The sequence below is a fragment of the Mesoplodon bidens genome (genome assembly GCF_964165515.1).
Source record: "Mesoplodon bidens genome assembly, chromosome: 1".
Taxonomy (NCBI): domain Eukaryota; kingdom Metazoa; phylum Chordata; class Mammalia; order Artiodactyla; family Ziphiidae; genus Mesoplodon; species Mesoplodon bidens.
Genome location: NC_138176.1, coordinates 84,575,390 through 84,647,478, shown reverse-complemented (window position 1 = coordinate 84,647,478; position 72,089 = coordinate 84,575,390). Strand labels below are relative to the sequence as shown.

General features: G+C 38.3%; 2 protein-coding genes and 1 long non-coding RNA gene across 8 annotated transcripts in view; 1 reads left to right on the top strand and 2 right to left on the bottom strand.

The window, feature by feature from the left end:
- Positions 1-16,623, top strand: part of SEC24D (SEC24 homolog D, COPII coat complex component) — a 109,569-nt gene extending 92,946 nt beyond the window's left edge. For both annotated transcript variants that reach the window (XM_081226235.1, XM_081226234.1), the window contains exons 17-23: positions 96-241; positions 1,233-1,371; positions 2,159-2,277; positions 7,235-7,414; positions 9,596-9,787; positions 10,776-10,865; positions 15,792-16,623. In XM_081226235.1, coding sequence (XP_081082361.1) covers positions 96-241; positions 1,233-1,371; positions 2,159-2,277; positions 7,235-7,414; positions 9,596-9,787; positions 10,776-10,865; positions 15,792-15,932 — 1,007 coding nt within the window. In that variant the 3' untranslated portion in view covers positions 15,933-16,623. The remainder of the gene's footprint in view (positions 1-95; positions 242-1,232; positions 1,372-2,158; positions 2,278-7,234; positions 7,415-9,595; positions 9,788-10,775; positions 10,866-15,791) is intronic.
- On the bottom strand, positions 2,875-15,785 carry LOC308613708. Of its 4 annotated transcripts, none has more exons than XR_014015302.1 (3): positions 11,423-15,785; positions 7,522-7,688; positions 2,875-3,131 (listed from the first exon to the last, which is right to left on the bottom strand). It is a non-coding gene; the product is annotated as an uncharacterized lncRNA (long non-coding RNA). The 4 variants fall into 4 exon arrangements; XR_014015304.1 differs by lacking the exon at positions 2,875-3,131 and having other exon boundaries at positions 7,429-7,688; positions 11,423-13,271; positions 13,699-15,785; XR_014015305.1 differs by lacking the exon at positions 2,875-3,131 and having other exon boundaries at positions 7,429-7,688; positions 11,423-14,348; positions 14,484-15,785.
- Positions 16,624-38,322: 21,699 nt separating the features above from the next.
- On the bottom strand, positions 38,323-71,796 carry METTL14 (methyltransferase 14, N6-adenosine-methyltransferase non-catalytic subunit). 2 transcript variants are annotated; one of them, XM_081226842.1, is made up of 11 exons: positions 71,299-71,796; positions 67,149-67,237; positions 63,065-63,152; positions 61,574-61,654; positions 61,123-61,210; positions 56,410-56,500; positions 55,051-55,192; positions 51,173-51,265; positions 47,933-48,049; positions 46,610-46,820; positions 38,323-39,800 (listed from the first exon to the last, which is right to left on the bottom strand). In XM_081226842.1, the coding sequence occupies exons 1-11, from the start codon at positions 71,362-71,364 to the stop codon at positions 39,496-39,498; spliced, it is 1,371 nt and encodes a 456-aa protein (XP_081082968.1). In that variant the 5' UTR covers positions 71,365-71,796; the 3' UTR covers positions 38,323-39,495. The 2 variants fall into 2 exon arrangements, with proteins under 2 accessions (XP_081082968.1, XP_081082969.1); XM_081226843.1 differs by lacking the exon at positions 67,149-67,237.
- Between the last annotated feature and the right edge of the window lie 293 nt (positions 71,797-72,089).

The following is a 72,089-nucleotide window of genomic DNA, read 5'->3' as shown; positions in this document are numbered from 1 at the left end:
TATAATTGTTTCCTCTTCAAACTCATTAACAGGCCAACAAAGAAAATAACAGTAAAATAAGGAGAAGCAAAATTATCCTTTTCCCTCATCCTTAGGTTTCAGAGCCACTGACTTCTTTGGTGGCATCTATATGAACAACACCACTGATGTAGAGATGGCAGCCATTGACTGTGACAAGGCAGTGACTGTGGAGTTCAAGCATGATGACAAACTCAGTGAAGACAGTGGAGCCTTAATCCAGGTGATCTAAAATGTATTCCCATCTTTTGCTTTGTAGTTTGTTACTGACAGTGATCAGTGGGGGAGACTCCAGGGCCATCAACTGTGTTAGTCTCTCCATAAAGAAATTCATCTCCATTTCTCCAAAGGCAAAAGTCACTAGATTAGAACACTCTGTGGTATATTCTCCATACTGATTTATATATGCTATTTATGTGAAGTAACGATTATGTATGTCTGCATGAGAGCCCCGCAGACTTGAGGTCAGAAGGACAGGCATCAGTACCCACTCACTCACTGGTTTGCTGCATTCCTGACTGCCATGTGCCAGACACCATTGCTGAGACGTGTTATCATATCAGAAGCAAGTAACCATAGGATTTGGCTTTGTAGCAAATAAGATTAACTAGAAGCCATGGAGACTTTGAATTGAAACAGGAGAAATTCTAATGATCATAGCTTTCAGACATGAGCATCACCTTCAAAGAAAGGAGAGAGACTGGCACCAAGTTGAGGAAAAACTGTTTATTTTAAACTCACACCTATTTAGGGAAATGGTTATTTGTTTGCATTTTTGAAATATATGCATATATTATTAGTATAAAACCTAAGTACATCACCAAAGCTAGTTGTCCATTTTTAATCGAAGTGAGCCTTGAGGAGGACTATGAGAACATGAAGGTATTATTTCTGGACCTGAATCCCTGGTAATAAAATCTGAGCTAGGAAATGTAGGCTAGTTGTGGAAATGCACAGATATGTGCATGTGAATAGCCCCATCAAAGCTTAAGTTTAAACCAGTGAAATGCTACATGAGAACCCAGTGTATGACTGGTCATTATTCCTCCCTTATGTGTTGTTGTTCAGTCTTTAGCAATAATAGAAAAAATCCTGTAGGGAAGTTTAGAGGTCTTTTGGCTGTACACACTGTTTTGCAAATGTAAATAAGATTAGGCTAGCTTGGGTGAATATGTTAACCAGAAAAACATGTGCCCTCGATGTTGCCTCTGCAGTGTGCTGTGCTTTACACGACTGTCAGCGGACAGAGAAGACTTCGGATTCACAATCTGGGCTTGAACTGCAGCTCCCAGCTGGCTGATCTCTATAAGAGCTGCGAGACTGATGCCCTTATCAACTTCTTTGCCAAGTCAGGTAACACTTTGCTAATTCTGGGGTGCAGTATACCTTGCCTAGTAATGCAGGCAGGCCTCGTTGGTTAATCAAGTTAGTAGCTGACAGGTCCTGTGGTGGTGCAGCCTTTCAGTGGGTAAATTCAGAACTTGTAAAAGCAAAGGGTGAAGGAGAATAATCAGCATTTCTAACTCTAGACTAGTAAGGAGAGCAGTAAGTCGGGCCCGTGCTATCCAGTTTTGTTTAAAGTTTCTTTCCCCGGGGGACTGAGTTGAAATTGAGGAAGGTGATACTTAGACTCATTATGGTATATGAGTGTGCCCTCTGGGACACGAGGATAATAGAAGATGGTCCCTCACGTGAGACTGAATTTGCTTATCCATACCAAGATAATTAGGAAATGGTCGGGGCCTGAGGTGGAGTTTTCTGGCTTCTTCTCCCCTCCCTGCTCCAAACCCCAATTGAAATGCTACACTAAGATTTAGAAGAAAGAGTAATCCATCCCATAAGAATTCAGAACACCAGAAGATAGTAAAGTGGTCTTTTCTGTGTGTGTGCAGAGATCTGTTTCTAATATTCTGAGGAAAATTCTGGACCAATTACCTGCCTATTGTTATAGTTAGGCTATTGTTCTTCATTTGCTAAATTATAATTAGTCAAGAGGAGAACATTAACACATGGCGTGAACATTTTTAAATGCTGTTATCCCTTGCTGAGTGGTCTGAAGAGCAATTTTTTTTTTATTATTTGAAGGGATCAATTTCTGAGCTAAACCTTTGATGCCCTTTTCATTGTTTTGTGCAAGTAGCTTTTAAAGCAGTTCTACACCAGCCCTTGAAGGTCATCAGGGAAATTCTGGTTAATCAGACCGCCCACATGTTGGCCTGTTACCGGAAGAATTGTGCTAGTCCATCTGCAGCCAGCCAGGTAAGTTACCTGCTGTCCTCAGGTGCTGAAGTGTTACAGACACCTACTTGTTCATTCAGCATTCTGCTAGTAAAGGCTTATGATATTCCAGGCACTTAGATGCTGTATAGTAAACCATACAACCAAGATTGACAATGCCATTTTGGGGAGACTGTGGTATATTTATAGCCAACATTAAAATGCTTAGTGGCTTTACAAGATGCATGAACCCAAAAATGTGTGTGTATATTGGGTTGAGGGTCACTACATTATGTATAAATAAAAGAATGTTTTATGTAAGAAATGTCAATATAAATGGGGTTATCTTTTGCATGGATGAAGATGGATATAGAGTTATGAAATGTGGGTGCTTAAATACTTTTTGGACATTTATTAACAATCAAAGTTGACATGAACTAATGGCAGTAATGATTCTTTTATATTTTATAAACAAATATAATTTATAAATTTTGGAGTTCTTTATATTTAAAAGTTAATAATAGGTATGAAGAGTTTTGAAAAAATTCTCTCATCTAGTAATTTGAAATTTTAGAAGATCCTTTAAATAAACCTCTCTCTTGTAAAAACAAAACACAAAAAAAAGCAAAAAAAAAAAAAGGTAGAACCTCATGTCCACATTTATTTTTGCATCTGTTTTCTTTTTCATATTCTTCCCCATCAAAGCTAGATGCCATTTTTCATAGTTATGTATTGAATATCTGAGTATAGAATTTGGATTAAAGAGAAGACAGTAAGCAACAGATGGGAAAACTTTCTGGTTAATTCCTTGTCGACAGTGACATCTGAAATCCCACCCAAAGCAACCCTTCAGCAGCAGCGATAGTGCAGATACATCTGGGGGCCAAATTCATAATCTGGGTAAAGAAGGAAATTAAAACAAACATAGTTATTAGCTTGGACTTTTCACAAAAATTCCTTTCTGTGCTGTCCAGAGAGATTATAGTAGCCATCCATTCTTTCATCTCCTGTTGATAATCACAAAAGCAACTCTTAAATCTGTGTAAGTCAGTTCTCTTTATTATTCAGAGGATTTGCCACTCCAGTAAATTCCAGTATCAGTCCTGTTTCAGAGCACATGTGTTTACTTTATACAAAGCCCCCCAGGTGCACCTGGATATAGTCCAACCGAGACCACTTTACTCCCCAGTTTTACTACTTGTTTTGGAGCTCTGGAAACATGGAGTGTTTCCATACTCTGTCTCTGGAGTGTCTCATACTTCGGAAGGATTGTTGAAGAAGAACAGGTACGGTTAGTGTCCTCTCAGGAAGTTTATTTGCTAATGTTAAAACAACTGGATTCAGAGACCTTAAGTCAAAGATCCGTTGCCTATTAAGGGAAGAAATGAAACTGGTCGGTTGCTGCTGGTTTAAAGTTAAGAGATTTGAGTCTACTACTAGATAATCTGTTTGCAGTTGAATTGTTTCTGGAGTAACAACATTATGATGACAATTTTTTTCTGAAAAAATTGATGAAGATTGTTCCTGTTCTTTTGGAGATTTTTCTTTCTCCATTAGCACATTTCAAGTGTACCTTTAACCTAGGATTATCCATCATGGAGTGGGGAAAATGTAGAGATTATAAAACTGTTAATAACGATAATATATTAAAATATACCATTATTTAAAAACAGAATGGCTGGACTTGAGGTTCTCCTCAGTGAATGCAACTTCAAATTTGGTGGCTTTCCATAGTTCACTTGCAAGAAATAATTTCCATGGAGAAATTCGTAAAGGAATTCCACTGTTTTACTATAGAGCCCAGTTTCCTTGATCAAAGCAAGACTGTTAAGGACCTATATACTTGGATTATATGATACTGGACCTCAGGAGATATGCTTTTACTGAATTGCCAGGGCCAGGACTAGGTTGATGCAGAAGAGGTGCTTAAGGTGTAAAATTTAAGGAGACACCCACTTTGGGGGGGGTGGTCACAGGATAGATGCTGGGTTAAGACATATAATTAAAAACAACATTAAAACAAATTTTTAAGTTTACATGAGCAATGTAGATTCTTTTTCATTAAATCTAACAACTCACTGTTCTAAACTTAAATATATTACATCATATGGGAGTACACTGACTTTAAAAGGCAAGTCACATGACCTTAACTGCAAAGTAATAGTTTTTTTCATTACCACATCTGTTTCTTCAAAACCCAAAGCAGAGAATTCTCCAAATTCAATTAAACTGTGGATTCATGAATTTCCACTCCCTCCTCACTCACACTTTTTCTCTCTGAGAATAATTTCATCATTTATGGAGAGGATCAAGGAGGTAGGGAAAGGTTTTAATGCCCGATCTGTTGCCACATTTTCTTCCCCACCTCAAAAACACTAAGTCTCTCTGTTTTCTTTCACTCTAACTGCATTTTTCTTCTTTATAATAAAATTTCCTTCTTACCTCCTCTGTTCTCCTCCCCCTGCCCTCTATAATCCAGTCTCCTCTAATCAGATTTTTTAGTCCTGATAGTGTCATCATGGGCCAAGCTCACCTCTTTGTGGTTTTCAGGACAACAAATTTCTAAACTGTCTTAATATGACCTGATTAATGAGCAGCAACCAGTGAATTGCAAGACAATATTAAAAAACTGTACATATATGCTTCTCTATGGGAATCTAAGAACATTCTTAATCCATAACATCTAAGATGCCTAACTGGTAATTAGCCCAGAAATAGTATTGGAGACACATGGCTCTGGAATATGACCATGATCTGTGTCCTATACCTTTGGATAATAATTTTTTTCTTTTTTTTTTAATCCTAATTTTCCTTGGCTGAAAACATATTCCAGTACCATATGTTGTCAAATAAAAATACTTTACGCTAAATAAGTGAAAGAAGCCAGACAAAGAAAGACAAATACCATATGATCTCATTTGTATGTAGAATCTAAAAAACAAACAGAAACCAAGCTCATAGATACTGGGATCAGACTGGTGATTGCCAGAGGCCAGGGGTGGGGTTGGGGGGGCCAAAATGGGTGAAGGGACTCAAAAGGTACAGATTTCCAGTCATAAATAAGTCCTGGGGAAGTAATGTACAGCATGGGGACTGTAGTTAATAACACTGTACTGCATATTTGATAGTTGCTAAGAGAGTAGGTGTTAACAGTTCTCATTACAAGAAAAGAAGATTCTGTAACTTTGTACGGTGATGATATTAACTAGATATATTGTGGTCACCATTTCACAGTATATACAAACATGAATTATCATGGTATATACCTGAAACGAATATAATGTTGAACACTGATTATTCCTCAACCTAAAAAAACAAAAATATTTTATGCTAGAGAGCAAATTACAAGAAGAAAAGAGTTTTTCCTCATATGAGGAAACATGCATTTATTTGTCTTTGGTTCTTTGAAAGGAGATAAAAGTTGAGAGGGAAAACTAACTACAAAGTAGGATTGTTCTGAAATATGTTTTCCTGAACCAGTGAAGTAAGTTCTGTTTAAACATTCCTTACTTAATAGATCATGAGAAGAGACCTGTGATAAAGGGATTTAAGTTGAGGAATAAATCCTTACAGAGCCCTGAGGGAAATTTCCTTTTTGGTGTGGATTCTGAAAAGTCTATATTCTTTTTCATCATTAAGATAGAAGGCTAAAAAGAAATCATTAATTTATAGACCAGATATTTCTATTTGCAGATTATCATTATCACCTATATATACTTTTTTTTTTTTTTTTGGATATTTCGTTGTCCATTGACCTACTGTTAAAATGGAAGGAAGTGACATTCAGATCAGTCGATCTTGATTCTTAGCCATATTTATAAAATTGAGTTGGGAAGAAGAAGGTTAAACACACAGGCAAATTACTTGTAATTTTACAAATTACAAATTATTTGTAGTTTTTTTACCCATCAAGTTGTGTTTCTAGAACTGTTTAATTGTATTATTATTTGGAGCGTCACTTTATGGTATGTACTTTGAGGCAGTTAGAATGAAGTCAGAATGAGGTCACATGAGCCAAAGAGAGGATGGAGAGGAAGGTACAGGTGGATTATAAATGTAGAATAGAAAGAATTCATGTACTAATTGAAGGTAAAGAAAAAATGAAATTAGGGTTCATCTGGTAGTTCTAGTATCTAAAATAGGAAACATAACAGGAAGAACATGTTTGTGGAATTGTAGGAGTTTGAGTTTTCGTTAGCATTCAGTAGTGACACAGCTAATAAATTCATGAAGTACTTCCTGTTTTATTTTCTACATTTAGTATTGCAATTTCCTTATTATGGTTTATCTGTTATATGTATATCATCCCCAGTAGACATTAGACATCTTGCATGTGGACTATGCCTCATTCCTCTGTAGATCCTTGATACTTTGATAGAACCTGTGACATGGTGGCACTCATTCAATGTCTGATGAGTCTATGACTAACAGATGCATGAAGAGCACAGAGGAAGAGATATCTCGTGGACAGCTGGAAATGCTGTTCTTGAACTCAAGAGGTAGAAGCTGGTAATACAGATTAGGAAATAACTTATTTCATTTTATTTAATAAACATGTATATGATACTATCTGTTCGGCACTATTGTTAAGTGCTTCACAAATTAGAAATAATTTAATGCTCGTAACAACCCCATGATCATGAAGTAGAGGGCCTATTATTCCTTTTTTAGAAGAGAAAACCGAGGGAAAGAGAGGGTAAGGAATTTGCTCAGTGTCACACAGCGGGTGAGAGGCAGCGCCGGGATGGCACCCCCGGCCGTGAATTGTGCTGAGAAGCCCTACACCGAGCTGCTAGAGCACGAGAGAAAATAAAACCACCTGCCGCGCTCTCCGTACCTACTCTGTGCCAGTTTCTGTGCTCTAGGTGCTTTACGTGGGTTACCATTTAATCCTCTCCACAGTCTCAACAGCAAACCTTTCTATTTTACAGGTTAAGTGCTGCAGGTCTTGATTTTCGGTAAAGACCAAGCATCTGAAACCAATGTCTCTCTCTTCCAGCTTATTTTACCAGATTCCATGAAAGTACTGCCAGTGTACGTGAACTGTTTGTTAAAAAACTGTGTGCTGCTTAGCAGACCAGAGATCTCAACGGATGAGCGGGCCTACCAGAGGCAGCTGGTCATGACCATGGGTGTGGCCGACTCTCAGCTCTTCTTCTATCCACAGCTTCGGCCAATAGTAAGCACACTGCGCTGGCGCATTTCCTAGAGGAGTCCGGAAGGGAATCATGTTTTGACTTTTCCCATGTTTTGTCTGAAACATTTCGTTCTTAACAAGAAACTTACGAGTCACGCATGGCTTCACAACGCGTAGTGTGGGCCTGAGAGCCGGGGCTCTGGGCGAGCTGCGCATGCGCTTCAACCTGAGCGTATGGGTGGTGGGCGGATCTGAGGAGTTCTTCATGGAATCCTTCAGATGACTGCTTTTCCTTCCTCATTCCCAAATTGGTAATCTTCAATTGAATAGGCAGACTGAAAAGTGAGTCGACAAGTTGTTGAAGAAATCCAGCCTTACGGCATGAAAGGCAGCTGATACGTGTCTATACGGGATTTCACGTGCACGTTATGTTTTTAGACAGTATATGAATGTCTAAGAGTCACCACATTTAATCAGAATGGCTATGATTAGTCTTGAGCAAATGCTATCAGGGGTTTACAAATCAGCATATATTTGAGGCTACCTACACTGTATATGGAAGGAACTGTCCTTGTCCTCAGAGAATTTACTTGGCAATGTATTCTACTTATTTAAAGGTAATCCTTGATGTCGTGAATGCCCCTGTACTCTCTGACTAGACTCCTTCCCCTAAGACCTAACAAGTTATAATTGAGGGATAAGAGGGGGGAAGGCTGATGGCTTATTTCTAACTCCTGTATCCAAACTCATACCCAGGCTCTCAGTGCAATTAGAGACTTAAATTAGGTTGGAAACAAAAAGCTATTGATGCTTTCAATCAATATGAATGTTAGATGTAAATTGTTAACAATTGATTTTCAGATAAAATTGGATTATCAACTCTGTGCCAGAGAAACTAGAACTCTTAGGGACATGAACATCACCACTCCACTAAAATCGCCTTGCTAAATCCAGTGGGCAGTCCTTCTCTTTTCTGACCTGTCCACAGCATCTGACAGTTTTCTCCCTCTGGAAACACCCTCTTTACTTGGTTTGTCCCAGTTTCTCTCCTGCTTCCTTTGCTAGTTTACCCTGTTCAGGTACCCCGGAGCTCAGTCCAGGGAAGCTTCTCCTGTCTATCTACACTTAATCCCTTGGGGGTCTTACCTATGCTCTCAGCAACAGTTCCATACTGATGATTCCCAAGTTCCTATCTCCAGCAGTACTGCTGCCCTGAACTGTGGACGTGTCTGTGTCTGTAGCCTCCCGAGCATCTCTCCGTGAGCGTGTTAACGGGCATCTTAAACTGAGTCCTGATTGGCCTCCCACGCCTGCTTCTCCTGCAGTCTTCCCCATCTCCATTTATCACCCCTCCCTCCTTCCAGTTCTTCAGGACCAGCGTCCTGCAGTCACCCATGGCTGCTTTCTTCCTCATCCACCCCATCTCATCCATCAGCAAACATGTCAGCTCTCCTTTCCAAGATTATCCAGAGGCTGACCACTTTTCACCCCCATATGTCACCACCCAGACTCAAGCATAATCACCTCTCCTGTGGACCACCGCAGTCCCTCCTAACAAGTCTCCTTGCTTGCCCCTCCAGTCTGTTTTTGGCACAGAAATTAGAGTGATCCTGTTAAAAAATTGTCAGTTCACGTCCCTCCGCTACTCAGAACACTCCAGGATTTCGCATTTCAGTAAAAGCCAAAGTTCTTACTGCCCTGGCCCAGTGCTGCCTATGCTACCCTGCCCTCCTTTCTGTCTGACTCACCTTATGACTCTCCCCTTTCTCACTCCACTCCAGCCACACAGGCCTCCTTGCTGATCCTTGAACACCCCAGATAAGCTCTTGCCTCAGGACATCTGCACCAGTTGTTCAACAAGCATTCCTGGGCTCCCCTATTTAAAACTGTAACAGTACCACCACTGCCACCATGGACATGCCCTATCCCACCTTCCTGCTTCTTTTCTTCATAACTCTTTTAACACCATCTACATTTCTATATATTTAACTTAGATTATTTGTTGTCTCTTCTTCCCTTCAGAAAATGGTTAGCTGTACAAGGCAGGGATTATTGTCTAATGACTAGTAGGATAGTAGTAGATAGGACTAGTAGATAGTAGGAACTCATTAAATATGTACTGGAAGGAAGGGAAGAAAGGAGGGAGGGAGGGGGAAAAGAAGAGAGGAAGGAAGGAAGGGAAGAAAGAGGGAGTTTCTAACTCTCTTGCCTTTGTCTGCATAGCACACATTAGATGTCAAGAGTACAACATTACCTGCTGCTATTCGTTGCTCTGAGACCCGTCTTTCAGAAGAAGGAATATTCCTATTGGCTAATGGTCTGAACATGTTCTTATGGTTGGGAGTAAGTAGCCCACCAGAACTCATCCAAGGAATATTTAACGTGCCATCTTTTGCACATATCAACACAGATATGGTAAGTATATTTTTTCTTTGTTTTGTAGTAATATACAAATTCTTAAATGTTGCTTTCTTTTTAGAGGCAGTTGGCACTTTGAGACATACATATGAAGTATACTTATTTTATGTGTTTTTTTTGTAAATAAAAAGATCTTAAGTCTTAATGTCAAAGAATACACAGAGGGAGTGGAATGTGAATATAAGTAATGAATTTCCTTTTTTTTTTTTTAACAACTCCTATGAAAAATATTGGCCATGATCTTTTCCTGAGACTTGTGACTTTGTGGTAAAATGTTCTAATTCACTTTTTCAATGGCTAACTCAAAGATGATGTATTAGCTCTTGGTGTCTTCTTGCTTAGAAGTGAGCATTAGCATTACTGTCTTAATGGAGGAAATCTAAGTCCAGATCTTTCACATCCCCCAGGGGCCACATGCAGCTGGGTAGTTATCTTTTGTTCACCATGAACCAGATTTCAGGGAAATCTAAGAGACCACATTCCCTTTGAGAAATCACATTTGGTGGTTTATTTTAATGTTGGAACAGTGGTATTTGGATAGCATTTTCCAAATGGGGTAATGCCTCAGGGTCCTGCAACTGATCTGCTGAAGGAATAAAGTGTGTCCTTTTCTCACACAACATAGCCTTGAAATATCCATCTTGCAAAGGGATTAAAGACATCCTTTGTAAAAAACATAACACCCTTTGTGTCACTTCAGTGATATACATGTGTCAAGTTCCAGGGAAGGATTTTTATTTTCAAAAGAGAGTTCATTGGTGGAAATGCATGCTGGTAAGTATGAATAAATGCATGCTGATAAGTATGAATAATTTTTAGTACATTTTTTCATATTTTTGGTTTTTAGGTAAATGAACTAAGCCAAGAGTTCAGTATATGGTTTAGAAGGATGTTTTTTAACTTTAACATTCTAGTAATCTCATTCTGCTTCTATCTAAATGTCAGAAATTGTACTGAAACTTAAACTTGAATTTCTTAAATTTAGACATTATTGCCTGAGCTGGGAAACCCGTACTCACAAACGCTCAGAATGATAATGGGTATTATCCAACAAAAGCGGCCATATTCAATGAAGGTAAGAATGAGATTTTATTTATTTTTTTCTTTTTTCAAGTCTTTTTAAAAAAATTTTCTTACAAACTTTTAAAATGCATGTCCTATATTTTTATAACATGATTTTTTGATAGAAAACTCACATTAACTTCTAAGTATATCTACCTACTTCTCAATCACAAACATATAAAAATAAACAGCTATCACCATGGGTTAACCATGGGTCACCTTACTAAGTATTAACTTAGAAACAATTCATAACATTAACAGGCTTTGAAATGATTTTTCCGTCAGTGCTTAAAATTACTTAGAACATTTGTTATCTTTGGATTTTACAATTTTTGATTTATTATCTCTGAAAAATGTTGCTATTCTAGTCCTTCTAAGGACTCCTTTTTGAGTTTGAGGAAGAGTTTAAAATGTCTGTATCTCAGGAAAATTATGCCTTGTCGCTAAATCCCACGTAGTCACCTCTGTCTTCCTTCTGAAGCTCAATATTAGAATCTCCTGGAATTTGGAATGTACAGATGACAGTGGTCTATTACTGTACTACTTCCTGCAGAGGTACAGGACACTCACCTGAAGGCAGGCCTCTACAGGAGCCAGGGTATTATGGGGCTATTTTTTCCCCTGAAACATAAATGTGATATCAGTTTACATCAACATTCTTTACCATTGATACTCCCGCATGCAAACATCAACTTTAGGTAGAATTTAGGAAATTTGAACTAATAAAGAGCTTTATAACTTTTAGGACATCCGGGTGAACATAAAACCTTTCCAGAACTGTTTTTACATCACTACTTGGGTTCAGTTTTAGGATAGGACCTAGAGATGGCAGAGAAGGTTCAAAATAAACATGTTCTTCACTCTCTGAACACCCTGGAGACATGTAATGAAATCTTAGGGTCTTATGAAACACAAATTGAAGACCGCTGGTACTCAGAATGCACAGCAAGGATGATCCACCTTTGTCCCAGCAGCAGCAACCGTATCTCCACAATTGACCCCATTTGCAGAGAAGAGGCCAAACTAAAACATGGGGATCATCCTTGTGCTCAGTAGCCCCTCCTTCCAGGGGGGAAAAAAAAAACGCTTTCCCCTCCTCTGCTTTCTCCCACCTGCTCCAATAACCCCTTATCAAGGTCATGTCAGCTTTGGTTATTAAAATATCTCGGGTAAGCTCCAAATATGATATGTAAATAAAATATAAGCAATTGTGTAATAAAATAATTTTAGCTTGAATACTTAATCAGATTTTTTTATGTACCGGTGGCAAATTTATCTGTTGTTGGTAAAATCCTTGACATTTTCAGGGTATCATCTGTATAAAGAATTTGAAAATCTAAAATCCAGAGATGTGAGAGCTAAGGGAATCTAGGGAGATACCTGGTCCACCCCTAGCCTTTCAGCTCCCCCCATCGCCATTTAGCAGTTATGAAAGTGAGGCTCAAAGGAGTTCACTCACTTGGTCAGGGCTGCACAGCTAGGTCACGACAGACACAGGCCTGACCCTGGCTGTTTAGTCCGATGCACTTGGTTTTGCATGCTTTTCTCCAACATTTGAAAATGGACCACACAAAGGAAATGAAAACACATTTAAGGAGTCTTTAAATCTCTTTGAAAGAGTCAAGATTGACTAAGATTGAGAAAGCGGAAATGGAAGGGTCAAAGATAGCAAAATCAAACCCAGAAGGCACTGCTACTTTCTAGATCATGCTAATTAGTTTTTCAGAAAATCAGCCCTCTTAGACCTCACTGTCTGCACAGTCTCACATCTATGGGGGAAGAAAAAAAAAGATTCCTATCACAGTGTGTTCCCAGATTACCTAAATCAAACGCCTTACTGATAAATTCTACCCCTGCCCTGCTCGTGGTCCTCCAGGCTCCAAATTATCTCTTCTTCCTCTTGTGTTTTCCGGATTACTCCCTCCCCATCGGCTCCTTTCCAGTTTACAAGCTGTTCAAATCTACCTTCTTTGAAGCTGCTGCTTCTCCAAGATTCTGCTTCCTTTTCCTTTCATTTTATCCCACAAATTTGTATTGAATACCAGCAACACAGCAGGCATTTTACTCCCATGCTTCCTGAAAAGTCATCTATGTAAACTGCTTATAGTTCCTCATTCCCATCTCTCCAGTTTTCTATGAACTGCCAAATTGCTAAAGACATTTTATTCTCAATCCCTTTACAGAATTTACAAGATCAAATACTACTTCTTTCCTCAATTTTTCTCTTCTGTTAGCTTTCAAAACATCATACTCTCCTGATTCTTCTCCTTTCTCACTGACCTTTTCCCTTTGGCTTCTCTTCAGTCATCTGCCCCTTAAAAAGAGTTGCTGTTTTCTTAAGTTATATCCATGGCTCTCTTCTTCCATTCAACATACTCCTTCTGGGCCATCCTAATCACTGCTACCTTTTATCTGTTCCCTGTGAAATAGGCAATGAGAGACGAAAATGGCTTAAGTACAATAATTCTGTAAGGCCACTGGTAACATGGCCCAGAGAATATCAGATTTAGACCTCTTGAATTAGCCAGTCATTCCTTGGAGAAGACACACAGGAAGCTGGGATGGAGACTAACAGTGACCATTTTGCTGTTCTTCCCCCACTCCACAGAGCTATGTCCCTCCCTATAGAAATGTTAAGGAGGATAATAAAATATGGATTCCCAATCCATCCCAGTGTTTTCTCCTCTGATTTGTGTGGTGTACCCCTTGAAGAGAAGACCACTAGCGTGTCAAGACAGCATATCCCCCACTTCTATAAATGCAATTCCCTGAGACCTTCCACCAAGTGCTGGGTGGTCCAACTTTGTAGAGACTCAAATGGTAGAGCAGGATATTAATTACTTTACCTTATAGTTGAGTTTCCCCCAAGGCCGAAATTCATTCCCTGTTCTATTTCCCACTTCACATCATGGCCAGATGCATTCATCAGAGGTTTTACAGTGAGTACCACATGAAAACCAAAAAAATAAATAACCTAAATGAATGGCAGCATTAGAAAATACCCCACAGATGAGCAACATGAACTTCCATTAATTTCCATAGAGAAATTAAATTCTAAGGAAATCAAGGTCTCAAATCCTTCCCTCCACAATGTTTTTATTCTGCCCAGTCTCAGCCTGAGTTGTGTCACTGAGGCTGGACCCACGTTGCTGTTGCCAATAATGGTCAATGGCAGAGGTCCTAGTGGCACCTGGGGAAAGGTGGAGAAAACACAAGTAAAGAGAAAATCGCCTTCGTTTCAGGCTCACCAGGATGCACATCTTAAACTCCTTTGGAGATGTTTCCATGAAGGGGTTAGTTTCTTTCCCCATGTCAGAGTGGAATATGACTATCCACACAGCTGTTCCAGTGTCAGCTCCCAGGGCTTGGCACTGACAAGCCAAGACGTCACACATGTCCATATCCACATGGAAGTAGCTGGCTTGTAATGGTAGCAGCAGTTGTTATAATATTATTATTAGTTCAGGGTTGGTTCAGAGTTTATCAGCCTAAGGCCCTGGCCAAAATAACATAAAGGAAAAAAAGCAAGCCATGTTGACAACATTATTCTACTTGATTAAAAAAAAAAAAAAGCGCCTATATAAAGCAGCAGTAGGGAGGGCTGGGCCCTTCCAGCCAATATGTAACAAACCTTCCTCACTGCAGCTGGCGTGAAGCTAGTAGCTGCAGGCCCTTTGGGTGATTCCGCACGTGAAAGGAAGTAAGATGATGCCCTGGCTCTTCTGAATTATACAGGAGGCAGGTGGAGACAATGATTTGCATGTGCAGCTCCATTAACCACGCTCATGGCTCAACAGATATCAAATTCATTCTGATCATCTGCTCTGAATTCCTGAAACAGGAGTGAGTAAGGGGGCGGTCAGTAAGTATAAGGGCTCAGAGTATTCATGACGGACTACCCTCTTCTGGGTTTCTTCTTCATGTGCCTCTTCCTCTAGAGCAGCACTGTCCAATAATGCAAGCTGCACATGCAATTCTATACTTGCTGCTAGCCACAATTCAAATGTAAAAAATCCATTTTGATAATGGATTTTTTTTTTTTGCGGTACGCGGGCCTCTCACTGTTGTGGCCTCTCCCGTTGCGGAGCACAGGCTTCAGACGCGCAGGCTCAGCGGCCATGGCTCACGGGCCCAGCCGCTCCGCGGCATGTGGGATCTTCCCACACCGGGGCACGAACCCGTGTTCCCTGCATCGGCAGGTGGACTCTCAACCACTGCGCCACCAGGGAAGCCCGATAATGGATTTTATTAACCTAGTATATCCGAAATATTATCATTTCCACATGTAATCAGTGTAAAGATAGTTTTGAATATTTGAAGAATTTATTAATTTTAGTGGTTTAAGAACTTTACATTTTCTTTTTCATCCACTTCCTTTGCACCTACACTACCTAATTCAGATCCTGATCATCTCCCGCCTAGATGCTTCCAACTGCTTCCTGTCTGGTTTCCCTCATCCCCCCAGTGCATTCTAGGCACCATAACCAGTTGTTCTTAAACACCTTCACTGGATCACATTCCCTACAAAAACCCAAAGGCATTACCTTCCATTGCCTTTCAGAAGTGTGGGCTAGTTTACATACCAGGCAGGACTATGTCTTTTGTATGTGGTGCCTGCATGGAATGCTAGCTCAGCCCCCACCTCCTTAAGGAAATCCCACCCTGTCCTTTAAGGTTCAGTACAGTCACTACATTGTGAAGCCTCTCCCGTAGCACTCGGCTTATGTTTCATTATTGCCACTTATAATTAATTGCATGTCTTGGTTTTTGTGGTTTGGGGGTCATTGCCTCTCTCCACTGTGGATAATGGGCACTTTCCTATCATCCTCCAAGGCCTCACAGACAGTGGATGTTATGTAATTTTGGTGAAATTGAAGGATACAAAATTTAGCCACATTCAGAATATGTTTATAACCAGCTACCTTGTTTTTTTTCCTAGCTCACGATAGTAAAGCAGCGAGAACAGCCGGAAATGGTTTTCCGACAGTTCCTGGTAGAAGACAAAGGACTTTATGGAGGATCATCCTATGTGGATTTCCTTTGCTGTGTTTACAAGGAGATCTGTCAGCTGCTTAATTAATTGAACCCTCTCTATTGTTAATACTGCATTTCTAAGGAGATAATCTCCTTCTTGGTGCCTAATTCTCCAGATAATAACAGGCTAGTTTTGGTTTCTTGCTCATTTTCAGAATAGCTTTCCAAGACGGCATTTAGAACTACAGCTTTGGTGCTCAGGTATAAAGCCAATGAAGGTACAATTGTACCTTAAAGGGAACAGTCTATTTCTGATTGCACAATTTTTAACTGTTAAAACTGATGCAGTTTGCATTTCATGAAAGGCATAGTTTACAGAACTGTAAACATTCTCAATTTTCTTTCTTTGTGCTAGACATATAAATTATTTTTCAAAATGTATAGATTTGGAGTAAAAAGTTTTGGTTCCTCTCCCATTTGCAGTGAGGAAAAAAACAACTTAATTTTTACATTATACTTAATTTTTTTAAAACCATGTAACCCCACTGAACACATTTTTCAACTTAGTTTGCATAGCAGACTTTTAAATAACCTTGGAATCTATTTGGTAGAACAATTTGTGTTCTATATTTTTTTCATAATTATATGTTGTGTATGTTAAAACTATTTTCCAGTTGTCGTTTGTCTGTAAAACTGTCTTTATCAATATTCTTAATGGTTCCCTGTACAATTTTGATGGTTTCTACCTGTATATAATGGATCTTAACCAGTTCAATAAATCACTTCATATGCTCTTACTCAGCAGACAGAATTCATTATTTAGGTGTTTTGAGATTTTAAAAAGAAATAAGGGTAGTAGTTAAAGCGTCTTGGAAAACGTTGTTTGGATGGATCACTAAAAACTAAATATTTGGGGGGGTTGTTGAGGAGAATTAGATAAATAAATAAATACAAGCAATGTCAGAGACAGTGTACTTGAGAAAGGCAATTTAAAAGTTCTCCAATATGTGGGGCTTCCCTGGTGGCCCAGTGGTTAAGAATCCATCTGCCAATGCAGGGGACACGGGTTCAAGCCTTGGTCTGGGAAGATCCCACATGCCACGGGGCAACTACGCCCGTGTGCCACAACTACTGAGCCTGCACTCTACAGACCACGTGCCACAACTACTGAGCCTGCGAGCCACAACTACTGAAGCCCGTACGCCTAGAGCCCGTGCTCCGCAACAAGAGAAGCCACCGCAATGAGAAGCCCACGCACCGCACTGAAGAGTAGCCCCCACTCGCCACAACTAGAGAAAAACCCACGCACAGCAACGAAGACCCAATGCAGCCAAAAATAAAAATAAATTTATAAAAAAAAAGAAATGTAGGTTTGTCAATATGAACGTGCAGTGGGATGAGAGCATATATGATCCCAAGCTACTTTTTTACAAGGACTGCCTATCAAGTAAGTATGGCAATGATCCCACTCCACTCTGAGGTGAGTGTTCAGTTCTAGGCACCATACACTGTGTGAAACAGAAGCCCAGACCACATTCCTTAATTCACTTGAAGATAGTCTAATGAATCAGATCAGCCAAGATGGCAGAGTAGAAAGATCCTGAACTCATCACCTCTCACATGCACAACAAAATCACTATTTGCAGAACAACCATTGATGCAAAAAAACAGAACCTACCAGAAAAGATATACAACTAAAGATAAAAAGGAACCACAGGGAGATGGGTAGGAGGGGCGGAGTCATGATACAAGTCTCATAACTCCCAGTGGGCGACCCACAAATGCGAGAATAATTACAACTGCAGAGTTTCTCCCAAAGGAGTAAGAGGTCTGAGCCCCATGTTGGGCTCCCCAGCCCAGGAGTCCTGCACTGGGAAGATGAGCCCCCAGAGCATTTGACTCTGAAGGCCAGTGGGGCTTACTTTCAGGAGTCCCAGAGGGCTGAGGGAAATAGTAACTCCACTCTCTAAGAGTGCACACAAAACCTCACCTGCTCCGGGACCCAGGGCAGAAGCAGTAATTTGATAGGAGCCTGGGTTAGGCCTACTTGCTGATCTTGAAAAGTCTCCCAGAGAGGCAGGAGGCATCTGCAGCTCCCCTGGGGACACAGACACCGGTGGCAATCATTTTGGGGAGCTTGTTCTACCAGGTGGACACTGGTGCTGGCAAGTGCCATTTTGGAACCATCCCTCTAGCTTATCAGCCTCAGGACCCAACCCTGCCCCACTCAACAGCCTGTGGGTGCCACTGCTGGGATGCCTCAGGTCAAGTAACTAACTGCATGGGAACACAGGCCCACCCACAGGGAGACAGGCTGATTTAAGACCCTCTGTGCAAAGCCCTGCCACCACAGGGCTCAGGGCCCAGCCCTACACAGCAGACCACAGGCAATAGCCATGGGACACCCCAGGGCTCTCCAGCCAGAGACCCCAGGACCCAGCCCTATCCACCAGAGGGCAGACACCAGCCAAAAGTAAACCACAGCTCTACATACCTGGCCCACCCACTACCAAGCTAAAAGAAGCTTCAGGATCCCCCAGACCCCACACCCAACTGTGTCAGGAACCAGCCCCAACCACCAGCCATCTGACACCAGCTCTGGGGCACCTGGGCCCTGCATCCAGACTCCAGGACCTGTTTCTGCCCGCCAGTAGGCCAGCACTAGCCCCAGGACCTGGCTTTACCCACCAGTGGGTGGGCAAATGCACGGGGTCTCCTGGACCCTGACTCCACCCACCAGTGAGCCAGCATTAGCCACGGGGCCCCCGGGGTTCTGCAGTCAGTCACCTTGTGACACAGACCTGAGCTAGGAAAAGGTAAAAAAATTGAAATATCTTTCTGAGACTCATCAAGAAAAAAGAGGGCCCAAATCAGTAAAATCAGAAACAAAAAATTAGTTACAACCAACACCACAGAAATACATAGGATCATAAGAGATTACTAAGGACAACTATATGCCAATACAATGGACAACTTAGAAGAAATGGACAAATTCAATTCCTAAAAAAAATGGACAGTCCCCCAAGGCTGAACTAGGAAGAAACAGAAAACATGAACAGACCAATTACCAGTAATGAAACTGAATCAGTAATATTAAAAAAAAAAAAAAAAAAAACTAACAAAGAAAAGTCCAGGACCAAATGACTTCTCAGGTGAATTCTACCAAACGTTCAGATAAGAGTTAACACCTATCCTTCTAAAACTATTCCAAAAAGTTGCAGAGGAAGGAACACTTCCAAACTCACTCTATGAGGCCAGCATCACCCTGATACCAAAACCAGATGAAAATATCAAAAAAAGAAAATTACAGGCCAATGTCACTGATGAACATCGATGCAAAAATCCTCAACAAAATACTGGCGAACCAAATCCAACAATAAATTAAAAGGACAATATACCATGATCGAGTGGGATTTATTCCAAGGACACAAAGATTTTTCAATATCCACAAATCGATCAGTGTGATACTCTACATTAACAAACTGAAGAATAAAAACCACGTGATCATCTCAACAGATGCAGAAAAAGCTTTAGACGAAATTCAACATCCATTTATGATAAAAACTCTCCAGAAAGTGGGCAAAGAGGGAACATACCTCAACAAAATAAAGGCCATATATGACAAGCTCGCAGCTAACATCATACTGAACAATGAAAAGCTGAAAGCATTTCCTCTAAGATCAGGAACTCTTGTACGCCCACTCTAACCACTTTCATTCAACAGTGTTGGAAGTCATAGCCACATCAATCAGACAAGAAAAAATAAAAAATCCAACTTGGAAAGGAAGCAGTAAAATTGTCACTGTTTGCAGATATCACACTATACGAAGAAAATCCTAAAGATGTCACCAAAAAACTACTAGAGCTCATCAATGAATTCAGTAAAGTTGGAGGGTACAAAATTAATACAGAGAGATCTGTTGCATTTCTATATACTAACAACAAACAGAAAGAGAAATTAAGGAAATAATACCATTTACAATCACATCAAAAAGAATAAAATACCTAGGAATAAACCTACCTAAGACATGTACTTGGAAATCTATAAGACACTGATGAAAGAAGTTAAGGACAACACAAACAGATGGAAAGATATACTGTGTTCATGGGTTGGAAGAATTAATATTGTTAAAATGACTATACTACCTGGGGCAATCTACAGGTTCAGTGCAACCCCTATCAAAATACCAAGGGCATTTTTCACAGAAGTAGAGCAAATAATTTTAAAATTTGTATGGAAACACAAAAGACTGCAAAGAGCGCAAACAATCTTGAGAAAGAAGAAAAGAGCTGGAGGAATTAAGGTCCCTGACTTCAGACTATACTACAAAGCTACAGTAGTCAAAACAGTACAGTACTGGCACAAAAACAGACACATAGCAATGGAACAAAGTAGCCCAGAAATAAACCCACACACTTATGCAATTAATCTATGACAAAGTAGGCAAAAACATACAATGGGGAAAAGACGATCTCTTCAATAAATGGTGCTGGGAAAACAGGACAGCTACATGTAAAAGAATGAAATGAGAACACTCTCTAACACCATATACAAAAATAAACTCAAAATGTATTAAACAGCTAAATGTAAGACCAGAAACCATAAATCTCCTAGAAGAAAACATAGGCAGAATGCTTTTTTTTTTTTTTGGCGGTACGCGGGCCTCTCACTGCCGTGGCCTCTCCCGTTGCGGAGCACAGGCTCCGGACACACAGGCTCAGCGGCCATGGCTCACGGGCCCAGCCACTCCACGGCATGTGGGATCTTCCCGGACCGGGGCACAAACCCATGTCCCCTGCATCGGCAGGTGGACTCCCAACCACTGCACCACTAGGGAAGCCACAGAATGCTTTCTGACATAAATTGTAGCAATACATTTTTGTATCTGTCTCCTGAAGTAAAGGAAATAAAAGCAAAAAAACAAATGGGACCTAATTAAATTTAAAAGCTTTTGCACAGCAAAGGAAACCATAAACAAAACGAAAAGACAACTACTGAATGGCAGAAAATATTTGCAAATGATATAACCGATAAGGGATTAACATACAAAATGTATAAACAGCTCATACAACATCAAAAAAACAAACAACCCAGGACTTCCCTGGTGGCACAGTGGTTACGAATCTGCCTGCCAATGCAGGAGACACAGGTTCAACCCCTGGTCTGGGAAGATCCCACATGCCGCGGAGCAACTAAGCCCATGCACCACAACTACTGAGCCTGCACTCTACAGCCCGTGAGCCACAACTACTGAGCCCGAAGGTCACAACTACTGAAGCCCACGTGCCTAGAGCCTGTGTTCCACAACAAGAGAAGCCACCATGATGAGAAGCCTGCACACCACAACAAAGAGTAGCCCCCACTCACCACAACTAGAGAAAGCCTGTGTGCAGCAACAAAGACCCAACGCAACCATAAATAAATAAATAAATTTAAAAAAATAAATTAAAAAAAAAACAACTAAAACAATGGGCAGAAGACCTGAATAGACATTTTTCCAAGACATACAGGTGGCCAACAGGCACATGAAAAGATGCTCAACATCATTAATCATCAGAGAAATGCAAATCAAAACCACAATGAGATATCACACCTGTTAGAATGGCTAGCCTCATAAACAAGACAAAAAGACAACCCTCAGAATGGGAGAAAATATTTGCAAATGAAACAGCAGACAAAGCATTAATCTCCAAAATATACAAACAGCTCATGCAGCTCAATATCAATAAAACAAACAATCCAGTTAAAAAATGGGTGGAAGACCTAAATAGACATTTCACCAAGGAAGACATACAGATAGCCAAAGGCACACAAAAAGGTGCTCAACATCACTATTAGAGAAATGCAAATGAAAACTACAATGAGGTATCACCTCACACCAGTCAGAATGGCCATTACCAAAAAATCTACAAATAGTAAATGCTGGAGAGAGGGTGTGGAGAAAAGGGAACCCTCTTGCACTGTTGGTGGGAATGTAAACTGATACAGCCACTATGGAGAACAGTATGGAGGTTCCTTAAAAAAATAAAAAGAGAGCTACCATACGGCCCAGCAATCCCACTACTGGGCGTATACCCTGAGAAAACCATAATTCAAAAAGACTCATGTACCACAATGTTCATTGCAGCACTATTTACAATAGCCAGGACATGGAAGCAATCTAAGTGTCCATCAACAGATGAATGGATAAAGAAGATGTGGCACATATATACAGTGGGATATTAGCCATAAAAAGGAACTAAATTGAGTTATTTGTAGTGAGGTAGATGGACCTAGAGTCTGTCATACAGAGTGAAGTAAGTCAGAAAGAGAAAAACAAATACCATGTGCTAACACATATATATGGAATCTAAAAAAAAACAAAACAAAACACAATGGTACTGATGAGCCTAGTTGCCAGGCAGGAATAAAGAGGCAGACATAGAGAATGGACTTGAGGACATGGGGTGGGAGGGGGAAGTTTGGGCGAAGTGAGAGTAGCATCGACATATACACACGACCGAATGTAAAACAGTTAGGTGGTGGGAAGCAGCAGCATAGCATAGGGAGATCGGCTCGGTGCTTTGCAATGACCTAGAGGGGTGGGATAGGGACGATGGGAGGGAGGCTCAAAAGGGAGAGGATATGGGGACATATGTATGCATATAGCTGATTTGCTTTGTTGTGCAACAGAAAATAGCACAGTATTGTGAAGCAATTATACTCCAATAAAGATTTAAAAAAACAAAAAGAATGGCTAGCATCGAAAAGAGCACAACAAATATTGGCGAGGATGTGAAGAAAAGGGAACCCTTGTACACTGCTGGTGGGAATGTAAATTGGTGCAGCCAATGTGGAAAACTAAAACTAAAAATAGAACTACCATATGACCCAGCAATTCCACTCCTGGGTACGTATCTGGAAAAAACAAAAACACTAAGTTGAAAAGATACATGCACCCCAATGTACACAGCAGCATTATTTACAACAGCCAAGATAAGGAAGCAACCTAAGTGTCCATCAACAGATGAATAGATAAAGATGTGGAATACATATACGATGAAATACTACTCAGCAATAAAAAGAAAATGAAATTTTGCCGTTTGCAACAACATAGATGGACTTGGAAGGTATTATGCTTAGTGAAATAAGTCAGAGAAGATAAACACTGTATGTTATCACTTACATGTAGAATCTAAAAATTAAAACAAACTAGTGAATATAACAAAAAAGAAACAGACTCACAGATATAGAGAACAAACTAGTGGTTACCAGTGGGTAAAGGGAATGGGGGGAGAGCAAGGTAGGGGTAGGGCATTAACAGGTACAAACTACTACATATAAAATAAACTACAAGGATATACTGTACAACACAGGGAATATAGCCAATATTTCATAATAACTATAAGTGGGGTACAACTTTTAAAAAAATAAAAAGATAGTCTAATGATTGCCCTGTGTGTTCCCAAGGGTACAGAAATAGAACCAATAAATAGAAGTAACAAGGTGCTGCTCAACTGAAAGAAGAACCTCCTAAGTAATTAGGTGCTCAAAGAATGTGCTGTTCAAAGAGGCAGTATGTTCTCACTTAACAAATATTTATTTCACAGCTGCTATGTGCCAGGCACTATGCCCTCTACTGGGGAGACAGACAACAGTAAGCAGCACAAACCAAATCCCTGCCATCTCTACAATTAAAGTTTCATAAATGCCATGACATGCTATATATATATATATTGTATGTATATGTATTCCTGATATGTAAATATATATATAGCATATATACTAGGGATATCTGACCTAGTCTAGCTAGGGGGCAGGGTGTAGTCAGTAAAGATTTCACAGTAGTTACATTGAAGCTGGGACCTGGAAAATTTAGTAGACATTAGCCAGGTCATCGGGAGTATTGGTAAATATTCCAGAAGAGGGAAAAATACGCATGAAGGCCCAGAGTGAGAGAGGGCATATATTACCCTTTCAATAAACTTAAAGGATTTTAAGTTTAAAGTTGACTGGAACTTACTAAGAAGAAAAAAAGTGGCAAAAGATAAAACTGAGTGAGTCCTAGTCAAGGGGGAGTTTGGACTTAAGCCTAAAGGCAAACTGTAGACATTCAGTGACTTCAGCAAGAGTGAAAAGGTCATGCTCTAGGAAGATCACTTTGGGGGTGTAAGGTGGCAGAACTAGAAGCAGAGAGCCTTTTTTTTTTTTTTTCCGGTATGCAGGCCTCTCACTGTTGCGGCCTCTTCCGTTGCGGAGCACAGGCTCCGGACACGCAGGCTCAGTGGCCATGGCTCACGGGCCCAGCCGCTCTGCAGCACGTGGGATCCTCCCGGACCGGGGCACGAACCCGTGTCCCCTGCATCGGCAGGCGGACTCTCAACCACTGCGCCACCAGGGAAGCCCCAGAGAGCCCATTTAGGTGGCTCTCAGAGTAGTCCATTGAGGATACATGTGGTGGCCTGAACTAAAATAAGGGTACTTGACAGAGGGGGACAGGGAGGAATTGGAGTTAATGAGGGAAAAGGAAGTGTCTAAACATGATTTCTGCTTTGGGCAGCTGGGTAGACAGTGAGACCATTCCCTAAGAAAGGAAACAGAGGAGTTGAAGCAGATTGTGCATATGTGTGTGTGTCTCTCTGTGTGTAAGGGGTAAGGGGCAGTAGTTCACATATGCATGCTGAGGTCCCTTGTAAGCTATGCAAGTGAGATCAACTGTAGCACCTAAATATATGGGGTCTGAGGCTCAGGAGAGAACTCTGGGCTGGAAATTTGCAAGCCACCTACATATAAAGGGGGAAAAAAAGCTACATAAATGGATGAAAAAAAACAGGGCAATTCTGTAGTGAGAGCACAGCAAATCCTTGACAGAGTAAAATAGAAACCTGAAGAGACGGGGAGGAAGGGCCAGAGAAGTAAGAAGGAAAACCTGGCGAGAGGATGTCACAAAGCCAAGGGAAAAGAGGGGTAAAGGGAGAGTGGGAAGCCAAGTTGCAGGCTTCCCAAAGGCAAGCTAAGAAGACTAAAACATGTTGAAATTAGTAAAAGGGTCATGGGGAACTGGTGAGAACAGTTTTACTGGGTCAACAAGCTTAAATGCTAGATTGGAATAGCTTGAGAAATGGGGGGCAGAATGGAGGCAACTCAGGAAGGGGATGAGAGGGTCACAGACAGAAGGGAGGATTTTGTTGTTTAGGACAGGCAGGGATGATTTGACATTTAAATGCTGGTGGAGAGTCCAGTATTATGCTAGAAAAAAAAATAGTGGCAGTACTATTTCATTCTTCAACTCTAAAGAATGTTGAAGATTGAAAACAGAAAAAAACAAAAAAACCAAAATCAATCAAACAAACAAAACCCTTAGAAGAGCAAGACTTGGAGGACAGAAGGAATACAGAGTACAAATGGATTCAATTCGATTTCAATGGTAGAAGAACCCAATATATAATGGAACTGCTCCAGTGAATCCTGAATGACCACTTGCCAAAAATGGTGTGAGTGCTGACCCATGGTGTTTTGAAATAGTCACCCCTTCCCTCAAACCTTGAGAGGCAGTAGAACATAATGGCTAAGAGCATGGGCTCCAGAACCAACCACATAGATTTCTATACCAGCTCTACCACACAGCTGTGTGATACAGGTGAATTAGAAACCTTTCTGTGCCTCGGTTTCCTACTCGGTTGTTCAAGGATTAGGTTAATAAGTGTAAAAGGTTTAGAACAGTCCCTGGCACAGTGTGGCACCCAGGCATCACAGTTCATTGCCATTATTATTTTATTAGGTTTTTAAATTAAACTTGCTAAGGATCATGAAAAGCAGGACTAATCGGACTCCTACATGCCATGAGAATCTTCATTTATATCCTTAAAACCAAGCATCTTTAAATGCTATAGAAGGGTCCAGTTAAAAGATGGTTTCAGAGATTTCACTTCCTAGAAATCTAACCTAATGACAGTAGGTTGAGAATTAGGAACAGTATATTAGTCTTTTTTGTAATGTTGTCAGATGGAAACATGGTTCTCTAGTAATATAATAATGAAGAGTAAGGATCAAAATTTAGATCATGTTCAAGGATAATCTGAAATTGAACTTCATCTCCTCTAGGAGGCATTACACACTATAGTGTCTGAAAGCTACAGTGTCAAAAAGGTTAGTCAGTAATCTTCCAGAGAAGACAATTCTTTGGGGAGGATTAAATATGTGATTTATAATTGCTGAAAACATAAGATGTAATACTGAATAACCTGGATAAAAAGGAAAAAAAATCTTAATTGAAAAGGCAAAAGAAATCCCCTAGTCATCATCTCTAACAGATGTTTTCCGGCCTCTGCTTAAAAAAAAAGTGATGAGAAGCTTACTCCTTCCCAAGCAGCCATTTATGAACAGTTCTGTTAGAAAATCATATTTAGCAGACTGTTTTACTGAAATTTCCCCTTTTTGTGCAAACTGTCTTTTGAGGGCACAGGTGAATTCTTCTTCCACTTGATGGCAGTTTTCAGATAGTTCAAAGGCTATCACGTATCCCTATCATGTCCCTTGTCCAGGCCAAACTCTCCCAATTCCCAAAGTATATCCTCATTAACATAATTTCCAGAGCCATTGTCATCCCAACTTAATACAAGAAAATCCAGTTTTAAATCACATAAAGAACAAAGTCAATTTGGGAAGCAAAATGACTAGTGTCTAGTTTAGGAAACTATCATTATAATAGTGACTGCAGATCCAATCCCACTAGTATGAGTTGTGCAAGAATTTCTAGGGTGTACTTTTTATTTTCCTGACATTTAAAAAAACTGTTACCAGTTATAAACACACAGCTCTTTTACGATAAGAATTTTCAATTTTAAGACCTTTTACAGAATAAGACTTTGAAGTCAGTATTTTTCAAACTGAGGTATCCTTTGGGTCCATGAAAAACTGTTTCTTTGAAAACATATTAATGTTTGAAAAATAGTTTTAGGATACCCCTTGGGATTTAGAGTAATGTTACCCAATCAGTGTTTTAAGGACTTAATATGCCTATTTGGCAAAAAGGTTATTACATTTATAAATCCTGGGAAATCAGATTCAGCATACTGATATAAATTTGCAACAGTGAACTTTAGTGTACAAAAAAAAGTCATGTTTTAAAAATCAACCTAATTGGGGCTTCCCTGGTGGTGTAGTAGATAAGGATCTGCCTGCCAATGCAGGGGACACAGGTTTGATCCCTGGTCAGGGAAGATCCCACATGCCGTGGAGCAACTAAGCCCATGCACCACAACTACCGAGCCTGTGCTCTAGAGCCCGCGAGCCACAACTACTAAAGCCTGTGTGCCTAGAGCCCATGCTCTACAACAAGAGAAGCCACCGCAATGAGAAGCCCACGCACTGCAACGAAGAGTAGCCCCCGCTCTCCGCAACTACAGAAAGCCCACGCGCAGCAACGAAAACCCAACGCAGCCAAAAATAAATAAATAAATAAATAAAATCAACCTAACTGAATCAGAATCTTGAAACAGAATCTCTATTTCATAGGACTGGCAGGTAAGATTTCCTATCTTTGGTCCATACTGATGACTAGTGTCAAAGCCCCACAGTCTCCTGAAGTCCAGGGCTCCTCTGCTTCCACGCTGTTTTGGGGAAATGAATGTGTAGCCTGCGGACAACACTTTCCTACGTGCACAACTCAGCTACCTCCCGGTGAGGTCATCTCTCCCTGAGGCAATATTACCGACCAGCAGCAGTTTCCCAAGACTCCTGGGAGCCACCCTGTGCCTGTCCTCAACCATCCTGTCCTCTCCTCACTCTCAGGCAATCTACTCTCCCTTGGGTCCACTATTACAAATAGGAGGCATGCAGTCCAACTTTTTACTTAAGCTATTATTAACAAGGTGATACAGATGTGGTTAAATAATTTGTCTTACTTTTTTAATAGGTTGCATCTGGCACAAGTATTTTAAAAATTTGTGTCCTGGGGAAAGAGTCAGATGCCTTTAAAGTCAGACCAAAGTAAATTGATTCTGTAAGTTCACTGATAAGTAGTAAGTCAGTGGAAATTACTTTGTTTCCTCAGCCTCAAAGATGATATTCTGTTATTTGAGAGAAAAAAAAATCCTTACTAGAGAAACACATTCCTCTTTTGCAGCAAGAAAGTAACAACAGAAGGGAAAAGAAGTGAAAAGAGAAGGTTATTAAAAAATCCTCTGGGAATTACTTCCAATTATTAGTCAAGCAAAGAGTAAAGGATTATTTATTTATTGAGCACTTACTATGTGTCACACAGTAGACGCTGAGAAAGCATCCCGCTGCCTTTATAAAGTCAATGACAAAGACCAATTGCTAAGAGCATGAGCAGCAGGGTTATTAACTCAGAACTAAATGAGCAGGCAAAGACAGGTATCAGATGGAATGGGAATCTTTCACTTAAGAAGCAATCACTTGAAAGCAATCAGAATTGGGAATGTTCCCCAAAGAGGTTCTAATGCCATTCTGACCCAATCTCCTGTTAGTATCATCTCAAGGACGTGGGTGGAATTTAAAATTTAGGGAGTCAGTTGGCTGACAAGCTTACATGTGCTTATATTTTCTTAAATTTTGCTTTGGAATTATTTTTATAAATACAATATTCTTAATCATGCTTATATGCTTTAACATTTTTATTTCAATAAGACATAGCAGTAGAAAAGTAAGCTATAATCTTGAGCTCCTATTTACCATGCATATCTGCCTTGCTTTTTGGACAAGGCCAAATAATCCCTCCACCTATGCAGTTTATCTGAATCATAGTCAACATGATTACATCAAAAACCAATCCTTGGGGCTTCCCTGGTGGCGCAGTGGTTGAGAGTCCGCCTGCCGATGCAGGGGACACGGGTTTGTGCCCCGGTCTGGGAGGATCCCACATGCCGCGGAGAGGCTGGGCCTGTGAGCCATGGCCGCTGAGCCTGCGCGTCCGGAGCCTGTGCTCCGCAACGGGAGAGGCCACAACAGTGAGAGGCCCGCGTACCGCAAAAAAAAAAACACACAAAAAAAACCAATCCTTTACTTAATATGAAAGTATGTACCTACCCAGCTGTCTTGAAAAGCATAAACTTATAAAATGATAGCAAATTCTGTAAGACATTTAAGCAATTACCTTGGAAATTTAACCAGCATAAACTACTAAACTGGGCATCTCTGAACAAAACTGCGTGTGACGTTTTGTCCTCTGCTTTAAAAAGACAAAGAAAACAAAAAGAACATGCAAAAAAGGTAGAATAATGATGTATTCTTTTATGACATTAACAACTGTAATTATAAACTAAAAACTTGTGCAGATGTGGAATTCTATAAAAGGTGTGACAACACAGGCCTATACCTCCACATTTTCTCCACTGGACAGATGCATGAATGGCTGCGGTAACATCACTGTGTTCAACTTTAAAGTATTAGTCCATGTCTGCACTTATTTGTGTGTTCCAAAGTGTACCAACTACATAACTTGTTTTCAAAGGTGATGGTTTCTGTCCTAATCAAGTAAATGTTTTTCTTCAAGTAAATGTTTTTCTTCAAGTAAATTTGGTCACACAGTATTTTAGAAGCCTGAATTTAAAATATGCATGCAGTATTTAGCTAGCCAAATTAATTTTTAAAAATTTTAGTTCTATGAAAGGAAAATATAAGCAAAGGACACCAAACTATTTTAATTGCCAACATCTAGGGAGATTTCACATGAACATTTCAGACTTACCGTCTTCCTTCTGTGGTGACAATTAGTTGGAGCTGAGTAGTGATGTCCGCCTTACCTAGGGAATGAGGTCTCTCCCCATCTCTCTCTCAGGTCTCCATGGCCCTGAGATCAAGTCAGTGGCTATTTAGTAAGGGGCTCTGTGCTGCTCCGCTTTTCTTAGAGAGGAGCTGAGAAAACCCACCAATGTGGGAAAACAGCACAGACAAAAGGGAGAAAGTAAATGAGTGTAAGTAAATATTCCCACATTAAGTATGCAAATATGTCTAAAAAAGAATTATTCCACTATAAAACAAACTCATGGCTTGCTTCACTGATTTATATTACATGCTTAGTTCCTATATGTGTTTTACATCATTGACTTTGATTTCAATTTTTTAGAAGTATTTTTGGAAAAAACCTACCTTATCTGATTCCACTGTTTATTAGCACCTCCAGTTAGAGGCAAGAACTGTAGCACATACTTAAACTGATCATCTTGACATTTTGCCCAATTCTAGGAAAAGGGCTTACTGTAAATGAACATCTAGATTAAATGACGTAGTATTTTCTCTGTGCATTGTAGCCAGTAATGTTTATATTTGAGTAATTGACTGGGGACTCTGAGAGCAGAAGCAATGTAACTTTTTCAGAAATGGAGTCTTCGATGGGCTCAATTTGCTGGATTAATGTTCTAACACTCTGGTGAGTCCCAGATTTATAGCTTCAAAAGTGATGGCATATACTTGAGACCCAAGCTGGACAATTCAGTCCCTATCAGTAAACATCAAAGACAGGATAATGCTAAAAGTCCTACATGGACTCCAAGATTCAGGATTGTTCTAAGAATGGCCTTTCTTATAAGCAAAGTCTTATGTTTTTAATAGCTCACAAAAATATGAAACACTTTCAGATCAAGGACTACTATTCAGAATGAATCCCAACTGGGCCATCATTTTGTCAAGTTAATAAAAATTATATTAAATCGGTAAATCTGTAACTATACTTCAAAGACCAAATCTTATGTTCTCAAATTCAGGATGAAAATAGTACACGTTTTAAAATAAGCTGCTGTAACTAATCAGAACATCGTAATTTAGCAATGGGTAGAAAGTATTTTAAGAGACATGAAAAAGAATCATTCCTACTAAGTCATGACACACGACTCTCAGCTATCAACAGCACACTCAAACTCACAAGCATCCTACCATTACGACTCCGTCAACTTAAAATGGAACTATGGCATAATGCTTACTCAGTTTTCGAATAAGAGAGACATGTACTGACAGTTTAAGTTTCCACATTTATGAGCTAAGCACTCATAGGTGGCTCTTCTACTTACCAAAGTATCAGCAGTATACTGCTGGTACAGTACTGATCCACTCCAACTCTGGATATGTGACCTGCCTGCCAAGTCAGACTTGATCCCGTTCCCCAGCTTGACACCTCTTGCACTGTGCTGTCTCAATCCACACTTAGACTGACATCTCTACAATTCCTTGGTCTAAACTGCTGCAGCAGTATTTGGGTATGATATTCCCCACCACGAACTCTATCCTAACTGACATCATCAACCTGCTCCCCTTTTCTATTCTACACAGTGAGGAAAAGTCAAAAAGTACTTTGGGCCTCCTAATCTCCATCCTCTGAAAGGAGACAGGTAACAGGGAAAACTGTTGCCAATGAAAATAAACATCAACATTTGGCTTAGAATACCTAGAACTGTAATTATGTATAATACTAGGAATGCTGATCTTAAAATTTTTAAACTAAAAAAGTTTAGGATTATTACAGAGTTACTGGTTTCAATCCTCCATAAGGAATTAGTAAATAAAGCAACTAAAAATCATTTTTGGTGATCCCTAGATGATTCTGTGACATATAAAAATGATCAATATAAATAGATGACCAAAAGTCAGAAGAGGTCAGAGTAACTGAGTTTTCATTGGAAACCTTTCCTCAATGAATGAAGATTTATTGTAAAACTGATACCCCAACCTTTACTGAAAGTGAAGCATAGCAAAACTAGTAGGTCAATTCCATCCCGTTATAAAAATGCCCATTACATTGTCAAAGGGAAATTCTTGGCCTTGCTTTTTTTCCCTAACACCTACTCTTTTCTTATTTACTCTATTCTAAATATGGTGGGCTGTGGCTCCTTTTAACTTTCAATCTACAAAAAAGCCATTCATAACTCTCTGTAAGATGACATTATGATACAGATCTCACAGATGACTAGACTAGCTAAGCACCAGAAATGCTGCGTCCCTTGGCTAGGCCCAGGGCATGGTCCAGACTACAGTCCTGTTTAAAGAAGAGAGTCACTCCCTAGCTGATATTTCTAAGGACCTACACTGGGCAACTGGAGCATCTTTTTTTTTTTTTTTTTTTTAATACAGCAGGTTCTTACTAGTCATCAATTTTATACACATCACTATATACATGTCAATCCCAATCTCCCAATTCATCACACCACCACCACCACCTGCACCACCACCCCCGCTTACCCCCCCTTGGTGTCCACACGTTTGCTCTCTACATCTGTCTCTCAATTTCTGCCCTGAAAACCGGTTCATCTGTACCATTTTTCTAGGTTCCACATATGTGCGTTAATATATGTTTTTCTCTTTCTGACTTAATTCACTCTGTATGACAGTCTCTAGATACATCCATGTCTCAAATGACCCAACTTCGTTCCTTTTTACGGCTGAGTAATATTCTATCCCATATATGAACCACATTTTCTTTATCCATTTCTCTGTCGATGGGCATTTAGGTTGCTTCCATGACCTGGCTATTGTAAATAGTGCTGCAATGAACATTGGGGTGCATGTGTCTGTTTGAATTGTGGTTTTCTCTGGGTATATGCCCAGTAGTGGGATTCCTGGAGTGTATGGGAATTCTATTTTTAGTTTTTTAAGGAACATCCATACTGTTCTCCATAGTGGCTGTATCAGTTTACATTCCCACCAACAGTGCAAGAGGGTTCCCTTTGCTCCACACCCTCTCCAGCATTTGTTGTTTGTAGATTTTCTGATGATGAGCATTCTAACTCGTGTGAGGTGATCTCATTGTAGTTTCTGTTTGCATTTCTTTAATAATTAGTGATGTTGTGCAGCTTGTCATGTGCTTTTTGGCCATCTGTATGACTTCTTTGGAGAAATGTCTATTTAGGTCTTCTGCCCATTTTTGTTTTTTATTTTTGTGGTAGGCGGGCCTCTCACTGTTGTGGCCTCTCCCCTTGCGGAGCACAGGCTCCGGACGCACAGGCTCAGCGGCCATGGCTCACAGGCCCAGCCGCTCCGCGGCATGTGGGATCCTCCCAGACCGGGGCACGAACCCGTGTCCCCTGCATCGGCAGGCGGACTCTCAACCACTGTGCCACCAGGGAAGCCCCTTCTGCCCATTTTTGGTTTGGGTTGTTTTTTTAATATCAAGCTGCATGAGCTGTTTATATATTTTGGAGATTAATCCTTTGTCCATTGATTCATTTGTAAATATTTTCTCCCATTTTGAGGGTTGTCTTTTTGTCTTGTTTAGGGTTTCCTTTGCTGTGCAAAAGCTTTTAAGTTTCATTAGGTCCCATTTGTTTACTGTTGTTTCTATTTCCATTTCTCTCAGAGGTGGGTCAAAAAAGATCTTGCTGTGATTTATGTCAAAGAGTGTTCTTCCTATGTTTTCCTCTAAGAGTTTTATAGTGTCCAGTCTTACATTTAGGTCTCAAATCCATTTGGAGTTTATTTTTGTGTATGGTGTTAGGGAGTGTTCTAATTTCATTCTTTTACATGTAGCTGTCCAGTTTTCCCAGCACCACTTATTGAAGAGACTGCCTTTTCACCATTGTATATCCTTGCCTCCTTTGTCATACATTAGTTGACCATAGGTGCATGGGTTTACCTCTGGGCTTTCTATCTTGTACCATTGATCTATATTTCTGTTTTTGTGCTAGTACCATATTGTCTTGATTACTGTAGCTTTGTAATATAGTCTGAAGTAAGGGAGTCTGATTCCTCCAGCTCCGTTGTTTGCCCTCAAGACTGCTTTGGCTATTCGGGGTCTTTTGTGTCTCCATACAAATTTTAAGATTTTTTGTTCTAGTTCTGTCAAAAATGCCATTGGTAATTTGATAGGGATTGCATTGAATCTGTAGATTGCTTTGGGTAGTACATTTTCACAATATTGATTCTTCCAATCCAAGAACATGGTATATCTGTTGGTATCATCTTTAATTTCTTTCATCAGTGTCTTACAGTTTTCTGCATATAGGTCTTTTGTCTCCCTAGGTAGGTTTATTCCTAGGTATTTTATTCTTTTTGTTGCAGTGATAAATGGGAGTGTTTCCTTAATCTCTCAGATATTTCATCATTAGTGTATAAGAATGCAAGAGGCTTCTGTGCATTAATTTTGTATCCTGCAACTTTACGAAATTCCTTGATTAGGTCTAGTAGTTTTCTGGTAGCATCTTTAGGATTCTCTATGTATAGTATGTCATCTGCAAACAGTGACAGTTTCACTTCTTCTTTTCCAATTTGGGTTCCTTTTATTTATTTTTCTTCTCTGATTGCCATGGCTAGGACTTCCAAAACTATGTTGAATAATAGCGGTGAGAGTGGACATCCTTGTCTTGTTCCTGATCTTACAGGAAATGCTTTCAGTTTTTCACCATTGAGAATGATGTTTGCTGTGGGTTTGTCATATATGGCCTTTATTATGTTGAGGTACGTTACCTCTATGCCCACTTTCTGGAGACTTTTTATCGTAAGTGGGTGTTGAATTTTGTCAAAAGCTTTTTCGGCATCTATTGAGATGATCATATGGTTTTGATTCCTCAATTTGTTAATATGGTGTATCATATTCATTTGCACATATTGAATGATCCTTGCATCCCTGGGATAAATCCCACTTGATCATGGTGTATGATCCTTTTAATGTGTTGTTGGATTCTGTTTCCTAGTATTTTGTTGAGGATTTTTGCATCTATATTCATCAGAGATATTGGTCTGTAATTTTCTTTTTGTAGTATCTTTGTCTGGTTTTGGTATCAGGGTGATGGTGGCCTCGTAGAATGAGTTTGGGAGTGTTCCTTCCTCTGCAATTTTTTGGAAGAGTTTAAGAAGCATGGGTGTTAGCTCTTCTCTAAATGTTTGATAGAATTCACCTGTGAAGCCATCTGGTCCTGGACTTTTGTTTGTTGGAAGATTTTTAATCACATTTTCAATTTCATTACTTGTGATTGGTCTGTTCATATTTTCTATTTCTTCCTGGGTCAGTCTTGGAAGGTTATACCTTTCTAAGAATTTGTCCATTTCTTCCAGGTTGTCCATTTTATTGGCATAGAGTTGCCTGTAGTAGTCTCTTAGGATGCTTTGTATTTCTGTGGCGTCTGTGGTAACTTCTCCTTTTTCACTTCTAATTTTATTGATTTGAGTCCTCTCCCTCTTTTTCTTAATGCATCTGGCTAATGGTTTATCAATTTTATCTTCTCGAAGAACCAGCTTTTAGTTTTACTGATCTTTGCTATTGTTTTCATTGTTTCTATTTCATTTATTTCTGCTCTGATCTTTGTGATTTCTTTCCTTCTGATAACTTTGGGTTTTGTTTGTTCTTGTTTCTCTAGTTCCTTTAGGTGTAAGGTTAGATTATTTGAGATTTTTCTTGTTTCTTGAGGTAGGCTTGTATAGTTATAAACTTCCCTTAGAACTGCTTTTGCTGCATCCCATAGGTTTTGGATTGTCGTGTTTTCATTGTCGTTTGTCTCTAGGTATTTTTTGATTTCCTCTTTGATTTCTTCAGTGATCTCTTGGTTATTTAGTAACGTAGTGTTTAGCCTCCATGTGTTTGTGTTTTTTATGTTCTTTCCCCTGTAATTCATTTCTAATCTCATAGTGGTGTGGTCAGAAAAGATGCTTGGTATGATTTCAGTTTTCTTAAATTTACTGAGGCTTGATTTTTGACCCACGATGTGATCTCTCCTGGAGAATATTCCATGCGCACTTGAGAAGAAAGTGTAATCTGCTGTTTTTGGATGGAATGTCCTCTAAATATCAATTAAATCTATCTGGTCTATTGTGTCATTTAAAGCTTGTGTTTTCTTATTTATTTTCATTTTGGATGATCTATCCATTGGTGTAAGTGAGGTATTAAAGTCCCCCACTATTATTGTGTTACTGTAGATTTCCTCTTTTACAGCTGTTGGCAGTTGCTGTATGTATTGAGGTGCTCCTATGTTGGGTGCATATATAATTGTTACATCTTCTTCTTGGATTGATCCCTTGATCATTATGTAGTGTCTTTCCTTGTCTCTTGTAACCTTCTTTATTTTAAAGTCTATTTTATCTGATATGAGTACTGCTACCCCAGCTTTCTTTTGATTTCCATTTGCATGGAATATCTTTTTCCATCCCCTCACTTTCAGTCTGTATGTGTCCCTAGGTCTGAAGTGGGTCTCTTGTCGACAGCATATGGGTCTTGTTTTTGTATCCATTCAGCAAGCCTGTGTCGTTTGGTTGGAGCATTTAATCCATTCACCTTCAAGGTAATTATCGATATGTATGCTCCTATGACCATTTTCTTGTTTTGGGTTTTTTCAGGTCCTCTTCTTCTCGTGTTTCCCACTTAGAGAAGTTCCTTTAGCATTTGTTGTAGAGCTGGTTTGGTGGTGCTGAATTCTCTTACCTTTTGCTTGTCTGTAAAGCTTTTGATTTCTCCATCGAATCTGAATGTGATCCTTGACAGGTAAACATGGTTGTAGGTTCTTCCATCACTTCAAGTATATCATACCACTCCCTTCTGGCTTGTAGAGTTTCTGCTGAGAAATCAGCTGTTAACCTTATGGGAGTTCCCTTGTATGTTATTTGTTGTTTTTCCCTTGCTGCTTTCAATAATTTTTCTTTGTCTTTAATTGTTGCCAATTTGATTACTATGTGTCTCAGCGTGTTTCTCCTGTATGGGACTTGCTCCCCTTCCTGGACTTGGGTGGCTATTTCCTTTCCCATGTTAGGGAAGTTTTTGACTATAGGCTCTTCAAATATTTTCTCGGGTCCTTTCTCTCTTCTCCTTCTGGGACCCCAATAATGCAAACGTTGTTGCGTTTAATGTTGTCCCAGAGGTCTCTGAGGCTGTCTTCATTTCTTTTCATTCTTTTTTCTTTATTCTGTTCTGCAGCAGTGAATTCCACCATTCTGTCTTCCACGTCACTTATCCGTTCTTCTGCCTCAGTTATTCTGCTATCGATTCCTTCTAGTGTAGTTTTCATTTCAGTTACTGTGTTGTTCACCTGTTCTTTAATTCTTCTAGGTCTTTGTTAAACAGTTCTTGCATCTTCTCCATCTTTGCCTCCATTGTTTTTCCGAGGTCCTAGATCATCTTCACTGTCACTATTCTGAATTCTTTTTCTGGAAGGTTGCCTATCTCTACTTCATTTAGTTGTTTTTCTGAGGTTTTATCTTGTTCCTTCATCTGGTAGATAGACCTCTGCCTTTTCATCTTGTCTGTGAATGTGTTTTTTGTTCCACAGGCTGCAGGATTGCAGTTCTTGCTTCTGCTGTCTGTCCTCTAGTGGATGAGGCTATCTAGAGGCCTGTGCAGTTTCCTGATGGGAGGGACTGGTGGTGGGTAGAGCTGGGTGTTGCTCTGGTGGGCAGAGCTCAGTAAAACTTTAGTCCGCTTGTCTGCTGACAGGTGGGGCTGGGTTCCCTCCCTGTTGGTTGTTTGGCCTGAGGTGACCCAACACTGGATCCTTCCCAGCTCTTTGGTGGGGCTAATGGCGGACTCTGGGAGGGCTCACACCAAGGAGTACTTCCCAGAACTTCTGCTGCTAGTGTCCTTGTCCCCACAGTGAAAGAGAGTCACCCCCTGCCTCTGCAGGAGACCCTCCAACACTAGCAGGTAGGTCTGGTTCATTCTCCCCTGGGTTCACTGCTCCTTCCCCTGGGTCCCGATGCACACACTACTTTGTGTGTGCCCTCCAAGAGTGGAGCCTCTGTTTCCCCCAGTCCTGTCGAAGTCCTGCAATCAAATCCCACTAGCCTTCAAAGTCTGATTCTCTACGAATTCCTCCTCCTGTTGCCAGACCCCCAGGTTGGGAAGCCTGATGTGGGGCTCAGAACCTTCACTCCAGTGGGTGGACTTTTGTGGTATAAGTGTTCTCCAGTCTGTGAGTCACCCACCCAGCAGTTACAGGATTTGATTTTGCTGTGATTGCACCCCTCCTATCATCTCACTGTGGCTTCTCTGTTGTCTTTGGATGTGCGATATCTTTTTTGGTGAGTTCCAGAGTCTTTCTGTCGATAATTGTCCAGCAGCTAGTTGTGATTCTGGTGTTCTCACAAGAGGGAGTGAAAGCACATCCTTCTCCGCCATCTTGGTTCAGCCTCAAGACCAGTATCTCTGTCTTCTTCGTTCCCAGGTCAACTCTGACAAATACAGTTCTATCTCTAGGTAAGTTTTAATCACTAAAGTTGAAAATGTACCATCATTTGAGTAAAAATTCTAACCAACAGTTCCACATCATATCTACATCAAGAAAAGCGTTAGTCAAATGCTATCTGTATTAGAAAGCACTAACATGTTGAACATGTTAAATTCATCAGGCTTTTAAGGATCTCAAGCCTATTTCTGTAATTCAGTCCCTATCTTCAAACTGAGTCTTTAGTAAATACAACAAAACCTCATTTTATGAGCCAATGAAAAGCACAGAACGGCTACTCACAGACCAAGAGAATAATCTCATCTTAGGTCAGTCCTTTTTCATTTAGTAACAATGACAATTTCACTCACAGAAAAGAGACTCCCAAATTTCAAAGGTTTAAAGTTTCATTAGAAAAATCATACACAAAATAAAAAATAGATTTATCAAGAACAATAATGGCATTATTTCATTCAGCAAATTCATTTAAAACATGGGTTACAGTACAGAAAGAGAAATGACAACATAAAGTCTCACACAACTAACTGATCTGGGAAACCAGTCCCTTAAAAGGCAACTGCAGTTCCATTTTCCAAGCTCTCTTCTTAAGTTGAGGGTCTTCTGTAATTTGGTTTTACATTAAGTTTTCTCCATAACAAGTTTAAACATGCATGTCATTTCCTCAACACCAAGTACTTTATTTCCCAAAATGTTTAAACCAAGTACCTGATAACCAGATGTCTCTGTTGTGTCCAATTCTTTTATTTTGTTAAGGAATATGAAACTGCTTTGAAAGTCAATCCAAGATCAAGTCCATACCAAAGTTCTAGCACTTGGATGTTTGTCCTTGTTTGTTTTTTAGGAAGTATTGTTAACAGTCATCAGTAGCTGCACAACTGAGATTATAATGAGTATTTTATTTTCTCTTTGTAAAGTCTGCCTACTAGGTTCTACCTCTTACCTTCCCACCCCTGGGAGCTCCACCTCCCCAATCAGATTTAGATTTGGGAGGATGTGATTTTGTTCCAAGTCTCTCAATTTCTTCTGTGGTCAAATTATATGAGTTTAAGATTTTTCATAAAGAAAAAAAATAAGTCTCTTTTCATTGTTTCAACAAGAAAATATTAAAAGCCTAAGAGAAGTTTACCATCTGTCCCAACTTCATTCCATCAAGGCTGTCAGACAGCTTCCCATTTACTGTGACAGCAGTGGCAGGATGCCCATTATCAACTACTGTCAGCACGAGTATGATACTCCAGATTGGGTCTTTTTTCACTGCTCACTTTATTTCTAAAAAGCAAAAGCCTTTGTAATTAGTTGAAATCTATCAGAATAAATTCCATCTCTGAAAGTGAAAGTATTTGTGTTGTTCCATTCTGTTCGGCTACATGCACATGAGAAGACAGGATGACTCATTTATTCTGGACAAAACCAGAGTGACAACTGCAAGGGAGGTTGGCTAAAATATTCCTGCAGCTTGGAGAAACTAAAGCAAAGTGCAAGTTGGAACAGAGTTCTAAACAACGTCTCCCAGTTGAAATTCAAACTATCAGAAAGAAGGTGAAGGGGCATTAATAGGATCACTGTCCTAAAAACTATCGAGGTGGAAAGCCACCTCTGTGTGCTCCTCCACGGCCCCCCCTGAAACCACCTCTTTCTCCTCGGAAGTTAGATCGATTTCTTTCTCGCCCGCGGCCAGCAGAAGTTCCACCTCTTCCTCCTCCTCTGGGAGCTCCACCTCCCCGATCAGATTTAGATTTGGGAGGAGGTGATTTTGGTCGAAGTCTCTCAATTTCTTCTGTACATCCAGTCAAATAGGAATTCGGGGTACTGAAGTAGGATGCATACGTTTCTGCATTGTAGTTGCTATTTGTAAGAGTTGGTCCAACTGTAAGCCAGCCTGAAATGGAGGGAAAAGAGATTATCCTTTCTTTTTCTTTTTTTCAGTTCTCTCTTATTGATCCTTTAGGAGCTATTTCAAATCTCCAATGCATTCTTTTTCTCACTGTTGTGGCCTCACCTGTTGCGGAGCACAGGCTCCGGACGCGCAGGCTCTGCGGCATGGCTCACAGGCCCAGCCGCTCCACGGCACGTGGGATCTTCCCGGACCAGGGCACGAACCCGTGTCCCCTGCATCAGCAGGCGGACTCTCAACCACTGCGCCACCAGGGAAGCCCCTCCAATGCATTCTTAAGGGTGTCCCAATCACTCACCCAATATTGATATTTTTTACAGAACACATGGCATTTAATCATGGTCATAAAGATTTCATATGTATATATCCTGTTTCTCCTCCTAGACTGTAACTTTTATAATATAACTTCTTACATTGTCTCCACCCATATTTCACATTCTGTGAGAACAGCACTTAGAAAAAAAAATATTACACACTATACTGAGTTAGGGCTTACTGAAAATTTAATAAATTTTATATCACCTTCCTACTTGTAGAAATGATACAACAGTTTTCTGATTAACATCCTGAAACTAACTTTTACCTCTACTCTTCCCAACCACAACATTAACCCAGCTGATAGGTCTCAGGAATTCAACCACGACCATGCTGCTCCTATTCATTCCCATCTTTCCATTTCTATTGCCACCCTTAAATTTTAGTCTTTATTTTTCTATATTAGGGGCTATTCCCCTAACAAATGTAACAGACATACATATAAACTGTAATGATCTCCCAACCTCTCCTCCCTTTAAAAGTGGAAAGCCTAAAGCAAAGCTTAAACTATGTTCCTTCCCTACACAACCTTCTGGGCTTTCCACAAAGCCCAAACTTATAAACATGGAATCTGAAGTCTTATACAATGAGGTGTGAACTAGCTTTCCAATCACATTGCTCATTAATGCTTTTCGTGACACCTTCACTTGAGTAAAAACAATGAACTGCTATAGTTAACTGTTTGTGTACTGATCTCCACCTCTGTGCCTGTTACTTTTCCTATCCTGTCAACCTGCTGAAAATTCCTCCTTCCACATCCACTTCAAATATATATCTTATATGAAATTAATTTTTTCTCAGAATTTCCATTGCACTTTACATTTCTATGGGTAAAAAGGTATTTTGGTCAACTACATTGCTAGACAACTCTGCTTATAATAGGGATTTTTTTTTTTTTTTTTTTGCGGTACGCGGGCCTCTCACTGTTCTGGCCTCTCCCGTTGCGGAGCACAGGCTCCGGACGCACAGGCTCAGCGGCCATGGCTCACGGGCCCAGCTGCTCTGCGGCATGTGGGATCCACCTGGACCGTGGCATGAACCCATTTCCCCTGCATCGGCAGGGGAACTCTCAACCACTCTGCCACCAGGGAAGCCCAGGGATGGTTTCTTTTTTATTACATTGTATCTGGAATGGGAGGAACTACAAATTAACTGTAAATGCCTGAGAGAGACACCATGCTTCAAGGTTTCCTGGGTGTGGTTATTCTTGCTCATTAGGACAGGTTGAGGAATCTCTAAGAATCAGGTTCTTCGGGCTTCCCCGGTGGCACAGTGGTTGAGAATCCGCCTGCCAATGCAGGGGACACAGGTTCGATCCCTGGTCCAGGAAGATCTCACATGCCACGGAGCAACTAAGCTCATGTGCCACAACTACTGAGCCTGTGCTCTAGAGCCCGTGAGCCACAAGTACTGAGCCCACGTGCCGCAACTACTGAAGCCTGCGCGCCTAGAGCCCTTGCTCCACAATGAGAGAAGCCACTGCAATGAGAAGCCCCCGCTCGCCACAACTAGAGAAAGCCTGAACACGGCAACAAAGACCCAACACAGCCATAAATAAATAAATAAATAAATAAAATTTTAAAAAAGAATCAGGTTCTTCATAGGCTCACACTATTTCTGCCCTATCATTGTGAAGATTATTTCTTAGAATATTAGGTCCATTATAAAATGCTATAAAATGAAAATATTTTACTAGGATCATATTCTAAAATATAGTAGCCATTTTTGTACAAAATTTTGTTCAGCATTTAAAAAAATCATCAGTATCTAACAGTGCACAGATAACTAAGATCTGTAATATATGAAGAAAAAATGACAGATAAATCAGATTGTGCCTTTTATGTCTCATCTAGTAGATACCACCCTGATAAGTAGAGAAGTACCTAATCAGATGAAAGAGTACACTGCACACCTATATGGTCTCACTGACAACTGAATCTATGAGACTTTTACTTGCTCCCTTCCGGTTTGTTTTTTGGCACGTATGTTGTGTTGTGAAACACAACACACAAGCAAGAGAAAAGAAAGGAGAAAATTTAAAGATTTAATAAAAATAGTTAATATTGCCTCTTTCATGCTATATTGCCTCTTACATAATAAATAAGACATGTAAATCTTTACAGAGTAAACTGCAAGGGACTCCACCTCCCACCCACAAATTCTTCATTGCAATAGCATTTTATTACAACTTCTAAAGGAATTACTAAGACCCAAGTAAGTTTAAATTAGCCTGGCTTCAGCATATGCGACACATATAGCAATTTTTAAACCTTTTAAAGCAATAGTGAAGAGTACTCCTATGGTATATGTGATAAATAGCTTTGACTACCTCCTTGAGGAAGAAGTGCACTTGAGGATTCAACCCAAATAAATTAAGGCCCCTTGAACAGACTTACCTCAATTGCTCCTACTATTATTTACATGGTTAACCTCCAACTACCTACAATTTCCCCAAGCAGATATTCCTTCTTAATTTTGTTTTACTAAAGCCAATACTAAAATCATTTTTGCAGGACTTCCCTGGTGGCGCAGTGGTTAAGATTCTGCACTCCCAATGCAGGGGGCCTAGTCTAGTCAGGGAACTAGATCCCACATGCACGCCACAACTAAGAGTTCACATGCCACAACTAAGAAGCCTGCCTGCCACAACTAAGGAGCTGGCGAGCCACAACAAAGGAACCCACCTGCCACAACTAAGACCCAGCACAACCAAATAAAGAAACAAATAGAATAAAATAAAATAATTTTCGCAAGAATGGGCAAAGATAAAGAATTGGATAGTAGTTCGAAGCAAAAAATAAAACTTGTACCTCTAAGACTTTGTTCAACTGGTAGAGATACAGATAGAAGTATATCGTATATGAAAGATATAATGTACAATCTAAAGTGGATAAAGTGGCCACAGCTAAATGGATGGAGAAAACCCTCATTATGTTATAGTTTTGGAATATTATAGTTACAAATAAAAATTGGCATCAAGCAAAATTTCTATTTTAGTTGTTGTTTATGCTTATACCTATAATATACGTAACAATTATTCTCTCTACTCCTTAGGTTCTTCTACTCATGTTAAAAAAAAACACTAATTAAAATAATGCTGTAAGGCCATTAAAAGCATTATAATTATTTAAAATGTAGAAATATATCTGACATAATATTGAGAAAAATACAAAATGATGACTACAGTTATATAAAACTTTGTATGCACAAGAGGAGTGGAAAGTATTATGTAAAAAAAATGAAAATAATTCTTAGAAGTAGTGAGATTGAATGTCTTTCCCTCTTCAAAATTTTCTTTAATGTTTCTTTAACACTGATTTTCAATTATTAAAAGATATCCATCTGTTTGATGTTGCTTTTACTCTTCAAATAGTTTTGCTTTTTCTTTAAAGTTTTCTACTTCCTTTAAACAGCAGTTGCCACTGGAGATTGTTCCCAGATTCAGGAGCTGTTTTTGGGTAGAACAGGTTAATGATGGAAGAGAAAAATCTGTTCCTTATTTCCTCAAACACTAGAGCCATAATCTTGATATTCAATATACACGGACATCTACACTTTCTGAAAAACACACCACTCGAGTTGAGTATCTAGTGATGTTACTTTCTTTTAAGCCAGTGAAGAGGAAACATTTGCTTGCCACAAGCTCTGCTGCCAAAATATTTTACTTTGATAAGAGAGTAAAATCATCCACAAAATTTCCAAACAAGATTTCATGTATATGTTCAATGGAAGTCTAAACAACTCAAAGCTCATTCTATAGCTGTATATATACTACGTATGTAGTGACTTATGCATGAACTGTATGTGTATTGCAAAAAACTGGTTTAAAAAGATTAAATTTAAACCATAGCACTCCCACCCTTTAGAAATCAATATACTATTTTAATTTAGAATAATTCAAGGATGCATGCTGCAATTTCCGAGATAAACACTGAAGGAACAATAAAAGAATATCTAACTAACAAGCTAATTAAAAAAAGAAAAATTGAATAATACAAGAATACGTAATCCAAAAGAAACAAGAGAAAAGGGAACACAGAACAGGTGGTACCGATGTAAAGCAAACAGTCAGATGGTAATTTATGCCCAAATATATCAGGAATTACATTAAATATAAACTGACTAAGCAATTCAATTAAAAGATAAAGATAAAATGGATGAAAACTATGTGTTTGCTCACAAGAGATACACCTTAAATGTAAGGATATGGAAGATCGAGAGTAGAAGGCTGGAAATAATATGCCAAGCAAACACAAACCAAAAGGAAGCTGAAATAGCTATAATAATGTCAGATGAAGTAGAATTTAAAGTTGAGAAACACTGGATAAAGAAGGACATTTCATAATACTAAGAGGGTCAATCTACTAGGAAGGCATAAAAATTTTTACCTTTTAGATACACCTAACAACAGAATCTCAGATATAAACTAACAACTAAACAAAACCACAAACCCATAATCCTAATAGATTTTAACATACCTTTCTCATAGAGTAAGTAGTTTAAAAAAAAAAATCAGTAAAGACATGGCTGATATAAACAGCAACAATAAATACAACCAATCAAAAAAACAATATATTGTTACATTGTTTTCAATCAGACTTCAATTATTTATCTAAATTGGGTCAAAAGCAAATCTTAACAAATTACAAACAAGTGAAATCTTATAGTATATGTTATTTGACAATATTAATCCAAAAAGCAATGACAAAATGATAATTTAAGCAACATAATACTGAATAACAACCTGCCAGGAGCAAAAATTTACTTTTAAATATAGGAAACATTTTCTCTAAAGCCAAGCCCCAGAGTAAACATTTCACGTGCAAAATATTTCTTTGTAAAGAGAATGTAGTTTTTTACTTTTCTCTTTATCATTTTACACAATTTTATGAAATTTAAGGCCATCAGTTTCTACAACTGAAATTTTTTTTTTTTTTTTTTTTTTTTTTGTGGTACGCAGGCCTCTCACTGTTGTGGCCTCTCCCGTTGCGGAGCACAGGCTCCGGACGCGCAGGCTCAGCGGCCATGGCTCATGGGCCTAGCTGCTCCGCGGCATGTGGGATCCTCCCGGACCGGGGCACAAACCCGTCTCCCCTGCATCAGCAGGCGGACCCTCAACCACTGCGCCACCAGGGAAGCCCTACAACTGAAATATTTTTAAGATACCGTGTTCGCCAGCGCACACTCACAAAGAAATAGCTGACGGGGCTGAGGAGGGGGTAGAGGAGTGATGGATTACGTCATACATACATAAGGCAACTTTAAGGATTACTTTTTTTTTAGAATGAACATCAAAGTTTCTTCTAAATTCTTAGGTACTTTTAAGGCCAATTATTCCACTGTTAACTTCTTCAATTTTTACTTTTTATAAAATGTAGACTGTTTAAGAAATAAGATCCTGGCTCATTTCAGTTTTTTTCCTTTCAGCTTTAAACAGCATTTCTAGCATGGTAAGGCCAAACAGGTTGATTTTATACATTGTGACTGAAGTGATGCAATGTTCTTAAAAGTTACCTGTATATTTTCTGAGAAGTAAAAGAAACAGAATGCACTATTATTTCAACAATACTCTGTAAACAAAAGCTGTGCCCTCTATAAAAGAAAATCCTGGTCCATAAGATTATTATTTTCTACTCATTTTTTTTTCAAAATAGTAAATTCACATTATATCGATTTAGTAAAGTGTTAAAATTTTGATGAAACAACATCATGATACATTTAAGGAAAGAAGCCAGGTACTTTCATTTCTAATAAAGCCAAGATCTGTATTTCAAAAAGGTATGGTTATTTTCTGCAGGATCATTTTATTAGCAGACATTTAGTCCTGTCCAAAAAGTCAGTAAGACATTTGGTTCATGCCAAAAGATACTTGAAATTTAGTCCTATCCAAGACATCCATGAGCACATTTGGTCCATGCCAAATGGTTTTGGACAGGGCCATATATCAAGGACATTTTGGTGTGGACCAAATATCTTACAGACGTTTTGGACAGGACCACATGTCCTTTATGCATTTCTTCACTCAACACAATATTTACTCAATAACCTGAATGCTGGGTAGAGAGAAGAGAATAAGACAATCTCCGCTTTCTATGAGACTGCACACTAAAGAGACTGACTATAAACATAGGCCCAAATGTATCTATAATTCAGATAACGATAAGTGCTATGAAGAAAAAGAAAATAGATTGAAGAAAAAGAAAATAGATTGAAGGGAAGGAGAGCAGTGGGAGGAAGGGAGTGGAGTGGCAAGTTGGCTAATTTAGACAGGGTTGTGAGAAAAGGTCCATCAGGTATTAATGATAGGAGAGAGGTCCATGGAAGAGTACTGAGACAAGACTGAGCTTAGCATATTTGAAGTATAGCAAGAAGAGGGATCAAACATATAAGAATTTTATTTTACATAACACTGTGTGATCTTTCTTAACATCTATATCCCAAGGAACTATCAAAGTTTTTTTTTCCTCCTGAGGTCTTACCTGGTCGAATTGTACTATCTCTTCCAAATAAATGAAGGCGTCTTCTACCAAGACAAAAATGTTCAATTATATGAAAGATTTCTACAGGCTTTTCTATATTGCCAATTTCAGGTTCTTCTGTGATAATCAAGTCAATGTCAACATTAGCATGAATGAAGTCCCCGTCTGTGCTACGCTTAACAGTTCCTTTGATCCCCATAAGGCAGTGTTCCTAAATAACAATAAGAGCAGAACAATTAATCTCTTTTCATCAACAGTCATATTTCACAACATTTTACATTTCTGACGTTCCTCAGTTCCAAAACAATCCTCATTTCTCTCTTTGGGATACAGGTCTATGGGCAAAAACACAAAAGGAAAAACCTGGATCTCTGGATCTGAGAAGACTGCCAGGGAAACTAGACATTAGAGTATTAAACTTGGGGCCATGACATTTTAGAATTGAGTCAACAACTGTAGAATCTTTTCTTCTGCAACCCTTGATAATAACTTGTCTTCAGCTGTTATGGGCATGGCACTTGACCTTGGAATCTTAAAATGATGTTATACTGGGCCTCACATGATCCAAGATCAAAACTATATATAAGGTATAAGGCTTTTCATATGGAGAGGACTTCAAGCATGGAAACAGACTTATAAATACTCAACATAAGTAAATGTGAAAATCAAACGATTTCCTTTTTTGTTGTTTTTTGACCTCTATTTAATCTGGATGACAGAGTATGGTTTAAATAAATTTAATCTCACTTGACTCCATGAACCAATAATAGCAAGGATGGCTTAGATTCCCTTCAAACAGAATTCCTAGTCCAAGAAAGACTTAAAAAGGACCCTCCACCAGAGGGTCCCTGCAGAGTGAAAGACTGGAGGACAAACTGTTAAACCCTTATAACTAGCTGGGCAGTCCTCTGAAGCAGAGGTTCTCAGTGGTTCTTGTTCAGGTTCTTATGTAAAAAAAGAAAGGAAGGGGAAAGAAATATTCATCTAAGCTGGCCAGCTATGAGTCTTGCTGCCATTTCTTTTTTCTGAGCATAGAGAAAGGAAAAAAAGCTCGGGGTCAGAAGTACTAAAAGCCCATATCTGACTTAGAATTACAGCAGTTTAGGATATACAGGAATATCTTCTCCAGCTCAGTATAGGTTGATCTGAGTGAATAAAATATTTTTTAATTAACTTGGATGTATTACTTTAATGCTCAATGCCATCTGTACAAGTCAAAGAGAAAGACCTTTCCACCAAAATTAATTAAACAGTATACAGTCATCTGGAAAAGCTTGAAAGAAAATAATGAAAATAAAGAAAACAAAACAGTAAAGGCAATACCTTTGTTCTCTGGAAGACAGCCTTTGGATCTAAAGTCTTAGTCTTCCCAGGATTGTTTTTATTGGTTTTAATCCAACAAATATCTTCACATCTTCTGTAACCCCACTTGCGTAAACACTAGAAATGAAAGAATTTTTTAAAAAATCCTTAGCTAAAAGAAATAAACAATACTTAAAATAACCAACCAGCATTAAAAACTTCCTAGAGGTTTGAGACATTAAATTCCAAGGTGTCACAGTAATTTTGTCTTTGTGCAGAAATAAATACTAGTCTTTAAATATACAGCCATTATACAGAATACACATATACCTTCTGAATATTAATACACAGTTGATATCAAAACATAGAAAGGATTACATAATACTGATTCTTTAATACTATCTTCTACTGTCATCAGTAGAAAGTTTTAAATCATAAGAAAACTCAGTCTCTCTTTAATCAGAAAATAATTCAAAAGATAATTTTGAATAAATGGGCCACACTCTTCAAAATGTTAAGGTCATGAAAGATAAGAAAAACTAAGAAAGTCTTCCAGATTAAAGAAGATTGAAGAGACATGAAAACTGATGACACTGAGTGATCCTAAGACCAGAAAAAAAAATATTTATACTATATAGATGTTGTAAGGGGGACAACTGCAAAAATTGTCTTATTGAGAATAGTATCAAAACAGTGTTAATTTTATGATGCTAATAATTGTACTATTATTATATAAGAAAATGACCTTATCTTTCAGAAATATAACTGAAGCACTTAGAGGGAAAGGGACATTATGTCTAGAATAACTCTGAAATGGGGGAGGGAAAAAGGGAAAGAATGAAAAAGAGTAAAAGAGAGAGTGAGGGGGAGAGGAGAATAAAAAATTAAATGTGAACATTTGAGCTTCTGGGTGAATGGTAAATGCGGATTGTTGCATAATTTTTAGAACTTTTCTGTAAGACTGAAGTTATTTTGAAATAAAATGTCTTAAAATCAGAAAAAAAAAAGATAATTTTGTTCCTTCCACCTCAACTTCCTATCCTCTGACAAAGCTAAAAACTGTTGAAAATGTTCTAACTGATAACTTCTTTCCAAGTGAGAGTCTTATGTTATTTTTATGATTTAATACTAAACCTCAAAAATTCAAAGACTTGGGCTTCCCTGGTGGCGCAGTGGTTGAGAGTCCGCCTGCCGATGCAGGGGACACGGGTTCATGCCCTGGTCCAGGAAGATCCCACATGCCGCGGAGCGGCTGGGCCCGTGAGCCATGCTGCTGAGCTTGTGCGTCCAGAGCCTGTGCTCCGCAACGGGAGAGGCCACAACAGTGAGAGGCCCACATACCGCAAAAAAAAATTTAAAGACTTAAAATGGTTCTTATATTTCTTTATTGAGTAAAACTTTACTTTCATCTTTATGTAATCTAGACAATAGAGAGATTTGAACCTTAGTGTCCTAGAATCTGTTATATATGAACATATAACAAATACTAGCTAAGTGAGTACTCAGAGTGGCATTTTGAGGCCCACCGTATGTAGGTGTTGACTAGCTGCTGGGAAAAAAAACATGAATAAGATATAGTCCTTACCCCTAGTTGATTAAGAGCAAAGTAGGGGGAAATAAGTAAATTGTGCAGTACAATATTGTTGGTACTATGATCAAGTCCAAATAGAGGTGTAGTGGAACAATATACACACTTTTCAGGAATGCTCTTATTGTATAAACTGAGATACACCACAAAATGAAACTTAGATTTTTAATTTAAAATCTCAAAAATCAAGATCAGTATCTGTTCCTGTTGCCAAGTATTTGTTTCGCACTGCATTAAATATCACAAGGGCCTAAATCCAACATGCCCTAATCAACTTAGCACAAGCTCATGAGTATTTATCATGCTGAATTATTTTTGTAATCATTTGAAGCCAAAATCTGCTTTCACCAATATGATAAATTGCTGCATAAATAAGATAAAACCTCCTTATCAATTTCAACCTAATTTGGGGGGTGGGAGAAAAGCCCAAAGCCAGACATCAGAGCTAAAAAAGGTAAATACCAATACACCTATAAAAACATACAGTATGTCTCTATTTTCTTAGATTTTCTATAGCATCTTAGGGAGGTGCCAGCAATAAAATAGATACCCTATATACAGTTATAGTCTTACCATGGATTTAACAAATGACAGAAGCAATGATGTTATCCAAGTCTCAAACTTGCTATTTATACAAAGAATACAAAAGCAATTGCAGAATTTCAGGATTTGAGAACCAATTTATCTCAATATAATCCTACTTAAATTCTTCACCTGTCAAATGGACACATCCTAAAATTACCAGGATTTAAATGAGATCATAGGCAGTAGATCAAGTAATATTTCCTAAAAATGGAAAGTATTATCCAATAACAAGTGAGGTAACTGAAACACACAAGAGTAAATATCTCTTTACCCAAAGTTTCACTGTTGGACATCAGAACTGAGACCAGAACTAGCCGCAATGATTCCATTATAAAAAAGCTTTATTATTTTGTTTCCATTTAGAAATCCAAAATACTCCAATCAAAAAACCAAAAAAAGTTCTGAAATACAATAAATATAAGGTACTTAAATTAAGATGTTATAACTTCTCACTCTCATGAATTTATTCAAACTATATGCTCCAGATGCTGTGTTATTTTTCCAATTTGATTTGGTGTTCACTTAGAATTCAGGAGTTAATGCTATTCAGAAGAATACTTTTTAACTACTAATAATGAACAGTAAATGACACTAAGCAGCTTGCTTTTGAGCTGCAATTCAGTTTCAAATCTCTGAACTGTTCTCTTCCTGCAGTTGTAATAAATCGTATTTTGATTTATTCACCCCTAATGTTAGTTAACTAAGGGATACTGCCTTTTGCACATTCTTTTTTTTTTTTGCGGTACGCGGGCCTCTCACTGCTGTGGCCTCTCCCGTTGCGGAGCACAGGCTCCTGACACGCAGGCTCAGCGGCCATGGCTCACGGGCCCAGCCGCTCCGCGGCATGTGGGATCTTCCCGGACCGGGGCACAAACCCACGTCCCCTGCATCGGCAGGCAGACTCTCAACCACTGCGCCACCAGGGAAGCCCTGCACATTCTTTTTTAAACATTTTTTCTTCTGAATATTTTAGTACTGTTCAAGAAACAGAGGAAAAAATAACATTAATCTTCAAACTTCTTATGCAACATACTATGTTATTTTTTTCTTACGAATTTAAAAAACCACTTTAAAAAACACCATCTTACCACTCTTCCAAGGTCCAATCCCTCCCCAGAACCACACCAGAGAAAAATAAATGATCGAGGTGCTGCAATCTCATCAATTTCTAACTTCATGATCTGTAAGAAACCAAACCAATATTGCATAGAAGCATTTTATTTCCCATTCATCCTAAATCCAAAACAACAACCATTGAGATTTATCAGGACTTACAGTAAATGTGTTCTTTAAATGTACTAATTTTCATTAGAAAATACAATGGAAAATAAATTTTATCCTTAAAACTTGTTCTTCTGGTTTTTTATTCCCTATTAAGACAACAACACGCAGATGCACACATGCACATACATACACTTGATTTTATATGGAAAGAGTTTACAGGAAACCATATTTATAGAATTACAGAATTTTATAAGTTATGGCTTGAGAGCAACCTGTTACCATTAACAGAAAAAGAAACTGAAAAGGGATTAAATTACCCCAAAGATAGGGGCAAAATTAAAACATAACCACAAATGTTTGGGGGAGGACTTTGTTTCCAGTAGAACAGTTCTAAACAAAATAAATCAATATACACATTTCAGTATAATGACTAAGTCTGAAATGTCACAAACAATAGACTATAATTGCTTTGTATTTGTTAAGTGTGTCAATTTAAAAAAAAGTTCTGCAATAATTAAATCTCTAAATTGGGGAAATACCTTATACTTGTATAAATGACTACAAAAGCAACCATTTTATATGGTATTCCTTTTCTTTTAGCTTCCTGTCACAGTTAAGAAGTTCCAGAGACAACGGTTCAAGCAAATATTTTTTAGTTTCATGTATTAAGAAAATCTTAACTTCTACATGAGTGGATCATAACCACATCATCTGTAATTTATCTAGGTAAAAATACATTATTTGACAGTAGTAATGGAAAAAAAATCACAATAGGCATAAACCTATTCAGTTTTATACTTCCGATTTTAAGTCTTGATATATCTCATCTAATATTCTCAAAGGAATATGAATTAAATATGTAATACACACACACATATATTCCTACAAACGTCTATACATGGTATAGCTAAAGATAAGTGATGGCACACATCAGTGAAGAATATTAAGCAAATTACTCTCTTGACATTACAATTATAAATGCTAAATGCTGGTATTTTAAGAAAGTGCTTATATTCTTTTTGTTTTGCTTTTGCGGTACGCGGGCCTCTCACTGTTGTGGCCTCTCCCATTGCGGAGCACAGGCTCTGGACGCTCAGGCTCAGCGGCCATAGCTCACGGGTCCAGCCACTCCGCAGCATGTGGGATCCTCCCGGACCGGGGCACGAACCCGTGTCCTCTGCATCGGCAGGCAGACTCTCAACCACTGCGCCACCAGGGAAGCCCGAAAATGCTTTAATTCTTAAACAAAACACACTGGCCTCTACTGACTCTCTAATGTGAAAAAGAATACCTGTGAAACCTGAATGCTTTTCTTATTTATACTTTATTTATATTAGCTACTGGCACTTTCTTTAAGGTATTATCACATAAACGTTAAGAGCTTAGGGCTCTGGGGCCAGACAAAACTTTTCAATATGCATATAAAATGGAATTCCTTTATTTCAAAAACTCTGTTAGTTTATCAGATGTAATTGAAGCTCCTGTACCTTCACTGACCAAACCTTAGAGACTGGCTAGAGAAAATAAAGTTCAACCTAACTACTAATCAGACATAATAAGATTAATTTTTCAATTTTCTTTTGACTAAATTGATGAAGTTTGTTTTATATTATTAATCAATTTTGATGAGGATATAGTGAGATAGACATTTCTTAAACACTACTAGAAGGAATGTAAATTTGTGCAACCTATCTGGAGAACTTCTCAGCAATATCAAGAGCATTACATCTTTAACCTTAAGTTTTGGGGGTACTATATACTGTATACTTTTCTGTTTCAACAACAAACACAGATTACACTTATCAGAGGAGAGGAAAAACTTTTGTAAAGTAAAATAAAATAAATAAAATTGCCAGAGGTACTGAAGCTGAAAGGAAAAGCTTCAAGGAAGAAAAACTGAAGTTATTACATCTTGAAAAGTAAGTAATATTAACAATAGTTAATAATTATTAAGTCAGAAGATGTGCAAGTATTCAAAGCAGTTTTCTATGAAACACCAGTCTAGAATTTCAGTCCTTTCCCTTCCCTACCTCTCTTCTGTGTTCAGTGCTCCTGATCATACTCTCCTCCTCCAAATTCCCTATTCCGTTGGTTTCCGTGACATTCATACTCTCTTGGTTCACCTCATTCATCTTTGACCCATTCTTTTCACACCTCTTTTATAATGTGCCTCTTAAATGTAAGTTTCCTGAGGATTTACAGTAAATCCACACTGTATCTTAACTGAGACACTATCTCGAGACAAATTCATTTATTCTCATAGGTTTAATGTGCTAACCCTTTAAAATCTGTATTTTGAGATATCAGATCTGTCTTTTAAGTTTCATACTCTTATTACAACCTCTACGTGAATGTCTCACATACACCTCTAAATCAACACATTCAGTAAAATCTAATCGCTCTAATCCTGCTACTCTTCTTAAATTGACTCTCTCAGCTGGTGATAACTCAACCCATTTATCCCAAGACTCAAACTCCTGAGTCATCCTTTAACTCTTCCCCTCTTCCCAATCACTAGATCTCACCAGAAGTATCTACAAAACATTACTGAATTTATCATCTCCTTTCTATTCTTATTACCATCACCCTAAATCAGGGTCCCTTCATCTCCTAACTAGACTACTGCAATGGTCTTCTATCTGCTCTCCCCTCTCCAGACTTCAATTTCTCTAGTCCATCCTCCTCTACACACTAATCTGACCATTTTACTAAACTGGTTAAAGCCCTTCAAAGATTCCTTAATGCCTTTAGGCATTAAGCTAAGTTTCTAAGAAGACAGCATCTCAAGACAGTCCCAATCTGTGTTCCAACATCAACCCACATACAGACCTCCCTCACCCGTCTCTTTGCCTCCATCCCTTCTGCTCTTGCTGTTCTTTCTGCTTGGAATCCCTAATCCACCCTTTTCTTCAGCTGGTCAATTCCAGCTAATCTATCACTGTTCATGTGTCATCTCCTCTGTTTATGTCCCCCCAGCTTCCTCAGCTTGGTCAGTTTTTCTCAGATCACCTTATGCAGTCCTCTATTATTGAACTAACAATATGATAATGCAATTATCTGTTTAGGTCATTGTTTATTTTATCCCATTAAACTGTGTGCCCCTTAAGGCCAAATACTAAGTCTTATTCATCTTCCAATCTCCAGTACCTAGTTGCCTAGTACAAAGTGGTGCTCAATAAATATTTGTTATTTTTGTTTGATCAGTAAAAACAGGTTACTTTATGTAACTAACTGAAGCTATCAGCTTGTTCAATTTTATTCAGGAAAATATAACATTATCACAATTATATAATACTAAATTATATCACAATTATATAATACATATGTCCCTTAAATCTATTATACTGTAAGTTCTTTAAAAAGTAGAAATTATGTTCGTGTGTGTGTGTGTGTGTGTACGTATACTCTGTTTACTAAAACTAACCAAATATGGAATGTTATCAACCATTCAATCTGTTTTTAGACTTACTTCTAGCTATATATCCAAGGACTCTAAGACTGGAATTGTGAGTCTTCCATAGACGATTTACTCACTACCTGTTCAACTTCTGCCTCAAAAAGACAAATCAGACTAAAGATATTATAATATTTGTTAATGTACCTTAGACCTTCAGCCATAATATATACTATAAATCTATATTTACAATTCCTAAAAAAGTAGGAATATTTATAATATTACTTTCTGATCAGACATATATTTGAAAAATAAATAATTCGTTACAATGTAAAAGTTTGATCATACATCATCCCAAGTCCAGCATTTTTCATTAGCAGTGATGCCAGTCTCTCTGTAATATTCTTCTAAAGGGGGTTCAAGAAGAATCACATCAAATTTGGGTGTTAGTTCTCTGATGTCAAAGGCTTCTATATCTGCTTGTAAGTACCTATTTGATTAAAGCATAAAAATGTAAGAGATTTTCAAATACTTTATAGATGGTAATGAAAGAAATTTCTTAAATGTTTCCTAAACACTATTTACAAAGTCACCATGAGCTAATTGCTGAATACCTTTTTATGGAGGAGTATCCTTCCTCAGTACAGACAGTAAACCATCTACCAGTGCTCTTCCCAAGGACATGGATACACTCACACTACAAAGTAAAATCACAGTCCCACACGAACATCCAAAATACAAACTTCTCTCATTTCTTATATTGAAAATCCATACTCAGATGAGTGTCTGAGCCCCTTTCCATTATCATCTTAATATTCCAAAGAATACCATATTACTTTCTCCCCAATTGTTAAGTTAGAAAAACTATTTGTTAGTAAGTTTTAAATTTCTCCCTCTAAAAAAGTTTCTAAAAATGGACATAATTTTCTTTCTTTAGTTTGTGCCTTAGTAATATTGTTTAACAGTCTTTTCTAGATACTTAGTATAAATTACTACTAGCCTTTACTTAATGGTTATTTCCACATAGTATGAAAGTATTTTAAATATAAATATAAAATACTTTAAATGTAAGAGTATTTTTAAATAGGATGAATATTAGTCTGCTAAAATTTTTGCCACAAACTCAGACTTCTTCGTGGTTCTTCTAATCATTAACAGTATACATTTTAGCAAACTGTTAAATGTACAAAATGTTCAAAGTAAGCTAAATGTGGAATAAAGAGAGTCTCCAATTTCAAAGACCTTAAACACATTTTTTTAGGGAAACATTAGTCTGTTTAGCAAAGGTTAAAATGAATTTTTGTATTCCAAAATGTTAATAGCATCTCTGGTTGCTGAGTTATAATTAACTTTCATTTCTTACTTTCCCTCTCTAAGTTTTCTAACTTTCTTCAATAAATAATTTTTGAGAAAAAAAGTCATTTAAAAACATTTTAAGATAATCAGGAATACAACAAATATGATTTTCTAAGAAAAAAATTTAAATTAGTAATTTAAAGTAAATTATCTAGAAAACTGAAAATAAATTAAATGAGAACCTACTGTGTACTCAGCACTGGAGTTTCCAACTAATATATTTTACTATACAGAAGAAAGAGAGTATGTTAACCTTACAAAGATGGTGAATTTTTTTCAAACAGAAAAGGGGTTACATGATAAAAAGACTAATATTTTAAGCCTGAGTTGGGAACAAAAAACCCCACTTACATAGGAGGAGTGTTAGATTTAGCTATTAACTCATCCTTCAGCCTGATGAGCTCCCTCAGTTTAGGATATTCTTCAAATCTGTCAGCCAAACCTGAAGAGGAAACATAGTAAATTCCAAATTTCAATACAAATGAGTATCAGTGCATTCAAACGTGATGAGCCTGCTCAGAACAAAACAATACACAACCACCTCTTCATCCTCACATCCTTTTAAAAAAGTCTGAGGACTTTTAAACAATTCATATATACATTTTATATACCTAATGACCTTAATCCCACATGCAGGCAAACTCCCAGATGTTCTAAAGCCCAGATCAAGTCAATTAACCATTTAATTTCTCAAATTTATTAGATTAACTAACCTGCTTATAGCATCAAATTTAGCCATTCTGTTCTCAGGAAAAGAAAATTTTTTCTTTCAATCATGCTTTTTTCATTTTCTTTTTACTAAAAAAATCTTCCTCCCAAAGAATCTAGTGATTGTTAAAATTTTTACTTAGTTTCTTAGACAGTTATCCAAAGCACAGAAAATGAGGATTTCTTTTCTTTACTACTGATAGTCTTAAATTAAGTGGCTACACTTTATGGACACAATCCCAGAACAAATCTAGTTAAAAAGATAATGAGTCCCTAACAGTCATTAGCTCACACCTCATTCACTCTGATTACTTATCAAAATTGTACTACCAATTCCAAGATAAGTCACTTTCTCTAAGAATATTTCCTATATCAATATTTATAGTTTTAAAGATCTCACTCCACATTATTATAAACCAAATCCTCAGATACATTTTCAAGCTTAGGACGTTGAAAAACATCTCCAAGTTCCATAAAGGTTAAAAACAGGAGACTTGTTCCCATGTCCTCAAAAATATTTAAATCTCTGAGCCTCAGAAGAGATTTTAGATAAAACAACATAATAACTGTTTAAACAACTGTAGGAGTAAGTAGGGCTTTGAATATCAAAGATTCCTAAAAGTTTTTATTTTGTTTCTTTCTTTCTCCCCTACAAGAAGCATATTCATAACAATATAAATTATATAAACATCTTAAGTTGAAAACCAGAAGTACATTTTAATAACTTTAATATCAAAGAGTAAAAAAGTGAAAGATTTTGTAAAGCCTCCTCAATCAGTGGTTACATATCAAATTTCAAATGAAACAAGTTTGAAGATTTTAGTACAGTCAGGTTTCAATCACAATAGAGTCAGCTCTCAATCATCTACAGAAGAGGTACACCTTTTTCTCAATCCGTAATAGTTTCCTAAGTACATTTTCTTTGCCTTGGAGAAATAAGTATCTTAAAAGCAGAAAGTCTGATAATGAAATTTGGTTATATCAATATAACTTATCACAACTTTGAGGAGAAAAACAGCTTTTTGAAGTATAATTGATAAATGAAAACCTTATATATTAAACCTGTATTTAATGTATGCAATTCGATGAGTTTGAACATATGCATACACCTGTGAAACCATCACCACAATCAAGGTAAGACATATCAATAATCTCCAAAAGTTTCTTTGTGTTCCTCTGGTTTTAGTGTGTGTGCGTGTGTGTGTATGTGTGTGTGGTAAGAACACTTAAGTAAGATGAAATCTACCCTCTTAAATTTTTTTTAAGTATTGCTGACTATAGTCAACAGTATTGCTGACTACAATTTGCTATACAGCAAATCTACAGAAAAAATTTATCTTGCATAACTGAAATTTTATACCAATTGAACAACAACTCCCCATTTTCCTGTCTCTCTAGCCCGACAATCACTCCTGCATTCTCTGCTTCTATGAGATTGACTACTCCAGGTACCTCATAAAAGTTATGTGTTTATATACACATACTATTTTAGATACCTCTGTAAGTGCATGCATATTTGTCATCCTGTGACTGGCCTATTTCACTTACCATTATCATAACTTTTTGTGCTACATCTAAATTTTGCCTGTGAAAACATTAAAATCAGTTTCTACATGTTGCTTACAAACAAGAAAGGAGAAAATAAATTGGATTACATCAAAATTAAAATTTTTGTGTTGTAAATGGTACCAACAAGAAAGTGAAAAGACAGGAATTCCCTGGCGGTCCGGTGGTTAGAACTCTGCGCTCTCACTGCCAAGGGCATGGGTTCAATCCCTGGTCGGGGAACTAAGATCCTGCAAGCCACAGTGTGGCCAAAAGAAAGACAACCCACAGAATGGGAGACAATATTTGCAAATCATACACCTGATAAGGGACTTATACTGAGAATATATAAAGAACTCTTACAATGTAATAATAAAAAGACAAATTACCAATTAAAAAATAAGCAGAGTTTAGACATCTCTCTAAAGTAGGTATTTAAGTAAGTGCAAAAATAAGCATAGAAAAAGATTCTTAATATCATTAGTCACTAGGGAAATGTAGATCAAAACCACAATGAAATACTACTTCATACCACTAGGAGGACTATAATTAAAAAGACAGATAATAAAATGTCAAGGGTGGTAAGAAACTGGAAATCTCACATATTGTTGGTAGGAATGTAAATGGTACAGCTGCTCTGAAAAACATTTGGGCAGTTCCTCAAAAAGTTAAACATAGTTACCACATGACACAGCAATTCCACTCCCAGGTATATACCGAAGAGAAATGAAAGCATACTTTCACACAAAAACTTTACATGAATGTTCACAGCAGCAGAGTTTATAACAATCAAAAAGTGGAAACAACACAAATGAATAGATAAACGAAATGTGGTATGTACATACAATGGAATATTTGGCAATAAAAAGAAATGAAGTACTGATAATATGCTGCAACATCAATGGCCCCTGAAAACATTATGTTAAGTGAAAAAACGCCAATCACAAAATATCACATATTGTATGAGTCCAATTATATGCAATGTCTAGAATAGGCAAATTGATAGACAACAGTCAGTTAATGATTACTTAAGGCTGGGGGGCAACTGTGGGAGAAGGAATGGGAACTGACCGCTAATGAGGACTAAATTTCTTTAGGGGAGATGAAAATGTTCTAAGGATGTGGAGAAAGGGGACTTGTACACTGTTGGTAGGCATATAAATCGGTAGTCACTGTGGAAAACAGTATAGAGGTTTCTTAAAAAAACTAAAAATAGAACTACCACATGATCCAGCAACTCCATTTCCGGGTATATATCTGAAGAAAATGAAAACACTAATTCAAAAAGATACACACACCCCAGTGTTCTTAGCAGCATTATTTACAATAGCCAAGAAATGGAAGCAACCTAAGCGTCCAACAAAGGTAAATGGATAAAGACAATGTGCCATTTATATATATATATATATATATATATATATACACACACACACACACACACAATGTGGTGTATGTACTCACACACACACACACAAACATTTATTACTCAGCCATAAAAAAAAAAGTGAAATTCTGCCTTTTGCAACAACATGGATGGATTGGAGGGTATTATGCTTAGTGAAATAAGTCAGACAGAGAAAGACAAATACTGTATATTACCACTTATACGTTGAATCTAAAAAATAAAACTAGTGAATATAACAAAAAAGAAACAGACTCACAGATAGAGAGAACAAACTAGTGGTTACCAGGGGGGAGAGGGAAGTGGGGAGAGCAAAATAGGGGGAGGGGATTAAGAAGTACAAACTTCTATGCATATAATAAATAAGCTACAAGGATATATTGTACAGCAGAGAAAATACAGCCAATATTTTATAATAACTATAAATGAAATATAATCTTTAAAAATTGTAAACCACTATTGGTACACCTAAAACTTATATAATATTGTAAATCGACGATACCTCAATTTTTTAAAAAAGTTCTAAAATTAGATTGTGGCAATGGTTGCACAAATCTATAGATATTCTTAAAAAACTGAATTATATTCTTTAACTGGGTGCACTGTATGGTACATGAATTATCTCCGTCAAGCTGTTTTTAAAAATGTAGGGATAATGCCTTTGGTAAGCTTATCGGTAGACTGGACACAGCTGAGAAAAGCTTCTGAGCTTGACGATATCTCAATAGAAACCTAAAAAACTGAAAAGTAAATAGAATAAAAATTGGAAAAAAAAAAGCCAGACTATCTAAGGAATGTGGGACAACTACAAAAGGTAAAATGTGTAATGGAAATATAAGGAGAAAAAACAGAAAGAGGAACAGAAGAAATATTTGAAATAATAATGACTGAGAATTTTCCCAAAATCATGTCAGACATCAAACCCCAGACCCAGGAAGCTCAGAGAGTACCAAAGAGGATAAATGCAAAAAAACCCCAAAGCAAACAAAACCCAGCTAAACCTACACATATGATTTTCAAACTACAGAAAATCAAAGCTAACGAAAAAATTCTGAAAGAAACCAGAAAAAAAAAAAACCATACCTATTGAGGAACAAAGTTAAGAATTATATCCAACTTCTCAGAAACAAGCAAGAACAGGGTGAAGTAAAATACTTAGCGTTGAAAGAAAGAAAACACCAATCTAGAATTCTGTACTTTGCAAAATTAATCTTTCAAAAGTAAAAGAAAAATAAAGACTTTCTCAGGCAAACAAAAATTGAGGGAATTTGTTGCCAATAGGCCTGCCTTGCAAGAAATGTTAAAAGAAATTCTTTAGAAATTTTGTTAGAAATAAACCACAAAATGGGTAAATTACATGCATGTAATCAACAGCTAGCAATAGCATATTCCCAACAAATCTGACATACCTACATCTCTGATGAAATTTTGAGGTCTATGTCCGGTGTCTACAAAATGTTGGCAGTAATCATTATGGGGATTTAAACTCTGTGTTCCCTAAAGAAAACGTCAAAATTAAATTAATAGCATTCGCTCTGAGGGCAGATACACTAACTCTGAACTTTATTTTTTATTATGAGGCCATACAAAATATAAGTTAACTGACATTAAAAAAAACAGAAAACATCACTATTAAAATAATAGTATTACAATTCAGTATCTACAGACATTAATAAAGCATTATCTCATCCTAAATGGGCAAGCATCAGAAGAATATTTCATGAATAATTTTAAATGACCTTTATTTTATAATGATGATCCCTCAATAACTGAAAAAATCTTGAAAACAAATAAGTATTTAAAATCTTTTCAGGCATAGAGCTGAAATGTGAAGTTATGACCTGAAAATTATTTATTTACCTTAAGAAAAGTACTAGAATCTTTGTAAATCTCTTCTTCATATGGCAAATTCTCATCCTCCTGTTGCATTTCTAATTCATCCTTGGAAAAGGAAGTATACATTTTAAGAGGAATATCTTACATATTATGATATCTCAAGTATTAAGACTCATATAAATATTTTCTTTCCCTAAGACACAATAAAGTTTTCAAATTACTGTTAAAGTCAAATATTGAAGTCAGGACTTCCCTGGTGGTCCAGTGGTTAAGAATCTGCCTTCCAATACAGGGGACGCGGGTTGGATCCCTGGTCCAGGAACTAAGATCCCACATGCCGTGGGGGAACTAAGATCCCACGTGCCGTGGGCAAGTAAGCCCGCGCACATATCCGACAGCTAGAGAGAAGCCCACGGGCGGCAATGAAGAGCCCACATGCCACAACTAAGGCCCGATGCAGCCAAATAAATAAATACATACATAAGTAAATAAATAAAAATTAAAATTAAAAAAATTTTTGAATCTAAAAACAAATTGAAGTTTTTGCTTTCTCATCATTAGCTGTAACTAGTTATGCTTATAATATATAAAATAAATATTTCTTTTTCATTCTCATCAGTAATAACTGTCTATAACTACTAATTTTGTTGACTAAGTTATCTAGGATTATTTATCTCTGATATAATACCTTAAATATTAGAATTTAGCTCAAATCGTGAAAGATATGACCACCAATAGGGCAATTTTATTTCTACTAGATCAAACCATATGAAACTATTTTATAAGTCAAAAATGTTAAAATATCAGAAACTGTATGTATATGGTTTGACCTAATATAATCACAAATAGTTAAGTTATATAAGAGGATATATCAAATGCAACCAATACACAAGAGAATATCTATGAAATTAGATAATTATATCTAAAGATTTACTGAAACTATTTATTCTCTTCTCTATTGAATATAGTTGTATGACAATTAATTTGAAAAAGTGGAGGTAGCTTTTTGTCCTTAACTTTCTTTCTTTTCAACTACATATTATAATTACAAGTTGAGAACCTGGGTTTTTGCCTTGGGCCTCTGTCAGAAATGGTTCTACACTGCTGTCTAGCCCATGAGTTCTCAAAATATTTTAATTGTACTACCCTATATGGTTAACATGGAATAATGAAAGTCAAAGAAGACAGTATTGTAGCCTCTCAAAATATGATCAAATTACCCGAAGTTTCTGATACATCTACCTCCTTACTCTTATTTAAGAATGCTATCGCCTAGTGCTTACTAGGCATTAAGCTAAGTGCTTTATATACATCACCTAATTTAATCCACATACCTCTTGTGTTAAACTGATATAAATGTCTTAAATTTACCTAATTACATACACACTACCAACAATTATTCAGTATTCTGTCAAAATTCAGCTTGTGTCAAATTTTGTTTTCCTGGGTAAGACTCTACAGATTGTAAGGACTTATTTTCTTCTTGACCATAAAATTGTCCCATTCTCTACTTGCCTTATATTCTTCCATTTTGTCTTCATCTGTCTCTCCTTCATCCTGATACTTACGTTTTGCATTTGGAGCAGAGGTATCATAGGAAGCCCTGAAATTTAAAACTGAAATATCACTCACAAATATATACAAGATGTATAAATGTACCCATTAATAATATTAAAGAACCGGTTATAAAAACAGAACAAGGCAAATTTTTCCTGACTAAACAGTATCTATTCACCCAGTTTATAAATCTTAAAAGTAATACAACCTGATGAATAATCTGTATTTTTTTGAGAAAGCAAACAAATAAGAAACTAAGCTTTTATAAGGTATGAATGGCAAAAAGAAAGTTCTACATTATGTATCATTCTAATGTGTCTTGAGCAAAACTGATGTTCTATAAAGGATCATGAGAGACTACTACAAGCAACCATATGCCAATAAAATGGACAACCTGGAAGAAATGGACAAATTTTTAGAAATGTAAAAAATTCCCAGACTGAACCAGGAAGAAACAGAAAATATAAACAGACCAATCACAAGTAATAAAATTAAAACTGTAATTAACAATCTTCCATCAGGGGCTTCCCTGGTGGCGCAGTGGTTGAGAGTCCGCCTGCCAATGCAGGGGACACGGGTTCGTGCCCCGGTCCGGAAAGATCCCACATGCCACGGAGCGGCTAGGCCCGTGAGCCATGGCCGCTAAGCCTGCGCGTCCAGAGCCTGTGCTCCACAACGGGAGAGGCCACAACAGTGAGAGGCCCGCGCACCGCAAAAAAAAAAAAAAAACTTCCATCAAACAAGTCCAGGAACAGATGGCTTCACAGGTGAATTCTATCAAACATTTAGAGAAGAGCTAACAACTATCCTTCTCAGACTCTTGCAAAAAACTGCAGAGGGAGGAACACTCCCAAACTCTATTAAACTCTATTAAAAGGATCATACACCATGATCAAGTGGGATTTATCCCAGGAATGCAAGGATTCTTCAATATATGCAAATCAATCAATGTGATACACCATATCAACAAATTAAAGAATAAAAACCATATGATCATCTCAATAGGTGCAGAAAAAGCTTTTGACAAAACTCAACACCCATTTATGATAAAAACTCTCCAGAAAGTGGGCATAGAGGGAACCTACCTCAACATAATAAAGGCCATATATGACAAACCCACAGCAAACATCATTCTCAATGGTGAAAAACTGAAAGCATTTCCTCTAAGATCAGGAACAAGACAAGGATGTCCACTCTCACCACTATTATTCAACATAGTTTTGGAAGTCCTAGCCACGGCAATCACAAAAGGAAAAGAAATAAAAGGAATACAAATTGGAGGGACTTCCCTGGTGGCACAGTGGTTAAGAATCCACTTGTCAATGCAGGGGACACGGGTTCGAGCCCTGGGCCGGGAAGATCCCACATGCCGCAGAGCAACTAAGCCCGTGCGCCACGACTACTGAGCCTGCACTCTAGAGCCCACGAGCCACAACTAATGAAGCCCACATGCCTAGAGCCCATGCTCCGCAACAAGAGAAGCCACCGCAATGAGAAGCCCACACACCAAAATGAAGAGTAGCCCCTGCTCACTGCAACTAGAGAAAGCCTGTGCACAGCAACGAAGACCCAACACAGTGAAAGATAAATAAATAAATAAATAAATTTTTTTTAAAAAAAGGAATACAAATTCGAAAAGAAGTAAAACCATTGCTGCTTGCAGATGACATAATATACACAGAAAAATCCTACAGATGCCACCAGAAAACTACTAATCAATGAATTTGGTACCGGATACAAAATTAATGCACAGAAATCTCTTGCATTCCCATACACTACAGAAGATAAGAAAAATAAATTAAGGAAACAATCCCATTTACCAATGCAACAAAAAGAATAAAATACCTAGGAATAAACCTACCTAATGAGGCAAAAGACCTGTACTCAGAAAACTATAAAACACTGATGAAAGAAATCAAATATGACACAAACAGATGGAGAGATATACCATGTTCTTGGATCTGAAGAATCAATATTGTGAAAATGACTATATTGCCCAAAGCAATCTACAAATTCAATGCAATCCCTATCAAATCACTAAAGCCATTTTTCAGAACAAAGAATTTTACAATTTACATGGAAACAGAAAAGATGCCATATAGCCAAAGCAACCTTGAGAAAGAAAAACGGAGCTGGAGGAACCAGGCTCCCAACTTCAGACTATACTACAAAGCTACAGTAATCAATACAGTATGGTACTGGCACAAAAAAAGAAATATACATCAGTGGAACAGGATATAAAGCCCAGAGATAAACCCACACACCTATGGTCACCTTATCTTTGATAAAGGAGGCAAGAATATACAATGGAGAAAAGTCAGCCTCTTCACTAAGTGGTGCTGGGAAAACTGGACAGCTACATGTAAAAGAATGAAATCAGAACACTACCTAACACCATACACAAAAATAAATTCTAAATGGATTAAAGACCTAAATGTAAGACTGGACACCATAAAACTCTTAGAGGAAAATGTGGGAAAAACACTCTTTGACATAAATCACAGCAAGATCTTTTTTGACCCATCTCCTAGAGTACTAAAAATAAAAACAAACAAATGGGACTTAATGAAACTTAAAAGCTTTTGCACAGCAAAGGCAACCATAAACAAGATGAAAAGACAACCCTCAGAATGGGAGAAAATATTTGCAAACGAAGCAACTGACAAAGGATTAATCTCCAAAATATACAAACAGCTCATGCAGCTCAATATCAAAAAAACAGATAACCCAATCGAAAAATGCGTGGAAGACCTAAATAGACATTTCACCAAAGAAGACATACAGGTGGCCAAGAGGCACATGAAAAGATGCTCAACATCACTAATTATTAGAGAAATGCAAATCAAAATGACAATTAGGTATCACCTCACACCAGTCAGAAAGGTCACCATCAAGAAAACCTATGAACAGTAAATGCTGGAGAGGGTGTGGAGAAAAGGGAACCCTCTGGCACTGTTGGTAGGAATGTAATTTGATACAGCCACTATGGAGAACAGTATGGACATTCATTGAAAAACTAAAAATAGAACTACCATATGACCCAGCAATCTCACTAGTGGGCATATACCCTGAGAAAACCATAATTCAAAAAGACACATGTACCCCAATGTTCATTACAGCACTATTTACAATAACCAGGACACGGAAGGAACCTAAATGTCCAACGACAGAGAAATGGATAAAGAAGATGTGGTACATATATACAATGGAATATTACTCAGCCATTAAAAGGAACGAAATTGGGTCACTTGCAGAGATGTGGATCAACTTAGAGTCTGTCATACAGAGTGAAGTAAGTCAGAAAGAGAGAAACAAATATCATACATTAACACATATATGTGACATCTAGAAAATGGTACAGATGAACCTATTTGCAGGGCAGGAATAGAGACAAAGATGTAGAGAACAGATGGTTGGACACAGGGGGCAGAGGGAAGGGGAGGGTGGGATGAACTGGGAGATTAGGACTGACATATATTCACTACCATGTGTAAAATAGCTAGTGGGAACCTGCTGTATAGCACAGGGAGCTCAGCTTGGTGCTCTGTGATGACCTAGATGGGTGGGATAGGAGGGGGTAGGAGGGAGGTCCAAGAGGAAGGGGATATATGTATACATATAGCTGATTCACTTCACTGCACAGCAGAAACTAACACAACATTGTAAAGTAATTATACTCGAATTTAAAAAAATTGATAACTACAATACTGAAAATTCTAAATGCTTTATGAACTATCAAATCAATACCACTTTTAGGGCAAAGTGTGTTTTTTTTAATAAGGATTTTTTAAATAAAATCTTATATGGTATATAAGCTAATTCCTAGCCTAACATTCCATTTTCTAACTACTTTATAAATGAAAACTTACTGTATTCAGATAATAAGTATTTCGTAATTCATGAACTAACAATAAAAACCAATGTTTCCTAAATCTGTATGCTGATGCTTATAACAACACACTTCATACCTAGGATTATTGTTTATTAAAACAGTGATCCTTTCACAAATATTAACATGTCACTAAAAAAATATTCAACTGACCTGCAAGTTTCTCTTGTTTCAGCAATTTCTCTCTGCTCATCTTTGCTATTTAACACAGCACCAATACTGTCAGCACTTTCAGCTCCCAACTGAGAAAAGGCAAAAACCAAAAATTAGATGACAGTGTACTGAATAGCCTTCCCAGTCATTTGTAGCAGCATTTAATACATCAAGTATTTAAAAAAACTAAAACAAAAAAATCTGTAACTACTGCAGCAGGCAAATGGATGAATTACCTTGCAGGAAAAACAGAAAACACCTTGGAGCAAAACCATGTTAATTAAGAATGATTTTGCCAGCTGAAAAGTATTTTATGCTTTCAGTTATTCTGAAATTAAAACAATTAACTTGAGCCAATCCTCTACTTTTAAAGCAAATAATAAAACACAATTTAGCAGCAGTAGCAATAACAAAACAAAAAAAGCAGCTAACATACAGTGTTTATAGTGTGATATGCACTACGTTAAACACTCTGCATCCATCAGCTCACGTATTGTACCTTATTTATTCCATGCCGTAATAAATACCTTTTCAGTTTTATTCAAGCCAAGTCTTTATAATGATTATAGGCACAATACTAAACTTTACAAAAACCTGAAAAATAGTCATGCATATTCGGGTTGGCAGTTTGGGAAATTTTGCAAAATACAACAAATGTAAACAAATCACTAGTTGAAATAGGCCTGGCTACATAGTGTGGGATCAATTCATGGAAAACTTAAAAGCCAAACCAAGAAGTATAGAATGCAATTTACAGGCCATGAGGAACCACTTAATATTTTTAAGCACACGAAGGGCATGAGGAAATCTGCATTAAATAATCCCTTAGCTCAAGAAAGGTGAGAAGGCACACTACAATGTTAGAGCTGCAAGTCCCCAGCCTTGATCTTAAACAATTACCACTGCCTCTTTAGACTACCCACTTCATGACTCCCCTAACGTTTCCCCAATGATAAATCTCTTCCAATGTATCAACTGTTCCTGATATTTTAACTCTCCCATAAAATCTTCCTGACCCCTATTCTCTTTAGTCAGAAAACACATTTACTCCCATAGGTGGAATGCTTTCTAACCTTCTTCCCAAGACTGACTCGACTCCCTTCAAATCTCAGATGAGTACATTTCCTCTGAGGGTCCTTCCATGAACACTATATACAGAATAGGTAGCCTCCTTTCCATTATTTTTACCTCCTCCTTTCCTCATTCAGATCATAGCACTTAATACACTCTTTTTGTTTTACTTTTGTTTGTTTCACAGTCGCTATCACAACTTCCAGTTTTTTATTTGTACAATTCAATTACTTTATCAGTTTACTTTTGTTTACTTCTCCCCCACTGAAATGTTAGCTCACTGAGGGGAACAACTCTGTCCTGTTGATATCTGTATGTTCAGCAGCTACTATAACATCTGACTTATAGTACACGCTTATAAATATGTGAATGAACCAATGAGATTTTTTACCAAGGTGTAAATTAGAATACAATGTTTTACAAGAGGAATGCTTTACATCAAATTGTGCTTACATATATAATTGTCTTCTCATGCTCCAACATTTTAAAAAAATTGTGGAATGACTGGAGTAATAGACTTTCCATTGTGGTAGCACTAAATATATTATTTGAATAATTATGACAATTTGGTATCATTTGAAAGCATGTATAACTCTTTGAAACAAAGCTACAAGTTAAATAAAAACAGGTGTAAATCGTTGGTGATAGCATCAATTGCCACAATCATGGTCTGGGCCTATATACTGCATCCGATATCTTCATCCAGCAGCCAAAATAAGTCAAGCAAATTATATACACTTGAGTTGTGCTCTACTCTGACAGATCATCAATCAACAAAAATTTATTAAAAACTCACTTTGGGCAAGAAACAAAGTTAGGATAGAAGATTAAGCCAACAGAAATTAAATGCAAAGACGCTACAAGCAAACTGTTTATATTCTGTATGATGGTTAATAATATACAGTAGTGGACTCAACAGTAAGGAAAATGGATGCTCAGAGGGAGAAGAGCCTAAGCCAGGGAGATCACAATAGGTTTCATCACAAAATTCTGACCTGGGCTGTCACAGAGGATAGACAGAAATCAGAAAGAAAGGACAACTTTTAAAAATCATAAAGTATGTACTGCAAAAATCACGTTCTGGAGAGTAATAAACCAGTCTGTCTTGTTCATACAGAGAAAAGTAAGTGAAAGAAAGGCTGAAATTAGTTGGAAAAGTGGAAGTCTGTCATTGATTATATTGTACATCCTTACTTAGGTGGAAAGATTCCTATCCAACTGTACTAGGAGGCAGCCAGGTGTATTGCAAAGGCCTAAAACTGCAGCTTGCAAATGTAAAAGGTTTGTGGCCTTCAGCATGTAACCAATTTCCTGAGCTTTATTTTCTTCATCTATAAGACACAGATAGCATCTGACTGGTATGATCAAATATAATGTATGTACAAGCTTGGCAGAGTCTTGACACACAGAAAGGACTTAATAAATGGCAGCCATTATTAAATTCTGTGCAGTACGTAAGCTCTCTGAGGGTAGGACCACCTATTATTATTCATAGCTGAATTGCCAATGTCTACAAAAGCTCCTGGCACATAGTTAGACACTCAACCAATCATTGTTTACGACTATTTTGAGTCAAACAGACGTATGAATTCAAAACTAAAGAGTAAGAATCTTGGTGGTAACAAAGAACTGCTGAACATTTTTGAAGATAACATAATAGAAACTGGGAAAAGGAAGGCTTGGAAAAGATACCTGATTTGTCCAAAATCATTATGCCAGGAACAGATCTGATTCCGAACGCCCCCTTTTTTTTTTGGCCGCGCGTTTGTGGGATCTTAGTTCCCAACCACGGATTGAACCCGGGCCACAGCAGTGAAAGCGCTGAGTCCTAACCACTGGACCACCAGGGAACTCCCTAAACGCCCACACTTTTAACACTGTACCATAAATCTTTTCATCAGATCATAAAAGACGATAGGTCTCAGATTTCCATGTACTAAAACGAAAATTTATTACTGAAAAAAATAACAGTAAGATGCCTCATCAAAGCCTGTGAGCATTTCCCCCATCCCTTTTACCGGTCTGAGTGGTAGAAAGTAAAACACAACCTATAACTTTAATTAAGCAGAGGTGTGCATCTGCATTTTCTGCATGTGTACTCTACTAATCAAGTGGCAACTTACTCATACACAAGAAGGAGTGACAAACCTGGGTTCAACTTTCTGGCCCAGAGGTGAAGGAGCCGGGGCAAAAATTAACCTCTGGAGCCTCTGTTTCATTATCCGATATGTGAAGACAATATTACCTATTTCAGAGATTTGTTGTGATCGATACAGATTAAGAATTCAAACATTAGCTGCGGGTGAGGACGAGGATACCGTACACGGCAGAGTCGACAGCAATACGCATCATGCAGAATCTAAAATTTACACTCAGGCTACTACCAATGCAGTCGTTAGACACTAACCCAGAGAAAATACTGTAAACCTGACCCACAATGAAGCCCCAATCTCAAGAATCGGGAGCTGATTACGAAGAAAGACAAGACACAAACGACAATTTAAAAAGTGAACAGAGGGGCTTTCCATGGGACGCAGTGGTTGAGAGTCCGCCTGCCGATGCAGAGGACATGGGTTCGTGCCCCGGTCCGGGAAGATCCCACATGCCGCGGAGCGGCTGGGCCCGTGAGCCATGGCCGCTGAGCCTGCGCGTCCGGAGCCTGTGCTCCGCAACGGGAGAGACCACAGCGGTCAGAGGCCCGCGTACCGCAAAAAAAAAAAAAAAAAAAAAGTGAACAGAAATTCTGGAGGATAACAAGGCACTTTTCTTTGCCTGAACTGCGGTAACTTACACACAAAGACCACTGTATTCTCATCATTGAGCACCACTCGGCGGCCATAACGGTTGCTAAAGACCAAGCGTGGCGTTCGGTTCAGCACCACCACAATGACCGCGAGGTAAAACAGGAAAAGATTCGGGGTACCCCGGGAGTTGAGAACAAGAGGGTAGGTGGGCGCAGGGATTAAGGTCGCGGGACCAGAAAGGACCGCACCGCGACCGGTAAGGAGACAGAAAAGGGGGGAGAAGGTAAGAAGCCGGCCGCGCACGCGCATTCGCGATCCCTCCCTGGGCCCCGGACCTGCTGCGCGAGAAGCTGTCGCCGTAACTTCTGCCGTTCCCGGATCTCCTGCAAGCGGCTGTCCATGTCCCAACTCTTGTTTTCCACTGCCTCGAAAACTTGGCAATGAGCGGACGAATAGCCGCCCAATTTTTCTTCAGAGACTGTGGAACACAAAATTCTCCAGGAGCTTCTAGCGCGTGTACCCACTGTTTTTTCCTCAATAGCTGTTTCCGGCGCGGCCGGAATTTGGCTCCACCGCTCCCGGAAGTCCCGCCTCCTTCTGGACGCCCGCGACTTGCCGCTGCCTAAAAGGGGCCCAATGAGGGTCCTGCGACGCCGGCGCCAGAGGCGTCTCTGGAGGCTTCGGCCGTCCAGAGCCGGTGCTGTTGGAGCTGTGCTGGCGAATCGCGTGACCCCTCGCTTGCCCCTTCCTGGGACTTGAGGCTCCCTTGGTCTTTCAGCACTGTTGCCAAGTGGTGGGCCGTTTTGTTGATTCCCTTTTCCATTAGTTCCCCAGTTGCCAGTTCTGACGTTTTGAACATTGCCAGATACCCGTTTTTTCGTGAAAGCACTAACGCGAGTCAGATTGCGGGGTTTGAACCCTGGACTGTCGTTTACTAGCTGAGTGGCCTTGTCTAGATAATCAACCTCTGTGAGCCTCTAGTTTTCCCATTTGTAAAATGTGAGTGATAAGAGTGCCTACCTCACAGCGTTGTGAAGACTGAAAGAATAAATAGAGCCAAACACATCCCGCCATGCAAGTGTTCATTAAGCTTTTTATTATTACTTTCCACTTGAGGCAGGGAACA

Bases quoted from the DNA above. Each gene is read 5' to 3' on its own strand.
- METTL14 (XM_081226842.1), bottom strand. From the start codon at position 71,364: ATGGACAGCCGCTTGCAGGAGATCCGGGAACGGCAGAAGTTACGGCGA. The intron at 51,266-55,050 runs GTATGATCAAAC...GGTTTCTTACAG, and splicing joins AATGCTGGACTTGGGATGAT to ATCATGAAGTTAGAAATTGA. The intron at 39,801-46,609 runs GTAAGACCTCAG...CCTCCATTTCAG, and splicing joins AGATAGTACAATTCGACCAG to GCTGGCTTACAGTTGGACCA.